The following is a 72,089-nucleotide window of genomic DNA, read 5'->3' as shown; positions in this document are numbered from 1 at the left end:
CGAGGCCAGCATGGTGTAGGATACATAGAGAGACCATGTATCAAAAAAAGAAAGAAAGAATAAAGGTTGGGACAACCTCATTGGTTGTTAGCCACCCTGAATCATAACTAGCAGATTAGTATGGTTACCTTGCTTAGAGATGTCATTTGGAGCAATAAATAGGGATTCTTTGTCTAGATTTGTGACATCTGGTTTATGTTTATAGATGTTCTAATAACCTAAAATTTTTCTCAAAATGATATTTTAAAATTTCATTTCAGGTAAAAGTCAAGTATAGTGCATATGGCTTTAACTGTTTTCATTTTTTTATTAGGATATATTCATTATACAGGGGGGATTCATAGTGACAATTCCAAATAGGCCTCTATTGTACATTGTACACACCCACTGTCTCTCCCTCTCAACCCCTCCCCGCTCCAGTTAAAGGAATTGCAAGAGGTTTCATTGTTCTATTTCAAATAAGTGTATGAAGTCCATCAACCATATTCTCTCACCTTCGTTCACCCCCCCAGTACTCCCCCCCACTGTACCTATTTTACAGTCCTGTCTTTCATTATTAATATTTAAGTCAATGTTCAAAGGGGTTTCTCAATGTATCTCCGTTGTGAGTATACTCTCCTTGGGTCCATTCAACCCCTTCCATTACTCTCCCTTACCCTTTTACCTCCCACTCTGCCCCATTTTTCAAAAGCTTTCAATAAAGTTAAGAATAGTATATATGCTATGCTGTCCTTACATCAAGTCCAAACTAACATTTTATTGACTCCTGTTTTGCAATTTATCAGAAACGCAATATGAATAAAAATCTACTGTGATTTTTGTTTTTTAAATGTGGATTTGGGGCTTTTAAACCAATAGCCAGGCCTTAATTCTTACCTCACTTAGAAGATGGCAGCACTGGCTGATTGTCACATCAGCAGAGCCTTAGTTCTCTAACAACATCCTGACTGCATCTCTGGCCTGACCTCTGGCTGAAGACCAGCCTCCTTCTTTCCTGCTCCTGATAGACAATGAAAAAGAAGAATCTCCCCTCAGCTTCCTTCCCAGAGCCTGGCATCATCAGTGAACTAGCTCATTAAACAAACAAACACAAATAAATCTCTGACACTAAATCCCCCAGCTTACTCCACACAGAGGCTTTGGGTTGAAAGGTCCCGGGCAAGTTGAAAAACATGGCCAGAGTGGCTGGAGAGTGAATGACTGTGGAAAGAGTAAGGGGCCGCAGATGAACAGGTGACAATCTGACTGGACAAGATGTAAAATGCTAGCTTCTTCCTCCTATGACGCCATTATTGTTGCTGATAGGAATGTCAGGGAGGGTTTTCATGACAACTGGGTTGGTTGATTTCATGTGTGAGAAGATATAGGGAACTGAATATCTTCTGGTATCAAGAAGCAGTGAGCCAAACAATGTATGCACATGTGAATAAATAAATTTAAAAAAAAAAAAAAGAAGCAGTGAGGAACTCAAAGACTGATGGAGCCGGGTGCTGGTGGCTCATGCCTATAATCCTAGCTACTCAGGAGGCAGAGATCAGGAGGATCGAGGTTCGAAGCCAGCCCAGGCAAATGGTTCTCGAGACCCTATCTTGAAAAACCCTTCACCAAAATAGGACTGGTGGAGTGGTTCAAGGTGAAGGCCCTGAGTTCGAGCCCCAGTACAGAAAAAAAAAATTGATGGAGATGTACAAAAGATAAGTTGAAAGAATCCTGCTGGCCAAACACAGGACAATTGGAGCATCAAAAAGAAAAATAAGGCCAGGCATGGTGGCGCCTACCTAGAATTTCAGCATTTGGGGAAGTGAGGCAGGAGGATCACATATGAGGTCAGACTGTGCTACATAGTAAGATCCTACTTCAAAAGTAACAAAACACAAGAATAGTAGTAGTGATGGGACTAATATCAAAATGTTTTTAAAACCCATCAGCACCAGGTGCTGGTGACTCACATCTGTAATCCTGCTTACTTGGGAAGCTGAGATCAGGAGGATCAATGTTGGAGGCCAGTCTGAGCAAATGTTTTGAGAGACCCCATTTCCAAAATAACCAGAGCAAAATGGACTGGAGGCGTGGTTCAAGGGGTAGAGATCCTACTTTGCAAGCAGGAAGCCCTGAGTTCAAACTCCAGTCCCACCAAAAAAAAAAAAAAAAAATCCATCAGCAATTAAGTAAGCAGATGACTGGTGGGAGGGGAGGCAGGTTTCACACTGTTGGAGAGGGAAGTTACAGATAAACAAAAGGAGGAAGCTTGAATGATCCATGTGGTCCTGGATTAAAACTGGATACAATGGAGTCATGTTTAGTTTAACACAGACATGGTGAATACACAGAAATAGTCACAGGTTGGTGTTTATGCCCAGGTTTGCACATATATGTGTTTCCTAGCTCTGTCAGCTAAGAAGATCTAGAAATAATGACACTGGGTTTGATCCCTAGCTTCCAAAAAAGAAAGTCAATGAGCCCTTACAAATACCTACACAAAAGAGAAAGAAGAGAAGGCAGTTAGTAAATGTAGCAAGAATGAGAGAATTCCGCTTATAAATTACCATGTTCTAGTTCCTCAATGTGGTCATTGATTCCTCCAAAGGCATCCATGGGTACCGAAACTCTGGGGTGGAACACATCTGGGAAACAAGATTTTCATATGGCTTCTAGGGAGCCCCCTCCAGATTATTTATTAATTGCAAAGGGTGAAAATGTACCTTTATAGAGGAGAAATGCAGAGATTTCTGAAGAAATCACATTATTCTGAATACTCACTGTGGGGGGGTGGTTGGAGTCTGGAGGGGAAATGGAAAGTAATGGAGGGGACGAGCACGTTGAAGGTACACTGTACCCAAGTGTGGAATTATCAAAATGAAATCCCCTTGTATTACTAATGTATGCTAATTCAAAAATAAAACAAAAACATTTAAATTTTTTCCACTTTTTTTTTGTTTTGTATTATCATATTATTGCTGTACTAGGGGTACATTGTGACATTTATAAATGTTCTTACAATATATCATAATTGAATCCACCCCCTCCATCATTCTCCTTTACCCCCGCCCCCATACCTGGAATAGTTTCAACAGGGCTCATTTTTCCATTTGCATACATGAGTACACAGTATTTCCACTACATTCACCCTTCTACACCCCTTCCTTATAACCTTCCCCCCCAAATTTTTTTTAAAAGAGAGAGAGAGAGAGAGAGAGAGAGAGAGAGAGAGAGAGTGTGTGTGTGTGTGTGTGTGTGTGTGTGTGATGTGTGTGTAGGAACAGTTAAGGAAAATTCGCAAAAGGTTAACAATTGGCAAATTGCGTGAGGATATGTCCATCGTAGTGTCTTTCAATTTTTCAAAATAAAAAGTTGAGAAAAATTAATTTTAAAAACAACATATTTGAAATGTTCACATTTAACAAACGAACGCTTCTTAAAATGAAAAGACAATAGAACAGATTACGCTAGAGTAAATTTGGGAATCCAACAGTAATTACAAAATCCATAAAAACAACTGGAGCATGGTATCCCATAGAGGCAGATTATGTAGGGAACGATTTAGACTCGTTTGGAGAGAAACCAAGGCCGTCCTAAGTGAGAAGCCCAAGTCACATCCCGCCCAGTGTGGACCCGGAGCCACCAAGCACCACGCACAGCGACCTGTGGCCTCCGCCCTGCCCTGAGGCTGCGCTTTAATCAGGGCTGGAGAATTCCCTCAAAACACGCCTGCAGGGCAAAGTCTTTAAAATACAGTTCAAATGCACACCGATCCCTTTTGCCTTAGCCCCTTAATATTTTCCTCATCACTGTGTAGTTTACAAAATCACACCACCGGAACAGGCAGGGCGGTAATGGTCCATAAGGTCTGGTGGAGATAGGCCTGGCTGGCCCCTGGGGCAGGTCTCAACCGGGTCTCCTGGAGTGTCATGTGGGATCCAAGGTGAAGCCCCAACACCAGAGTGAGGGGGAGCCCTTAAGGGAAAGTGAAGGGGCCCACCTTCAAGGCCTGGGCAAAACCCCCAGGGGTTTTGTGTGAAGGGATGAAATTGTTGGGAAACAGCCTCTGGTTGAGTACAGGAAGGCAGAACCTCCTTCTCCCTTGGTTATCTTACCTCTCTGACTTGGCAGTGTGCTCCAAGTCTGTACTGAGCCCCTCTCAGTTCCACCTGCCCATGGCCACTCCACTCAGAAGCAAACAGGTGAGCAGGGCTGGCAGTGTCAGAGACCATCCGCTCCACGTTGAGCTCCATCAGGACAATGCGCAAGCAAGTCACCTTCTTTTTCCTTTTTCTTTTTTTTGGGGGGTACTGAGGTTTGAACTCAGGGCCTACACCTTGAGCCACTCCACCAGCTCTTATTTTTTTGGATTGAGTATTTTCGAGATAGGATCTCAAGAACTATTTGCCCAGGCTGGCTTTGAACCACGATCCTCCTGATCTCTGCCTCCTTAGTAGCTAGGATTACAGTAAGAAGCCACCAGCCCCTATCACAAGTCACCTTCTTGTAGAAAGCATGTCTCAAATGTTAAGGCCCTACCCAGGAGAGTGGCTGCCTGTGGAGAGCCAGGAAGCAGACTGGGAATCCAGGAAACACGGCTTAAATCCAGTTTAGAGAGTTTAACTGTTCAGCTGGATGGTACAGCCACACACAGATATCTATTGGGCCACTGTCTGTATCTTTGTTTATCTAAAATGTTTCATAGTCAATCATATTTCAGTGTACTGCATACATTACTTCAGGGCAAACTTTAGAATGCATGGTGCTGGGCTGGTTTCCACAAGCAGGTTGCTGTGAAAGAACCCTGACCTAGGAGTTAATAAGACCCAGGCTCCTAAATCTGTGACAAGTGCTGACTGGTCTTGCAACCTTGAGTACAGTCCTCCACCCCTGGACTTCAGTATTCACATCTAGAAGGGGGAAGCTCTCTGCTCTGCCTCTCAGGAGGACCGTGCAAGAAGTCCACTAAAAAAATATAAAGTAACGTGTAAAGGTAAACCACCGTGAATTGTATTTGGAGATCTGAACTGTCCATGATGTGAAACCCATAAGTGCTGGTCTTTGGGTTATTACCTGAGTGCTTTTGTGGGGAGAAGAAGACAGTGTAAATGATGGAGGGCAAAGAGAACACATTGTTCCAGAACTGTAACTAGTTGAGCAGGCTCCCCCAGTCGCCACAAGCATTTCTATTCCCGACTCTTCTGTAAATCTCTGCAAACAGCAGTGTTAGGACAGTGAAATGGTTCCCATCTCCCTCTTTTGTGTGTGGTGGGAAAGGCAATAAAATTATGTTCTCCCTAAGCACACACTTGAAAAGCAAAACATTTTAAAGTTCTCTTTATCATTCCCTAAAGCATTTTTACCTTCAGAAGTGTATATGTTGGAGCCAGGGTTGTAAATTCAATGGGTATATGTACAGAATTCATTGTGATTTCTAGCCAGATTCATGTCTTTTTAGAATAGCCACTTTGGGAAGCTGTACTTCTTGCCTAAGATCTTTATTTTGCTTCAAACACATATGAAACTCTTCTGGCACTACTTCAGAATGGATTTATAGAACACACAAGGAAGTCTATCCCAAGGTTCCAAGCAAGGTTATAGACCCAAACAATGTTGTCCAGATGGACCGCCTGCACTACTCAAAGCACAAACTCTAAGTTGTTTCTAGAAAACTCCAAACAAAGGAAGAAAAGATTTCCTATTCCTATAGAACATTCAAAGATAGACTTCACAACTGGAAAAGTTTCTGGGTGCCTCTGAGAAACTTAGAGTTGGCTCAGGCCTGTAATCCTAGCTACTCAGAGGCAGAGTAGTTCATGAGACCCTATCTCAAAAATACCCAACACAAATAAGGGCTGGCAGAATGGCTCAAACGGCAGGCTCAAGCCTAGCAAGGACGAGGCCCTGAATTCAAATCCCAGTACCACCAAATATATATATGTATATACACATGAATACACACACACACACACACACACACACACACACACACACACAAAGTTTCCAGAACATTCTATCCCATTGAAGGAATTGAGGACAGCTGAGAAGGCAAGTATTCTTACCTGTGTATAAAGTTTTAGATCAAGTTAGGTACTGGTGGCTCACACCTATAATACTAGCTTACTTGGGAGGCTGAGATTGGGAAGAACACAGTTTGAGGTCAGCTCAAGCAAATAGTTTGAGTAACCAGTGGGTCACAGATGTGGTTCAAGTGGTAGAGCACCTGCTTTACAACACCAAGCCCTGAGTTCAAACCTCAGTCCCACCACATTAAAAAAAAAAAGTTTTAAATCAGTTTCTTTCAAAATCAAGGTTTTATTTCATTTTTGGTGCTTTTATTCTTATTTATTTTTTGATTGAATCACTGAGCTACATTCCCAGCCCTAGTCTGGACTATTTAATTTAGGTCTCTGTGGTAAGTTTTTGGACTCCAGTTTTGTAACCTCACTCTGACTGTATGACGATTTTTTCCTTTTTTGTCAGAAGCACATCTTGTCATTCCTACCATTCACTCTACATTCCTGTGTCATGTAGGAATCCTACCTTTCTGAGTATTTGAAATCCTGCAATACAAATTGGAAATCTTTCCTTCAATTCTTAAGTTTTAAGTGGGAAGATTATTGTCACTACAACTGTAATAATCCCCATTTGTAGTTCTATTTACTCCTAGAAGTATCTGTTTTGAATTGTCATTATGACCAAATTATTATTTTGTGAGGCTTAGTAGTAGATATTCTGAACAATTATTTTTGTTAGCTTTTTGTAGGACAGAGATTTTGGGGATCAAACCCAGGGCCTCAAACATGCTAAACACATGCTCTACCACTGAGTTACACCCCCTAGCTCCACATTTGCCACATCAGAGAATTCAGATGTAGTTAAATGACTTTTTTTTTTGGGAAAACAAATAAATTGGAAGAAATTGAGCAGTAATTAAAAAAAGGAACTATTTAAAAGAAGAGAAAATGTAATTTCCAAGTCACTGACTCTAAAGTACCATTGAAAACTTCAACAGTAAATACAGTAGCAACAATAAAAGATCAAGCAACCAGAAAAATTATATAATTATTCCTTGTACCAAAAGGCTAAGTGAAGCCGGGTGCAATTGTGAATGTCTGTAATCTTAGTACCCAGGAGGCTGAGGTAGGAGGATTGTTGAATTTGAGGCCAGCTTGGAGTACATAGTGAGGCCCTTTACCAAAAAAAAAAAAAAAAAAGAGCTAAGTGTGTTCACATGCATGAATGTAAGACTACATTGAATGAGAAAACTTCCTGTTTGGTGTCCTGCCCTCAGCCCACTGCTGCATGAAATCAGAGCTGTAATTTAGCTGACAAGAAAGAGCATTTTTGGAGGGCCTAGGATACAAATGTGTCTTAGCAGGGCAGTCTAGTGAAGTGGGAGGCACTGGAGCTAGAGGCTGACATAGCCAGGTGGGCAAGGGGCACAGACAGGGAGGAGCCTCCCAGCTGACCCCTTCATTATTTTTGATTGGTTCACTAAGGATAGTTCAAACCAATAAAGCACCAAGGAGCCCTTCCAAGCTGCCTGACTTACAATTACTGAAGTGCCAAGAGGCACTGGGCTTATAAAGCTGTCTTTACCACAGGTTGGGTTAGCCAGGTCTCCAAAAGGAACTGTAAAGTTTTATGGTTTACTTTAACAAGCTGACTTTTGGAGTCAGACTTTGTCCTGGATAAAATTTTCCCTTAGCTGCAATCAAACTCAGCTAAATTACAGCTCTGATTTCATGCAGCAGTGGGCTGAGGGCAGGACACCAAACAGGAAGTTTTCTCATTCAATGTAGTCTTACATTCATGCGTGTGGACACACTTAGCTCTTTTTTTTTTTTTTTTTTTTTTTTTGGTAAAGGGCCTCACTATGTACTCCAAGCTGGCCTCAAATTCAACAATCCTCCTACCTCAGCCTCCTGGGTACTAGGATTACAGACATTCACAATTGCACCCAGCTTCACTTAGCCTTTTGGTACAAGGAATAATTATATAATTTTTCTGGTTGCTTGATCTTTTATTGTTGCTACTGTTTTTAACTGTTGGAGTTTTCAATGGTACTTTAGAGTCAGTGACTTGGAAATTACATTTTCTCTTCTTTTAAATAGTTCCTTTTTTTTTTATTACTGTTCAATTTCTTTCAATTTATTTGTTTTTCCAAAAAAAATCATTTAACTACATCTGAATTCTTTGATGAGGCAAATGTGGAGTTACGGGGGTGTAACTCAGTGGTAGAGCATGTGTTTAGCATGTTTGAGGCCCTGGATTTGATCCCCAGAATCCCTGTCCTATAAAAAGCTAACATAAGTAATTGTTCAGAATGTAGGAAATTCAGGAAACTGCTCATCTTTTTGTGTGTGTGATCAGGGTTTGAACTCATGGCTTCACACTTGCAAAGCAGGTGTTCTCAAGGCTTGTGCTCTACAGTTTGAGACATACCTTCAGCTCATTTTGCTTCAATTATTTGGAGATGAGGTCTCTCAAACTATGTGCCATGCTGGCCTCAAACTATCATCCTCCTGATCTCAGCCTCCCAAGTAGCTAGGATTACAGGCATGAGCCACCTGTGCCTGGCAGTTTCTTCATCTTTATTTATTGCATCCACCCTACCTGTCTCTCTTCCTCCCTCCCTTCCACCATTCCTTCCTTCTTTCTGTCCTTCCTTCCTGGGGCACTGGGTCTGGCTCTGAAAACTCACCCGTGGTCTCTTCTTTTTTCGTTGGTCCTGGAAATTGGGTCTGTTTCTTTTCGTGCATGCACCTTGGTGTCTAACCAGTACTCAGCCTCTAAAATTCCCTGCTTCACTCTTGCCAGCCCGTGTTCTGAGGATTGGCATCTTCTTCCTGATAGATGGATGTTGGCTACACACTCAGTGGTGCCACCTGCTGTTGTCCTTCTGAGCACTGATAATTCCTGTCCAGCTGGTACTGCCCTGGGGCAAGCCCTCAGGATACTCCTGGGTTGAAATGAGCAAGAGTTTCAGGACTCTCTGTGGTAAACTCCTCCATGACAGGAATCCAGTCTTGCTAAGTGTTTTACCCACAGGAACGTGGGTAAAACTAGGAAGTGTTGGCCTAGTCAAAAGAGATGCACTAGGTCTTGGTTTCAGGATGGCAGGATTGATGAGCATCACAGTTACTGAGTGCTTCCCAGAACCTACCAGATTTTTCACACAAGGGCTCCCAAGTAGGGACCTGTTGATTAAGTAACTGTATGCAGCCAGGTTTGTGGGTGCCATGGTTCAACCGCTCAGCTGACAGGAATAAACACCCAGGTGCTAATGGACGTTCATTATTTTATAAATATTTACTCTGTGTTGGGTTGTAGTAGGTGCGACCAATTTGAAATTTCATGGTCCGGGACAGAGGAATTTACTGTCTGGAGACAGGCTTCTCAAACCTTGACCTGCACACAAATCCCATGGGGACCTTTGTGAAAATCAGATTCTGTCTGTAGCCATGGGATGGACCCAACATTTGGCATTTCTAACCAAATCCCTGCCGGTGCTGAGGCTAACCGGAGAAGGGGTCACTGTGGTCCTCACAGTGTGATCCCTAGGCTAGTAGCTTCCGGGACCACCTGTGAGTGACTTAGAAATGCAAATCCTCAGGCCCCGAGGAACCATGGAATCAGAAAGTCTGATGTGGCGTTTGGCCCTCAGCCAGGGCTGCACACCAGCATGGCCTGGGGGAGCTTTTAAACCACGCAGGGTTCCAACCCAGACAAATTGAATGAAACTCAGTAGGTGGAGGTCTGGCATCCGGGATTTTTTCCTTAACTCCCCAGGTGATGTTAAAGAACGGCCAGGTTAAAGCCAGTGAGGTTGAAGCAAGCTGCCAAGTCAGCAAACACAATCCAAACTGCACGGGTCGTGACTGCCATGTCTGAACAGTGAGTCTCCGGAAGCTGGGGGCTTTCTCTGAGGAGGAAACACATTTGAGTTGCCTCTTGAATTTAGCCAAAGGGTTTGCCTGGTGTACAATTAGGGACAAAAGCATTCTGGCAGAGGGCTGTGTAAAATAAAAGCACAGGGGGAAGGGCAGGGGAGAGTAGAGGGGGAGGTGAGGCTGAGCAGAAAAGAGAAGCAATGGTGGGGGTGGGCTGGCATTGGAATGGTGGGCAGAGGCAGACTGTGTCTTATGTGCCATGACTGCTGAGATTCAAGGCTGTGGGTACATTGAACCTGCAGCAAGCTGGACATGGCGGTACACATGTATAATCCCAGCAGTTGGGAGGCTGAGGCAGGAGGATGAAGAATTCAAGGCGAGCCTGGGTTATACAGAAAGACCCTATCAGAGAAAGAGAGAGAGAGAGAGACAGAGAGACAGAGATGAAGATGAAGAGCTGGGGCAAGAGGAGAGAAGGTAACAGCTTCCAGAAATCTGAACACTGTCTGTCTTGAGTCATGGGCTACATGGTAGCTAAGAGCCTTCTCACAGGTCTCTCCTCTCCTGGCATCCCCTCCACACTGCTACAGGTGACACGCTCTGATCACATTCCTCACAGATTGAAACTCTCCTGGCTCCCAGGATAGAATCAAGGCCCTTCAAGGTTGAGTCTTGCTTTCCTCTTCCATGTCCCCTTCCTTCTGCTCTCAGCCTCATGGGTCTACATAATTAATGACTTGCCATTCTGCAAGTACTCTCTTGCATCCCTTGCTGGCTCATTCTTCCTAGGAGGGGAGGCAACCATTATGGATTGAAATAAGTCCCCTCAAAAAGATATGTGTAGTCCTAACCCCTAGAACAATAGAATGTGACCTTATTTGGAAAAGGGTCTTTTCAGAGGTAATCACGTTAAAATAAGGGCCTTAAGATGGCCTCTCATGCAATATGGCTGTGTCTTTATAAAAGAGAAATTTGGACACAAAGACAGGCACAAATACAGAATGTCATGTGAAGATCGAAATCGGTGTGATGCAGCGGGTGCATGGAACTCTAAAAATGCCAGCAAACCCAAGAAATGAGGGACTGCCAGCCTCCAGAACTGAGAGACAATGCATTTCTGTTGTTAAGTCATACTTTGTATGACAGCCCTAGGAAATCTAGTGGGCCTGGATTTTGTTCCCAAGGTACCCTATTGGTGCTCTGTAGCACAGCCTGTGCTTCTCCCCAGCCCTTCTTAAGAAAGGGCTCCATCTCTCATTGCTACATCCCTAGCACCCAACCTCAGGCCCAGCACATGGTAAACTGCAATGCACTCTAATGATGGAGGAGGGAGCAGGTATCATTTGCCAAGAAAGGAATAATGTTATTCTGTGCCACTTCAGTTAGTGCCAGTGGAATGGGCAGAGATCAGGAGGATCATGGTTAGAAGTCAGTCCTGGGCAAGTAGTTGGAGACTTTCATAAAGAAAAAGAAAGGAATTATGGGGCTGGGTTGTGGTGTAATGCTTGCCTAGGTAGAGCCCTGGATTCTATCCCCAGCACCACAAAAGAAAAAAAAAAGCATCAGAGTAAATGGATGGGCTTTTGTTAAAATGAAGCTGTTTGCCATCTTCTCAACTATTTCCATGTCTTGGGTGCTCCCACACTCCTTCCCCAGTGTCCAGTAAGTCCTCCCCTAGGACCCTGGGTACCTCATTTTAACTCTCAGAAGGCATCAAAGCCATCACTCTCACCAATTCGTACTCATGTCATTAGTCATTCCATCTTTTCAAATACCCATTTCTTTCCCTTTGAACTGGCCACTGTTCTCCCAATGGCCACAGTGAAAATATGATGCACACCAAGAATCCATCCTAAACAAACTGATTTCAACTCTTGGGTCTCATCAAGGTAGGGGCTGAAGCTGTCCCCACTTTCACATTTCCCCTTTTCCCTCTTTAGCAGACTGCATCATGTCATCCATGCTGGTGGGCTGGGGAATGGAAGGGCAAAAATCCCCTCATGGAAAAGAGACAGGTAAACCAAATCAGTGAAATGTCTGAGTCTGGAGACCTGGATGCCAGGGTGAATGGGATTCCAGGTTCTGTTACTACTGCCCAGCCAGGCAATGGTTCTTTTCTCCATTCCTCTTCTGTTCTCCCTTGCTTTCCTTTCCTGAGCTCTGACGAAAGCATCCTTGTGTGACAGTGCCTGCACTCAGAATGCCTGAGTTTCACCATGATGGTGAGTGTCTGTGAAAAATAAGATAGACCCAGCAAAACCAGGCCAGCTCAAACCAGCTTGGCCACCATGCTAGTTTCATTACCATCTTGTTGTAACACATCTCCAGAGTAAATTTCCCTCTCACCAGAGTCATGCCAGTTTTCAATTTCCATGACAACCCTTGGAACTGGCCAAATGTGGTCAAGCAGGAAGAGGGAGACAAGCTCCCTCGGAGGCATAGTGGCGCTTTCCTGGGAAAGTCAGAAATACTCCACCTACTTATTAATCCACCTGACCTTACCCATCTGAAGAAAGCATGTCACCTCACTTCATTCACCTGATGGGAATGGGGGGGCATGGATCTGAGAACTTGGCTCTCAGTTCCTCCCCTTCATTGGCGACTAAATAAAGTCCTATGTCTTTGCTGGACCCCTCCCCCCACTTCTCTGATGGTTGTTGGCTTTGCTGGGGTGGGGCAATTAAAGAAGGGCTCCTTTCAAAAAGGCAGTGCTTTGGTTGAGGTGAGCCAGCTCCTCCAGATTTTGTAGCAAAAATAGACTGTTGCTGCCCAGCACAACCATCTTCAAAAAACCAACAGCTGATAGTTACTTAATATGCAACCACTGCTGGGAGAGGACTGGGTGAAAGGTACAGGAGTCTCTCTGCACTCTCTTTGAATCTTCCACATGGATCTGTACATATTTCAAAACAAGAATTTTTTAAAAACCCAGCAAAATAAAAGCAACAAAAACAGGTGACTGGACAGTTTGCCAAACCTTGATATAAGTTATATTAATTAATTGATTGATTATTAATTACAAAATTAATTAATTAGTGCTGGGCCTTGTACATGAGGCAAGATCCTCCTGCCTCAGACTGTTAGGCAACCACTCCACCACTGAGCTGCATCCCAGTCCCCTCCCCTATTGCCCCAAGTATTTCTTAACTCATATTTTGCAGATCCCTCTGTTCCTCAAAGTTTTAGGTAGTAAAATTTAAGCAAACAAACAAACAAAAAATAGCTCAAGCAGTGGAGTGCCTGCTTTGTGAGCATGAAGCCCTGAGTTCAAACTCTAGTACCACAAAAAAAAAAACAGCTGGGGCACTGGTGGATCACACCTATAATTCTAGCTAAGCAAGAGGCAGAGACCAGGAGGATCAAGGTTCAAGGGCCACCCTGGGCAAAAAACAAGACCCTAAAATGGTGTTACAATAGGGTCATTATGATGGGCCTAAATCCAATATGACTGGTGGTCTTATAAAAAGAAGGTGCCTCAGCTGGATGCTGTGGTTCACCCCTGTAAACCTTGCTACTCAGGAGGCAGAGATCAGGAAGTTCGAGGTTCAAAGCCAGGCAGGCAAATAGTTCATGAGACCCTATCTCGAAAATACCTATCACAAAAAAAAAAGGATTGGTGGTGAAGTGGTTCAAGGTGAAGGCCCTGAATTCAAGCCCCAGTACTGAAAAAAACAGGGTACTCCTTGGGCACACTGGTGGTTTACATCTGTGATCTTAGTTACTCCGAAGTCAGAGATCAGGAAAATCTTGGTTGGAAGCCAGCCTGGACAGTAGTTCATGAGACCCTATCTCAAAAATACCCAACAAAAACAGGGCTGGTGTAGCTGGGGTGGTAGAGCACCTGCCTAGCAAGTGTGAATGAAGCCCTGAGTTCAAAACCCAGTACTGCCAAAAAAACAAGAGGGTAACGGACACAGAGACAGAGACACAAACGGAGAAAGCCCGAAGATGATGACAGAGAATGGAGTGATGCTTCTAAAAAAATCCAAGAACATCAAGGATTACCAGCAAGACACCAGGAGCTAGGAGAGGGGCCTGGACCAGACCCTCCCTCAGAAGAACTAACCCTGCTGACACTTCAATTTTGGACTTTCAGCCCCCAGAACTGTGAGACAATACATTTCTATTTCTTTAAATCATTTAGTCATAGAACTTTGTTACGGCACCCTAACCAACAGAATCAGCCTGACCCAAACTGGAAGCCTGTGGCTGAGTCCCTTCCTTTATGACACCATTCATTATGATTCCATCCACTTCCTGAGGCAGCTGTGAAAAACGAAAATATCTACCAAGCACGTATCAGTTGAGGCACTTGGATAATGAATATGAAAGTTCTTTATAAGTACAATTTATAAGATGATTTCCTTTTACCTCAACAGAGCCATGGAAATGCCCAGAAGATATAGGCAGGGACTGGGGGTATAGCTCAGTGTAAAGCACTTGCCTAGTATGTGCAAGGTCCTGGATTCCAATCCTAGCATGAAGAAGAAGAGGAAGAGAAAGAGGAAGAGGAAGGAGAAGAAGAGGAAGAAAAGGAAGAAAGAGGAGGAAGAGGAGGAAGAGAAGAAGAAGAAGAAGAAGAAGAAGAAGAAGAAGAAGAAGAAGAAGAAGAAGAAGAAGAAGAAGAAGAAGAAGAAGAAGAAGAAGGAGGAGGAGGAGGAGAAGAAATAGAAGAAGGAGAAGGAAAAGGAGAAAAGAAGGAGAAATAAAAGGAGAAAGAAAAAGAATTTACACAGGAATAAAATGATACTTAGGAGCCACTGAGCAAATGCTATGTACTAAATGATTTATATTCACTATGTGCATTATGCTATTTAATGATACAGTTGCCCATTCAGTGAGGTAGGCTCTGCTATTATTCCTTCTTTAGACACAAAGGAAATTAAGTAGCCTGTCCAAAGTTGCAGGGCTACTTTATGGTTGAGTATCTTTTGAACCCTCACTTCTGAAGTCACCACTTGAATGACCGTAGCACACCACTTGACTGTGTGAGAGTCAAATCACATAGTCACTGGCCCCATTCATCATGGGACAGGGCAGCTGAACAGCTAGAGTAGAGGAAATAAGCAACAGTAGCTGGCAGACTACAAATGGAGGTCTAAAAATAGCCTGTACACATTGTTATCATTTCCTATAACTCAAGTCCCTGTAAACTACTCAGGGGTGGAGCTTTCTTCTAGAATCAATGCCTCAGTCTGAACACTGGTGCAGGAGTAAGTCACACAGGGTTAGGAGTTTGCAGCCCCAGGGTAAAGAGCACTTGAGCAATTCTGGTCTCTAGAAAAGACCAGTAGGAAAGTGGTCATTCTAGATTGTAAATCATTCTAGGTACCCCCACACTCACCAGTGATTTACTGAGAGAAAACCTAGACTGGCCACAGGGTCTGACGGAAAGCTTCTAACAGTTCTGCAGACTTCAGGGGCAGCTGAGACTAAGGCAGAATCAGACAGGAAATGACTGGCTCAGGTTCCTGTCTCAGAGGATTGACTGAGTTTCAATGGGCACAAACATGATTGTTTGTTTCCCAGTTAACATCAATCCTTGATTGTCAGGACTGGTTTTTAGAGCTTCCCTAAACAAGAGACAGGCAGGGCCCATGGCTAGCAGCCTTGGTGGGAACTGGCTCTTCAATGTGAGGCCAAGGATCTAGTGTCTGAGCTAAGGGAAGCCAGCCAGTCAAGGCCTTCACTCTCACCCCACAAGGCTATGCGATGACCCCCAACTTTCCAGTACCTTTCTTGTTTTATGAGTCCAGTCTTTGTACTGAGTAGTCCTGACTACAGTGTCATTTTATACACATCTAATTACTCTGGATAGGTGGCTTGATGTTGGAGGTGGCCCGAGAGCCTTGTTGATGAATGAATCCACTGGTTCTGCCACTCCTGTTTCTGTAGCTTAAGGCAGTTGCACAGCATCTCGGAATATCTTTCTTGTTCTGTGTGAAAAAGAGGATTTTTGCATCTATCTCTATAGTGGTTGCATGGACTAGGGATGTGTGTCTACTGTGACACCTTGTTGAAGACCAATAAGTGGCAATAGTTATTATCCAATAAGTGGAGAGACTGAGCCAGCTCAGTCTCAAACACCTCGTAATGTTTCCACCATACTCATACTTCACTTGATCCACCCAATAAATATTGAACCCCTTCTCTGTCCCAGTACCATACTGGGCACTGGGGACTTTAAAGATGTGCGCAAAACTAGGCGTAGTGGCATATACTTGTAATGTACTTGAGAGGAAGGAGGATCAAGAATTCTGGGCCAGTCCAGACAAATTTAGGGAGACCCTGTTTCAGAAACAAAATACAATAATGAATAAATAAAAAGGGCTGGGGACATGGCTCAAGTGGTAGAGTGTTTGTCTAGCTAGTGCAAAGTCCTGAGTTTAATCTCCAGTACCACGAAAGAAGCAGAGAGAGAGAGAGAGAGAGAGAGAGAGAGAGACAGGTGAGAGAGAGACACACACACGTGGATTCCTCCTGCAGGGAGCTGTAGTCTCTAATACAGGAGATAAGACTTGAACTACAGGGTAATAAATCAAAGAAGAAAGAGATCAGTGTCTGTTTTCAATAGATAAAGCTGGTTGGTAAACAGGCTTGCAAGTCTGGCTCATGCAGATCCAAGGTCCCAAAGAGCCAGTAATTAGGGAAACAAAGACTTGGGAATAGGACCTGGCTATCGCTGGAGTGTGGACAGACCGACATCTGGCGCAAGTAGTAAAGAAGAATGTGGAGTTCTCTTGTCATTAGGGCAGATGTGGCCCGATCTGTCCCCATGTAATTAGCATCAAGACTAGGCCTTTGTGACCGTGACCACAGTGGTCATCACACTTCTGTTTATGTCTCCCCAACTGGTGAACTAGCTCATTTGGCAAAAAGCAACCCCCTTACAAATGGACTTGTAGACAAGAAAGGAAGGAAGCACCGTTCAGCCCAGCCCCCTTTGCCAGCACCTAAATGAAAGCGGTTAACACCTGACACTGTCTTTTAGAAGGTGTCAGACCCACAGAGGATTTTTAGTGGAAATACTGTATACTGCAAGGGCGGGCACATGTCATAATGGATTTGTCCAAAGCCAATGAATACCCAACACCAAGAGTGCACTCTACACTGGGTGAATGTGTGTCGATGAGGGTTCATCAATGGTCACAAATGTGTAACTCTGGTGCCTATGGGGGCAGAGGATGAGAGGGGATATTTCTGTACCTTCCTCTCAAATCTGCTGTGAACTTGATATTGCTCTAAAAAAAAAAAGTCTTTACAGTTTCAGGTCTTCTTGAGGGGAGGAGGAGACACCCCGGATAGAAGTCATTTCTGACCTGTCACAGAAGAAATGCCCATTGTAGAAAGTCAGAAGCAGCTGGAATCAATTTACACAAAGCCAGAAGCCATTCTGCATATTCCAGAGGCTCGTGCACCTGCAGTGACTCTTAGTACAAGTTCATTACATAACAATAAGCTGAGGCCCTGGGAAGCTCCTGGGTGTGTTGTTTTGTTCTGTGATTCACCTTCAATCGTATGGGAAGTGTTTTTCTTCGGGGGCTGACGCTCTGGTAAACAACATTTGCTTCTCAGATTAGATTGCTTTCTTTAAGGTTTATTTTATCTAACAATGACTTAATCTGAACAGAGACCAAGAATAGAGTTCTTAAAAGTAAGTATGTAGATACCTAAAAAACAAAACAAAACAAACCCCTCAAAACTAAAGTCTTGATTTCTAAGACGTTCTAGGGAAAACACAATTTGAAAACCTTTCAAGTGAGATAAGGCGGATAAAAGCCCTAATAATGAGTTATTTATAAGGTGATTATGGTACTACTTCATCACATGAGTAAGAGGAACTTGAAAAGCTAATAGCAAACATACTCATTGTGACTTAATATTGTTAGAAAAGGAAATGGAAGTTTGGAGTTGGAATGCAGGTCAAAATATAGAACTAGGCTTTGAAGTTCTGAAGTGACAAAAGATAGCCTGAGACGGTTCCGTTACACAAAGCTTCACCCAATCACAGTTACAAGGCATGGTATAGCGCCTCGCTGCTTTCCCTATAAGAAACCTGCACTGGGGTAGTCCAAGTTAAACATGCATCAAACTCTCTTGATTTTTACACTGTTGTTCCAAAAAAGTTATTTTTATCTTCAGCAATACAGGCTTCCACAATCACCTTTGTCCCCTACCTCTCCTGGAGTCCCAGTTTGCATCCCAGCAGCCCGCAGCATCTTTGCTTTTGGCTAGGGAGTAATTCGATCAGGCAAGTGTGACTAAGCGTGCCTGGTGTTTACACTCCTGGACCTGCACCCCCCAGACTTCATGACCCTGTCCTCAGAATGGCTTAGTACTCACACTATATGATGCTTTTCTATCATAACAATGGTATACCGGAAGGAAGACGCCTCTGCCCTGTGTTGTTTTATGTAGAATTAGACCTTTTTCCAGTGTTTTTCTAGAAGGTTTTATCATGTTGACACCATCCAGCAGATCTGTCTACTTTCCTGCCATACAACTCTGTTTCTCTTCATTCTTTCCCCACCCCTTCTGTCCTCATTCTTCCCTTTAACTTAACCTCATCTTTAGACAAAACCAATCAGCTGGGCAATTACTGGCTCATGCCTGTAATCCTAGCTATTCACAAGGCAGAGATCAGGGGGATCACAGTTGGATGCCAATCTTGGCAAATAGTTTGTGAGACTCTGTCTCAAAAAAGCCCATCACAAAAAGGGCTGACAGAGTGGCTGAAGGTGAAGGCCCTGAATTCAAGCCCCAATACTGAAAAAAAAAAAAGGAAAAAATCACATTTGGCACAAAAGAAAAAATGGTGGATGAAATAGAGACAATAAGCTATTTATAGATTTGACCACACTTTTCTAATAAGTACTTCATCTGAGGAGGTCACTCACATTCCAGGCAACAAAAGAGTGTTTTCCTTATCTTATTAGCACGTATTATGTGGGCTGTTCTTTGCTTGGGAATGAGAAAAAGGACCTGAGCTGTGAGCACTGCACTCCAGTATATTCTCTGTTCTTGTTAATGGTTGCAGTGGGGCTTTGATTGGAAGCAGAGCTGCACCATAATTCAATAACCACAAACATGGGTGAATACACATCGGTGGCCATACAGAAAGGTTTTCAACTATTCTACTGTGGCCATCAGGAAGCATTAGATAAAATGTCATTAGCAGGCTCATGACAAACGAAAGTAAAGAACATGATGACAAAGTTCAAATGCGGAGTCTTTATCTGGCATAAGTGTGCTGAGGCTCTGTACCAAGTGTGAAAAGGAGGCATTTCCTGGTAGGGCTGCCTAAGAGTGAGGTCATGTGCAGGCCTGACAGTGAGATGGCAAACATCGTGTTCTCATTACCTATTTGCTTACATTTTAATGAGACATGGAAGAAGAAGATGTGATATCACACAGGTAGGTGCAGCTCTGAGAACTACAGGATTCCACATCCAGAGTGTATGTGCAAAACAGAATGATGCAAAATCTTAAGTTTTGAGACTTTCAGCATTATATTTAAGGCTCACCATATTAAAAAATACCTTTTTTTCTAGGTTGATCTGATTGCTCGGCGACTGAAATACATTTGTCTCTGGCTGCTCATGTTGAGGGTGAAGGGGGAGGGGGGTAATTTGGAATTAAAACATTTTTATGACCCTAGAACTCTGGCTTAAGAGGAAAAAACCCACATTTCTATTATATTACACAGTATTTTACATATTTGTCTCTCTGTTCTCACTCATGCATTACGTGGATAAATCAAAGTATAAACAAAATGCGCTCCCTCAGGTTATGAAAATCTCCCAGGACCTACAGGCTCCCTTGTAACACTTTTCCTTTTTACAGTGCTGAGGATCCAACCTAAGAAGGCCTAACCTATGGTAAGTAAGCACTGCCACCGAGCTACTTCTTAGTGCCTTTGTTGAAGCCAGAAAGCCCAGACCTGGAGACACCTGAAGGCATACTATCAGTATGTGAATATTAGCATAAGAATCAGTTTTGTTTTATGGATTTGCTGTTTTGAAGGGCTTGATTTATCTCAGTACTTACCATAAACTGGAAAGTCTTCTCTACCTCCCCACCCACCCTAGTCCAACTTGGTGTTTTATCTCTGGTCAACAGGGAAGATTGCACAGCATCATTCACCAGACTATCACACACAGTTTGAAATGCAAACCAAAACATTTACAGCCTTGTCATTTTCACATTCTTCTTCTGAGACTTGCTGTAAATGTATTTAAAAATGGAAAAAATGCTTGCAAATCAATTAAAAAAAATCCAGCAGAAAATACATCAGCTGCAGTTTGTTTACAATTGCCAAGAGAAGAAATAAAAATTATAAATAACTACATATTAAAAAGTTCTTCTGTGAAAAACAAAAGAAATGAGAAGTATAATAAGAGGGAAATACTTGTTCTACTAAATTGACAAATATTAAAAAGAAAGACAACATGTGATGTAACTGAGGAGTTTCAAAGCTCTTTTTATTCACTGCTGTTGGCGAATATCTTTTCAAGAGGGAAGTTTATTTCACTGCTTTCCTCTGAGAGGAAAAGAAAGAAGTAACTGCATGGATGATCACAACAATGTAAGATAAAATATTGGTAGAAAATGGTGAAAAATAGTTTTATAAGCTTGAAGGAGAACTTGCTAAGAATAGCACCAAGGTTAAAACTAGTAAAAAGAAAAGTCTGATGACCTAAATTAAATGCCAAAGAACAAAAATATATTAAAGTTAAACACATGGAGAAAATAATTTTTGTAGTGTGTGCAAAAGATGATTTCTTATTGCTCAGTGGGAAATTGTTGATGATAGCAGGTCATGGGGCCTCCTCAACCCATGCCAGCCTGGGCTACATAGAAGGTCCTTGTCTGAAAAAAAATTGCAATTCAGTATTCTCAAATACCATTAGAGGGAACGTAAATGAGTATGCAAACTTTCTACAGAGTAGTATATGAAAAATTAAAGAGTGTTTGATTACACAATCCCACTTAGAATTTACCTATTCAGGTATGTGTGTGGAAGTGTGGGAGTTTTTTATTTTATTTTTGCTTTGTTTTGATTTTGGAGACAAGGTCTATGTTTCAGTCCAGGTTGGTTGGTCTGTAGCTCATTGTGTAACCCAAGCTGGCCTCCACCACACCCAGCCGGAAGTATGTTAAGGTACCTGTTTCAGCTGGGTGCTGGTGGCTCACGCCTGTAATCTTAGCTACTTGGAATCCAGCTGAGATCAGGAGGATGGCAGCTTGAGACCAGCCCAAGCAAAAATCTCCAAAATAGCCAGAGTAAAATGAACTGGAGGTGTGGCTTAAGTGGTAGAGTGCCTGGTAAGTTCAAACCCCAGTCCTATCAAAGCAAAAACAAAAACAAAAAACCTGATACCTGTCTCCAAAGCCTGTAATCCCAGCACTGGGGAGGCTGGGACAGAAGAATTTCTGTTTCAAGGCCAGCCTCGGTTATATTAAGAGACCCTGTTCCAAAACCTGTGTTTAAAGGATATTTCTCATAACATGTATGCAGTAGTAAAATATTGAATATAAAATGTCACCGCTAGTAGATTTATTATGTGTTTGTTTGTTCTCAGTATGTAGTTTGGGGTCCCCTCAAACTTGTGATTGTTCTGCCTCCACTTCCCTAGTGGTGGAATCACAGGCACGCACCACCATGCTTGGGTTAGATTGGTTACAAATGATGGCATGTTCTCTTAAGCCCCCTACTTCATGAGAAAGACGTATGGAAAAGATGCCAAAATGTATTTCTTAGGTAAAAAGGAGATCAGAAAACAGAGTATGCCACATAATCTAGTCTAAATATTTGCTGCCTGTGCATGTATGTTTGATGTAATATAACAAATCTAGAGTACAGACACTAGAAATAGGAGCTGCTTCTCGTTGAGTGAGAAAGTGGAATTTCTTAATTCTTATATTTCTGTGCCTTTGAACTTTTTTACATTGCATAGACATGGATTATTTATACCAAAAAAACCCAAAATAGTATAATTACATTTTAATAGAAAAAATAAGGAGGATGAGGTGATCAATTTGTAAGTCAAGAAAAGGGTAAGATGGGCAAATACTCACGGGGCTTTTTTTTTAATTGGGGTTTTTTGCTTTTTTATTTCATGGGTTATCTATTTATTTATTTTTGGTGCTAGGGATTGAACACAGAGCTTCCCATATGCTACGATGTACTCTACCAAGGAGCTACAACTCCACTCTCTGTTTCTGAAATTTATAAAGGACGTAAAGGTTACTTTACTTGAAATGTTATTGAGGATTTTTTTTGTGTTGCTTCTTGCATGGGTTTTGTTGTTGCTGGGTTTGTTTGTTTTGTTTTGTTTTGTTTTTTGATACAAGGCAAGGTCTTGCTATATAGGCCAAGCTGGTCTGGAACTCCCTATCCTCCTGAGGGCTGGGATTATAGAAGTACACTACTATGCTCAGTACTGTCTTCCATTTTTGTTTGCTTTCAGCTTTATTGAGGTGTAAGTGACAATAAAAATTGTGTATTCATACTTGAAGTATCAAAGGCAATGATTTGATATATGTATACATTGCATAATGATTGCCACAATCAAATTAACATACTCCATTATCTCCCTAGTCAGCATTTTGTATGTGTTTGTGTGTCAGTGCTTAAGGTCCACTCTTGGAGAATTTGAACACAGCAACACTAACTGTAGTTGCTATGATGTCCATGAGGTCTCCAGAACTTATTCATCTGAGCTGTACCCTTTGACCAGTATCTCCTCCGTTTCCTCACTTCCTAGAGTTCTAATTCATTCCACAGGAAAGAAAATGTCTGTATCTCACTTAGCATAAGGCCCTCCAGGCTCATCCAGGCTTATTTGAGTCCCATCTCTACCACACTTTTACTAGTTAGGTAGTCAGATTTCATATCTGGTAAAATTGAAATAAGTCTTAACTTACAGGATGGCAATGACAAACAAGATATGAAAGAAGATTTATGCCCTTCTAGTTACAATGTAACCCGTTGACATTATCCTAGTAATCCGGCAGCCAGTAGACACCCAGAGCAAACACAGGAGACATATTTGCTGAATAACGATATAGAACTGAAACTTATGACTTAAAAACAAAAACAAATCCTCAGCTAAAAATAGTTCCTCAGAAAGATTCCCCTCCCACTGGAAGGTGACATCAGAAAACACAGCCACAAAGAATCTTCTCGGGGAATTGATGGAGCACAGAATGGTTCTAGAAGTCTCAAAAAGGAGTTTGTTTGCTTTTTTAAAAAAATGGTAGCCATCATTTTTTGGTCTCAGTTGTTCGGAATTCTGTGCTCCAGAACCAACATTCCTTTAAGACAGTAGACTGACCTTCAGGTCCACCAGAAATATTCAACATATTATATGTACAGGTTATGACAATGGAGTAAAAAACATGTCACCAGAAGAATCATAGGGACAGCATATTTGATTTTATTTACTTGTCCTATGGTAAAACCACACTTATTGGGGAGGGTTTTTTCTCTTCCTCTTTTACCTAGAGGGATCTCCAAGGAACTCAGAATAGAATACTTCCTCTTTTCACTAGATCTTGCTCAACTAAGCAGCCATTCAGTCACACAAACATTCCTGGGCTTCTCAGATGTCAGTCTTCTATTTATAATTTTCTTGAGTTTGATTAGAAATATACTAACTTGTTTAAAATTATTTCTAGGCTTCTGAGAAAGCATAGTAGTATAGATGTTTCCCCTTTTCATTTGCTTCATTTTTATTACTTCACTCAGGAATGAGACTCATTCTCTTTCAGAGCTGTTTTTATTTGTCTTGTTTAAATTTTGTGTGTGTGTGTGTGTGTGTGTGTGTGTGTGTGTGAGATGATCTTGGACGGTATGTCCAGACTATCATGCAAAGCCACAGTCCCAGATCTAATCAGACGCTTTTTACCACTGAAGGTTTTATTTTATAATATATAATATATAACATGCATACAATTATGTTATAGACTACAATATTATCTATTGAAGAGTTATGAAAAATGAATTCAAATGGAACAAAAAATTTGTTTACATATCTTAAGATCTAAAGAAGCGTAAAAGCAGTGACTGTAATCCTAGCTACTTAGGAGGCAGAAATCAGGAGGATCATAGTTCAAAACCAGCCTGGGCAAATAGTTTGTGAGACCCTAATTCGAAAAAAGCCCATCACAAAAAAGGGCTGGTGGAGTAGCTCAAGGTGTAGGCTCTGAATTCAAACCCCAATACCACAAAAAAGAAAGAAAGAAAGAAATGTAAAAGCAGGAGGCCAGGTGGGTATTGCAGATGCCTGAGGACAGAAAAGTACGAAGTGAGGAAATGAGAGGTCAAAATACATTATGGACCCACAACGTATGCTGTGCCTGTGCAAGCCTTAGCCTACAAATAAGGTGGAGGAGTTTTGTTGGGCGCCTGAAGAGAATCTGGTAAGCGTTCCAACTCCCCACATTCCATGGCAAGATAACTTCCACATCTGTGTAGTTTGAAAGGATGCTTTCCTTTGTTTTTTTAAAGTTTTCTTTTTGGTGGTTCTGCAGTTTGAACTCAGGGACTCACGCTTGCTAGGCCACTTCGCCACTTCGCCAATCCTTTTTTGTGTGGGTGACAGGTATTTTCGAGATAGGGTTTCCTGAACTGTTTGCCCAGGTTGGCTTCGAACAACAATCCTCCTAGTCTCTGCCTCCTGAGTAGCTAGGATTATAGCCGTGAGCCACCAGCGCCTGGCAGTTTTATTTTTCATTGACAAATGATAATTGTGTACATGTAAGGGGTACATTGTGATGTTTCAATGCATCTTTACATGATACAATAGTGAAATCAGAGTAACTAGCCTATCTATCAGCCCAACTATTTGTGATGAGAACAGTTAATATCCTTTCTGTTAGTTATTTTGAAATATGCAGTACATTATTAACTTCCGTGATCTGACTGTGCCATGGGACAGCAGGCCTCTCCTCCCATCTAACTGCAACTTCACGTGAGTTAATCAATGGCTTCTTTTTGTGTCATAAGAGACTGCAATGAAGAACTGTATACTTACAAAGTGGACAGACTAGAAGAAATGGATAGATCCCTAGAAATACACAAACTACCAGAGTCGTAAGGAAATGAGAAATGTGAACAGACCAATAACAAATAAAAAAAATTGAATCAGTAATTAAAAGTCACCCACCAAAGAAAAGTCTGAGACCGGATGGTCTCAGATTGTATTCTTCCAAACATTTAAAGAAAGACTAATACCAATCCTTCTCAAAATTATTTTGAAAATTGAAGAAGATAGTTTTCTTTATAAGTATCATCTGTTAACCAGAAGAAAAATAATTAGTTCAGACACATTTAAGAATGGGCCTAGAGTTTTGTCTCAGTGGTAAGGTGCTTGCCTAGCATGTAAGAGGCCCTGGGTTCAATCTCCAATCAGCTAAAATCAATCAACCAATAAAATGAATAAGTAAAATAAAAAATTAAAAGAATGAAATCTTTAGGAAGAATGTCTTGTGAGGAGCAGTATACACATTTACTGTTTTGTGTATGTTTAAGAATGTAGGACATGAGCCAGGCATGGAGGTCCTCACCTGTAATCCCTGCACTTGGAAAGAAGGACCAGAAAGATCAAGAGTTTATGGCATAAACCAAGCCTTGTATGCACATATGAATAATAAAAGAAAAATGAAAAAAAAAAAAAAAAAAAAAAAAAAGAGTTTATGGCAAGTCTGGGCTCCATAGCAGTACCCTGTCTCAAAAAGAAATAAAAGTTGCAAGGTCTTGAGTTCAAGCTCTAGTACTACCAACAAAATAAAAACAAGGTAAGAATTTAAAAAAAATACAAATCTTTAAAAATAAGTAATAAAAATAAAAGAAAAGGATGAGGGGGAAGATCAGGTGTTGGCGGTTTTTTGTTTTTAACTGCTAACACGTGGAGGTCACTATGTATTTTCCCATTTCCATCTGTTCTGGAAATGGTCTGATGTCAGCCTATGTCTAGCAACACCATACAGATTATTTTAGATTGTCTGGCACTAGTTTTAAAAAGTTAACAGCAAGGGGGAAGCAAGCAGTGACTAGACAGCCCTTCCTGAGTTTCTAAGTGCATAGGAAAGTCCTGGGAATTTTGTTACAATTAGGCAATAGGGGACCCGAGATTCTGAATTTCTAGGAAGCTCCCAGAAGATGTGATGTTCCTGGTCCTCACTTCTCACATAGTATAGCAAGAAGGGCAGCAGTGCTTTAGATCAGCCTAGAACCAGAGCTCAGTTTTGTTCTAGAGGCAATATATACAAGTAGGCTCTGTTCAGAAAGGCAACTGTTGTATGTATAGGATTTTCCTTTCTTAAAGAACATTGCAGAGAAGGGCAATTTTTTCTCAAATACACACAACACAGATAAATTTTATGTTTGAATTTACCCCACTTTTCTTGGGTCTGTAGTGATTATACTAGAGTTTGCCTAGATGGATGCTGGGAATTTTGGTGTGAGAAAGGGGATTTAATTCCCAAGGTGGGAGTTTGGCAAATTTTGGCCTAGTAACTCTTTACTTAATCTTCTGGTAATGAACCTTCAAGGCAAGGAGGCTGTGTTTTGAGGCTGAGGTGAAAGACAGAGCTGGCTAAAGACACAACGACCCTAGTCATTGCTTTGTCACTTCAAGACTGGTAATGTGGATGCAGGTGCCCAGCAAGGCCTGACAGCAACACCTTTCAGGGTCAGTTATGATCCAGGGATCAAAGGAGCCACCTCATGGTCCAGCTGCTGGGAGGAAAAAGATAGCCAAAGGGAAAAAACAAGGGTGGAGCCTGAAGAAACAAAATGTACCCTCACTTTCATCAGGACCTGGGGTCAGCTGGGCAGATAGATGACTGAGCCCTTGGCCAGAGTTCTGGAGAATTCAGATTAGACAGGTAGACGGTGTGTGTATGAAGGATGGGAGTGGAAAGGGAAGCTCCTTGCAGATTTACTAACAGCTGCATCAAAACAACTAAAGAAGGGACTGTGCACAAAGTCATTCTGAAACCTGGGCAAATTCTACTTTTGCTGCTCTAACCAATGTTGTTATTACCATGAAATGCTTCCTCTCTGTGTTTGTTCTTCTGAGCCAACCTTTGTCTGGGCTGCCCAGGCACTAATTTTCCTGGTAGGACACTTTGAGTTCCAGAATGGTAACAAAATGAGTAATTGAAGGCTCAGGGAGAGATGATTACAGCCCCACATGCAAAAACCACAATGCCTGGCTAACTGGCAGAGCCCCACACTTGGAAACAGAAACTGGAGATCTTGAGGTTTCTAGAGACCAAACCACAACTGGGACCATCCAGCTTCAGAGGTGGAAGGAGCTGCTTTCCTGGACCTCCAAGCACTCTACTGGGGAAATCTGCAGAGATCTGTGGACCTTCTGACTGCAGCAGTCTGGGAATGTTTTAAAACAAAAAAAAATCCTGTTGCTTTTGAAGTCTGAGTTGAAAGGAGAGAGGAAGAGGCTGAGAAAAGCGGGAACTATTAGAGGAGATGACTCACAGGGGAAGAAACTCAGGCTCAACTGAGCCTGCAAAATTCTCTCTCTAATCAGTTCTGCTCTTAGCACTTATCTTGCTACCTGATAGCCTAAAAAAAGGGATTAATGAACGTTATCTTTAAAAAAATGTAGCTCCCTCTGGGATTGGTTATAAGCATCAGCCATTCGCAGGGTGTTGTGAATTCATTTAATTTAGTGTGAATTAGAATGGACATTTAGGGAGCAAGTAGTCATCCAAGTCTTCATTTCACACAGGAGGAAACTGGTCCAGAGACAGGAGCTGAGGCAAAGGACGGAGTTGGCTGCACCTATCATTGTCTTGGTCTCTTCAATTTGTGTCCTCTGGCAGTCATTACTACTGATTTACTTAACACAGGCATATGCTGAGCATCTTCTGCTTACCAAGTGCAAGAGGAGATGCTGGTGACAAGATGGACATGACCTTCACCTCATTGAGATACTCGTAGCTGAATATGGAATCAAGTACCACCCCCAACAAATGGAGCAACTACAACTTCTGGGTGTCACAAAGAAAGAAAACAAGGCACAGTGATCAAGAGATTTGGATTAGGTGGTCAGAGAGGTCTGAAGGGCATTCTAGCTCTGATGTGGGATGAGTGGGGGTCAGCCTCTCCAGGGTCTGGATAACAAGTGGAATAAATTCAGAAGCTTGACAAAAGCTGATGGTGAATATGTTGGACTTTAGAGCTCTATATTCAAACCTGGCTCCACTGTCCCCAGGCGTTGTAGTCTGGGATTCAGAGGTTCTAAGACACACGGGTAAGATAGAGTGTCCTTATCAGTTTACATTTGACTTACATTTTTCAGTTCAGACTGACTCTGAACTCTAGTACTTGAAAGTTGTTATCTCTGTGAGTTCAAGATCTTGATGTGGTTTCTAACCATACATCTTATCTTTGTTTCATTGTTCCATAACTTGATAGTACTGTAAAACATAGCAGTTCTTCTGAGTCTGATATTTTTTATTAGTGTATATTATTTGTACAAACTGAGGGATTTCACTGTGATATTTCCATATAGCCATGTAATGTACTTGCAACATGTTCACCCTCTATTACTCAGTCTGATTTTTTTTTTTTTTTTGGTGGAACTGGAGTTTGAACTCCAGGCCTCATGTTTGTTAGGCAGGTGCTCTACCACTTAAGCCACTCTGCTAGCATGAATCTGATTTTAATAGCACATTCTACTCTGTATAATATAGGCTTTCCACTACTAGAGTCACAACTCCAGTCCATTTTGCTCTAGTTATTTTAAAGATGAAGTTTTGTGAACTATTTCCCTGGGCTGGCCTCAAACTATGATCCTCCTGATCTCTTCCTCCTGAGTACCTGAGTAGCTAGGATGACAGGTGTGAGTCACTGGCATCCAGCAGTGAAATTTTAAAGATACTACTCAGTGGTCAAATGAAATGGATACCAATTAGAGATCACTGGAAAAGTTCAAGTCAAAATTTATTCCATTATTTTATTGTTCCTGCAAGGGACCATTTGATGGCTCGTACCCTTCCCAATCTTTCTTATCTATTTATTTTAACTTTGAACTGACATACAACGTACAGGCGGAGTATGACAAATTTTCAACTGGAATATATCCATACAAACATCAGGAAACAAATATTATCAATGCCCCAGAAACCCACCTATGACCTTAGTGACTAGCATCTCCAAGGACCACTATGATGACTTCTAACAGCATTATATTAGTTTTGTCTGCCCATGGACTTTCCATAAATGAAACGCTGTAATGTGTTCTTTTGTATTTGGCTTCCTTCTCGTTACATTTTGCCATATTCATTTGGATTGTTGCTTATGGTTATAGTCCCCCCCCCACCCCAGCCAACCACAGTACTGAGGATTGAACTCAGTGCCTCAAACTTTCTAGGTAAGTGGTCTACCGTTTGAACTATACTACAATCCTTTGGGTTTTTTTTGGGTTGTTTTTCAGATAGGGTCTCACACTTTTGCCCAGGCCAGCTTCACATGGAGCTCCTTCTATCTTCACTTCCTGAGTAGCTAGGATTCTAGGCATGCACCCCCACACCCAGCTATAAATCACTTCTTGCACTTGCTGTATAGCATTGCATTGTGGGAATAAACTGCAATTTATTTGTCCTTCTGCAGCTGCTCATTTGGACAGTTTTCAGTTTGGGACCACTATAAATGGTTCTGCTATGAACATTCTTGTGTGTCTTTTGGTGAACATACACATGCCTTTCTATTTGACGTATACCTGGGAGAGAAATTTCTCAGTCCACAAATACTTGAATTTTATTTGCATTAACCTTCTAGCAATTAGTATGAACATATGAGTGCTGGAGGCATGGCTCAAGTGCCTAGTGAGCATGAGGCCCTCAGTTCAAACCTCCAGTACTGCCAAAAAACAAATAATAATATGAACAGAAGTTTTGAAAGAGTCAAGGGCTCCCAAAGAGTACACAATAAAAACTAGCTGTGCCTTCTATTCCTACCCACCAATCCCATCGTTCTCCTTCTATGAAGCACACTGTCACTGGTTTTAGAAGGGGTCACTTTTTCTTTCCTGTAAGTACCTTGTTTTATCAGTTACTATTACAGTTTTATAACCACATCCTAGCAATATTGTCCTAATAATATTGAGGAACCCCATATGTGCATCACTCCTCAGTTTATAACATGCTTCCATATATATTCTCTCACTGGCAATCTTCTTCCAAACTGAAGAGGTAAGTACAGACTTAAGACAACCATGGAAAACTGGGCTCCGGAGAGATCCTTTGTCTAAGGATACATTGGGTTTTAAGTGACAGAGTTGGAATTAGATATGGATTTCAGACTCTAAAACTAGGAATTGTCCTGCACTAAGTCACCAAGGTCAATATGGGATATGGCAATATGACAACTGGCAGCATCTTATACCCGGGCTGCTCACCTCTATAGAACCATGGCTTGCCAAAGAGTTTGCACCTGAACTAACCTTTGTGAGCTTAGAGCTCCACAGCACAGGGTTCTCTGGTCTTAAAAGGAGAGGGTGGGATTCCGACATTTCCCAATAGTGGTTTGCAATCCCATACTCCTTTTTGGCCAGAATTCCATTTAATGAGATAAATGTGGGTACTTGGGGGTATTTCTTCATGTTTCCCAATAGGTATCTTTAAAAAAAAGTTGGCCAGGTGTGGAGCTACCTTTCTATAATCCCAGCACTTGGGGAGGACCTAGAGTTCAAGGCCAGGCTGGGCTACACAGCAAGACCTATCTCAAAAAAAAAAAGCTGGGAGCTGATGGCTAACACTTGTAATCCTAGCTACTCAGGAGGCAGATCAGGAGAATTGTGGTTCAAAGCCAGCCTGGGCAAATTGTTCTAGAGACACTATTTTGAAAAAATCCATTAAAAGAAAAAAGACTGGTGGAGTGGCTCAAGGTGTAGGCCCTGAGTTCAAGCCCCAGTATCACACACGAAGAAAAGTTACCTGTTAACCTACTGATGCTGAGTAGCTAATCCACCACCCGCCCGATCTAAAGCTCAGAAAATGATTCATTTCCTCTTTTTTCTTTTCGTTTCCTTTCTCTAACCGTCACCTCTTTCCTTTCTCTAAAGAAAAATACTTCTGTTTGTAATCTCCGAAGTCCAGTTGTAGTTGGGTCCACTGTGGTGTGTGAGGTTTCCCAGGCAGGGCTTTTGTGTTGGGATGTGTGCACTCACCTTTCCGTTTATCCAGGGCTTCCAGGCAGAATGGCCCCACTTGTTTGCTATGCTCCCCTCATTCTGGGCAAGGCCATGGAGGGTGGGGAGGAGACGGCTAGAGGACAGTCTCCTCCACGTGTCAGGCACTGTGCCTGGGGCTGGTTTGTTTGGGTTATTCCTTTCCAGTATCAAAAACGCCTGTTGCAGGAACATACCATTATTATTCTCCCTTTCTAAATTGGGAGACAGGAAGACAGAAGTTAAGCAATTTGCTCAAGTTCACACACCCAGGAAAGAGTGAAACTGGAATAGAAATAAAATGGAAAGAAAAATACCTTCCATGAACCTGACTTTTGTCTGTATATTGTGATTCTTTGAGCCTTCAAACATTATTGAGTGATTGTTTTCAAAGAAATGAAAAAGTAAAATAACATGGGTAATAGAAGCCACTGAAATACCTGGGAGCCTCAGGGAGAGGTGGTTTCTTGCTCCAGGAGGGTACAGCTTGTTTTAGGGAACCCAGCATCACCGAGGAGGCAGAGAAGGTGGGCGGCAGGCCTGTTGCAGCTGGCAATGAGGAGAGAGACTGCCACCTATTCTTCAGCAAGGGAACAAATGCCGAGGAATTGGGGTCTGACAAACAGAAGGAAGGGCAAGGGCTCCATTGGCAAAGAAAGGCAGCCAGGTAGACTTTTGCAATAATGCCTAGTGAAGTACAGTATACTGCCCTGAGGGCTGAGGAATTTGAGAAGAAAGGCTAATAGTGACCCTGAGGTCACTATTTATTTGCTTATTTATTGAAGGGTTTTCCTATGTAGTTCAGGCTGGCCTTGAACTCTCCAAGTAGCATGGGTTGCCCTTGAACTTGAGATTCTCTTAGCTCAGTCCCCAGGTGCAGGGATTTGTCATTATGCTTGGCTCCAAGGGTCACTTTAAAGGGTAGGTAAAGAAGTCAATGATGGAGAGAGGTGGGGGAGAGACACAGAGAAAGAGAGAGAGAGAGAGAGAGGAGGAGGAGGAGGGGGAGGGGAGGAGAGAGGAAGAGAAGAAAGGGGAAAAGGAGAGGAAAGGGGAGGGGAGGAGAGAAAGAAGAAAAGAGAGGAGAGGAAAGGGGAATGGAAGGGGAAAGGGAGGGAAGAGGAGAGGAGAGGGGAGGGGAGGAGGAGAAAGCCTCTGGAATCAGACCTGTCCTTCCACGTATTCAAAAAAGAGGGACAAGTTGAAGGGTGCGTGTGTGACTCTCCAAGAAGCCTGGTCTGCCCCTGCCCATTCAGACTGGTATTTCTTTTGGACCCTATGCTTCCTCCCCTACTGTGCAGCTGTCTGGGCAGACTGTGTGCAGCTCCAGCAGTACTTGGCAGAGGGTCTGAATTCGGTCTTTATTTCTTCAGGAGTTCAATTCTTTCCTGACTTTGTTCACAGTGTCATTTCACTGATCCAAACTTTCACACTTAAAAGGAAGTCAAATGTGCCCTGAGGATTTGGTCTGCACAGCAGGTTTTAGGAAGTCAGTTCAATTCTAAGATTATGAAAATATTCACCGATAATTGTTTCAAGTACTTTTTTATGTATTTATATTTATTTACTTATTTATTTTTGCTGGTACTGGGGTTTGAACTCAGGGCCTTGTACTTGCAGGTGCTCTACTGCTTAAACTATACCTCAGTCCTATGTATTTATATTTAAGCATAATTTTTTGAACTTGTTTTGATGCAGATAATTTTTTTCTGAATATATATTCAATTATCTCAAACCACTTATGAATTAATCCAATCTTATCTCTACTGAATTGAAATATCAATTCAATCATATATTTATTACATATGTTTTGAGGTCTGTATTTTTTAACACTGCTCTGTCCACATATTTGTGCTTATAATATTCTCTTTATATTTGCTTCAAAATATTTAATAAGTAGTAGGTCTAGTTCACTAGTTTTCTACATTCCTCAAGAAATCTGCATGGGGTTCTAATTGGACTTGTACCACATTTGTAATTTAGTGAGCAGAACCTTCCATCCGGAATAACTCCTCCATTATGTCTTTAGGATTCAACCAGGATTCTTAATTTAGGTTTTCATATGCATAAGCGTATTTATAATATTTATAATATGTCTTGCTTTTACAAATAATACAGTGTTTTAATAAGCATTACATTTTTCAGCTGGGTGCTGGTGGCTCACCTGTAATCGTAGGTACTTGGGAGGCTGAGATCAGGAAGATCCTGGTTCCAGGCCAGCCAGGGCAAATAGTTTGTGAGACCCCCATCTCCAAAATAATCAGCAAAATGAACTGGAGATGGGTGTAGTTTAAGCAGTAGAAAGCCTACTTTGCAAGCGTGCAGCCCTGAATTCAAAATCCCAGCCCACCATAAAAAAAAAAAAAAAGAAAGAAAGAAAAAAAGAAACTCACTCTGGCTGCATTGTGAACATTGTGGAGGTGGGACAGGTGGGCAAGGAGGGGGAGGCCAGGTAGGAGGCAGTGGTCCAGGTGAGAGGAGGTGAAGCTCTAGACTGTGGAGAGAAAGGATCAGAGTTCAGGGATACAGAAGGCCATTTCATACTGATTGGCTGAGGAGCAGAAGAGGTGGAGGAGGAGTCCTGGAGCAGCTTGCTGAAGGGGGTGGTAGGGCTGTTGGGGAAGGTGCTGGATGAGGTGGGTGAACAGACATTTCCAGGGGTCTGGAGGTCATTTTTAACCACACAAGTTAAGGGGCCCATGAGAACACCCAGGTTGAATGTGTGGAAATTCCAACCTGAAGTTTGAAAGGTGTATGGTATGGGGAGAAAATTGAGATGGTTTTGGAGGGAGAGCACAGAGTCCATAAGCAAGTTCAAGGATGAGCAGCAGGGAAAGTCAAAAGGGAAAAAGGAGCAACAGCAACAGGGCATGCTTGGCACAGTGCCAGTTCCTAAGGCACTGGGTGGGACTGGAGATTAAACTCAGGGCTTGGTGATTACAAAGCAGACACACTACTGCTTGCATCACCTTCTAGTCCATTTTGCTCCACTTATTCTGGAGATAGATTCTCGCAAACTATTTGCCTGGATTGACCTCAAACTTTGATTCTCCTGCTCTCAGCCTCTCAAGGAGCTAGAATTATAGGCATGAGTCACCAGGCACCATGCCTAAACTTCGGAACTTTTAAATCTGGAAGCTGATTGTTAAAGGGAAATACTTTTGTAGGAAAAACATAGGTATATTTTAAATATCCATTGATATTTTAAAGATCCAGTGATCTTTTTCGATCATTACCACCCTTTACCATGAGTCAACAACTATAATGAAGTAAGTATAGAGTAAGGCTTTTGGATTATAAGGGCTTTGTGTTTGTTTATTAACTCTGAATTTAGGCAAGTGATTTAATCTCTTCCAGTTTTGGTCTTCTCATCTGAATTTGAAAGAGCAAAAACTCAGCCTACAAACTGTTTTAAAGTAGAAAGTCCTCACAGGCTCCCTGGGAGCCTACTTTTATTCCACACCTATGTGTTCAGTGCCTGAGCTGTGTGCCTACCACGGTTGTTCTGAGCACTGCAAATAGCAGAGACTGGGATATACAGGTCCTAACTGACGTGGGCTGCATTTCAACTGGAGGAGTAAACAACAAACAAGTTAACCGGTTCAATAACAGATTTCATGGTAGATAATCCTTGGAGGGTAGGGACGGGCAATTTTAGATGGCCTAGTCAGGGAAGGCTTTTCTGAGAAAGTGGTATTTAATCTGAATCCTGAGTGACAAGAAGTGTGTAGACCTGTAAAGATCAAGAGAAAGCTGGGCTGGCAGTGTGGCTCAAGTGGTAGAGTACCGGTCTAGTATGTACAAGGCCCTGAGTTCAAACCATCTTCCCCCAAAAAAGCAGTTCAGGAGAAAGAACACTCCAGGCACTGGCCACAGCAAAGGCAAAGGCTTGGATATGAGAACAGGCTTGATGAGTTTGAGAAAGAAGCCAGGGAAGCTGGCATTAGAAGTACTCATCTCGGCTGCTTTCCCGAGGCCCACAGATGCTCTGTGTCAGTGATACTCAATTCTCGTGGTGGTGGATGCTGTTGATGGGTTAAATGAGGCAAGGATGATGCTTATCAATAATTCAGCCTTTTGGGATGGGGTGTGGTTCAAGTGGTAGCCTGAGTTCAAACCCTTGCACTGCCAAAAAAAAAAAAAAAAAAAATCAGCCTTTAGACTGGATTTAGCATGCCTATGAGCCCAGCTCTAGGGAGTCTGAGTCAGGAGGATCCATAGTTTGAGACCAGCCTGGGCTACATAGTGAGGCAAAAAAAAAAAAAAAAAAAAAAAAAAAAGGCTTCCCTCAATCTCCACATCTGTCTGCCAGAGTGAGACTGTATTTCCTAACTAAAGGAAGTGGTGCCATTGTCCATCCATCTTGATGGTAGTTTTGCATGCTACTGATAACACTGAACACACAAAGCATCTTCTACTTCCCAGTTCTCCTCTCACACCCTGATGCAGCCTGTGGGTCCTGTCTATGACCCATTTCAGCTCTGCTTTTTCCCATAGGACCAGTGCTGTGGATCAGTTGCATTCTGCAGTGTGAGTTATTACTATTATTATTGTTTGCAGTACTGGGACTTGAACTCAGGGCCTACAACTTGAGGCACTCCACCAGCCCTTTTTTTGTGATGGGTTTTTTTCAAGATAGGGTCTCTTAAACTATTTGCCCTGCTGGCTTTGAACCACAATCCTCCTGATCTCTGCCTCCTAAGTGGCTAGGATTACAGGCATCCGGTACCCAGCAGTTGAGTTATTGTTGCTGACAGCTTTTTTGCCTAAGTGTCTCTCTCTCTCTCCTTTGGTGGGACTGGGTTTTGAACTTAGGGCTTTGTACTTGCAAATAGGTGCTCTTTTGCTTGAGCCACAGCTCCAGTCCATTTTGCTATTGTTATTTTGGAGATAGAATCTCTTGAACTATTTGCCTCAGCTGTCATGGAACCACTATCCTCCCAGTCTCAGCCTCCCAAATAGCTAGGATTATAGGCATGAGCCACCTGCTCTCAGCTTGCCTAAATCTCTTTATTCTAGAGGTCCAGGTTTCTTTACACTCCTGCAGATCATTAATAAACCTTTTAAAATTTTCTCCTGCATGGGTTATTTAAGTTGTGAAAAGTAATACTCAACCAGAAAAGCACATAAAAATATGAACGTGCAGTTAGGTTATTTTACATTATTTGTTTTTAAAATAAATTTTATTGCATATATTTGAGGTGTATTACTTCTTCTTCTTTTTTTTTTTTTTAATGAGAACTGGTCTTGCTATGTTGCTCAGGCTGGTCTCAATTCCTGGGGGTCAATGGATCCTCCTGCCTCAGTCTTGTGAGTGGCTGGACAACAGGCACAGGACACTGCACTCAGCTTTGTTTGTTACTATTAGGAAATCATGGGGCTGGCGGAGTGTCTCAAGTGGTAGAATGCCTGCCTAGCAAGTGTGAGGCAAGACCCTGAGTTCAAACCCCAGTACTGCCAAAAAAAAAAAAAAAAGAAAGAAATTAATCTCCTAACTACTATGCTGTGAAAATATTTCCAAGTGTAACAGAGCTTCCACTTATGTTGTAATCCACTGTCTATTATTTGCTACTAAGTCATATGTACTCCCTTTAACTAGACCCGAAGGTACCTGAGGCCAGGCACCATTTCTTGGGTGCCTCTCTGTTAGTCTATAAATGTAAACTGGGTAGCTTGTAAAAGTAGTTCTAGTTTAAGGACAGGCCTGTATCTTACATGAGCTCATCAGTTAATTCTGAGGTTGTGCACAGACTACACTTGGACAACCATTGTTTTCTCCTTTCCCTCAAAAATGAATCACATAGCTAGTAATTGCATGGTATCTATGCAAACATCATTTTATTGCCAGACATTGAGTCCTGATAAAGACAGCATTTACTAATGATCTCTTCAATGAAATCCTCTAAACATACTGGATTTATTTTCTTATAGAAAATCAATAGTTAAGCTAATTTAAATATTCAAGCAGTCCTGACCTACCCCCATTATTCTATTATGATGTTTCAGTCTTTTTTTTTGACAGTTCTGGGGTTTTGATCTCAGGGCTTCCTCCTTGTTAGACAGATGCTGTGCTGCTTAAGCCCTGCCCCCAGCCCTACCCCTGTTTTTTTCTGCTGGTAATGTGTGTGTGCTGCTGGGGATGAACCCAGGGCCTTTAGCATGCTAGCAAGCCATCTACCTCTGCGTTACCCACCTAAGTCCACACTGTGTTTTTGAAACATACTGCTGTCCATTTCTCTTTTGGAATCTTTACAGTTTTAAAAAAAGGAAACACTAGCAAACACGGTGGTCATCATCCAAGATAGGCCAGAAAAGCAGAGAAGAAGCCGAGCGTGGTCATGCATGGCTGTAAGGCTAGCTAGCCACAGGAGTCAGGGGGAGAGGGGGAATGGAGGAGGGTTGGGAGTCCAGAGGCTAGCCCGGGCAAGGCAGCAAGACCTTGTCTCAAGACCAGAATAAAAACAGAAAGGGCTGGGGGTGTGGCTCAAGTGGTAGAATGCTTGCCTAACATGGGGGAGGCCACAAAACAAACAACGACAAATCCGAGAAAATTTAGGAACAAGGGAAAGTACAAGGAAAACTAGAGACTTTGGGTGTTGCAATCCAGAATAATTCAACAGGAAATGTAGAAGCAATGAAAAGCAAGATGAAGTTAGCAGTGGGGTTTCATAGGGGGCCCAACTTTACTCTTTTTCCTCCTTCACATCAGAAGTATAAATAAAACTATGCAATATCTGGACTTCAAGGGGAAATGAAACTGCAATTAATTTGAAAGTAACAAAGGAAAGGCGGTGAAGTGGTGGTGCTGTGGGGATGGGGGAAGAGCCCAGGAGAGAAGAGAAACAAACCCTAAAGTTTTACGAAAAGGAGAATGGCTAAGTAAGTTGGAACTGTCCATTTGATCACTCTATTAGGAAGCAAGAAGAATAACAGACATGAGACAGGCAAATTGCTTTGGCTATAATGTTGAGAGAGACGTAGAATTTTATATATACTGCATTAGTTATGGTTTTTAGAAACACTCACTGGAGATAAGATAAGAATTCTTATAAGGGTGAAGGTGCTGAGAATGAAACTTTTATTTTGTACGTTTTATAATGTGCTTATATGTTGTGGTAATAAAAATTAATATTCAAGTTCCTTTGGAGTGTTTATTGAAAACTTGCTTGGTCTTGTGAGCGGGAAGCCTTGATGGGGGTGGAGAGCAGTTTATACCACAGCCTCCAACTAAGAATGTGCTTTCTTGGCTGGCAGATGTTTTCAACCTGGTCCTTCTTACCTGCTCGTGAGCTATGAGGCTGCTTTAAGACCGTCCTCAGGTTTACCAAAAGCCTTCTGGTTTGCAAAATGTGCAACTTGCAAGTAGGATGAAAACATATGTGCAGATAATTTAAAAAAATTTAAAGGCAACTGATAAAGGGGAAATGTTAGGAGTTTGAGTTGTGTATCCCCCCAAAAGATATGACATTCTAGATGTCCCCAACTTGCAAATTATAAGGTCTTTATAAGATGGAATCAAGTTAAAATGAGGTCATCTTGGTTTGGATTCCTGCCTAATCAGATGAGTGTTGTCTTTCTAAGAAAGAAATTTGGCCAGACACACAGGGGAGGAGGTCATGCCATGTGAAGTTGCAGTGATTCATTTCAAGTCAAGGAATGCCAGGAATTGTGTGCAAACCAACCAATGCCAGGAAGGATTTCTTTCCTAGGGACTTCAGAGCTAGTACAGCCTTGCTGACACCTTGATTTCAGAGGTTGCTTCTAGAACTGTGAGAGAAAGTTTTCTATTGTCTTAGACTACCCAGTTTGTGGAACTTTGTTACCACAGCCCTTTGGAAGCTAGTGTAGAATAAAATGGTCAGTTACATTTATGCTGGAAAAAAAAATCCAGACATTTTGTAGCTGAATGCGGTCCTATACTGGGCAGGAAATATGTCTTTGCTAGCACTACCGTCATGTACGACAATTACCAAGTATGTCCACAAATCATGATCTCAGGTCTCAGTCCAATGAATTCCAACACCCTGCAGCCAAAGTGAGCAGTCTAGAATCTGATTATACCACCCACCTGCTTAAAACCTGCAGTAGTTTCCTTATGGTCTCCATAGTAACATCCAAATTCCTGGTGGCTTCTCCCCACTTATCCCGTGCTTCTTGCTCTCTGCCTCACACTGCTGCTTGACTCTTTCTCTTTGCTTGACCAGTTTCTATCAGAGCATCGGATCTTCATGTTGATGACCTTTCCTGCTGCTAAGCTGCCCACAATTTCCCTGGCACAGCACTGACACACAACCTAATGTACCCGCCGGTTGGTTCGATACTGGCCCCCTCTGCCTTGATGCTCAAAGTCATCCACCGACCAGAATCACCAGAGATCCTTAGAGATGCAGATGCAGAATCTCAGGTCCAGCCAGAGTTCTGGGAATCAGATGTGCATTTTAAGAAATTGTAAGCGATTCTTATTCACATGAAATTTGGGAGGGAGGAGTCTGTCTATGGCAGGCTCCCAGGAGTCTTCCTGTAACTAACACAGTGTCTGTCCCACAATGAAAGTTAACTGATCAAAGCATCATGGGAATTTCCTGCTAACAAACATGGTTCACAGGAAAAAAACTAGGTCCCTTCTATTGGAACAAACAAAATCAGATCTATAGCCTATATATTTCATCAGGGCTTCCCCTAAATACCAGTGTATTCATCTCTTATATCCTCTTGTTTAGCTGTAGAATTCTATGTTCTGCTTGAAGCATAGAAATGACTAGTCTATTACTAATCATGTTTTTGTGTGTGTGTTTTTTTAATGGGACTGGGGTTTGAACTCAGTACTTCAAGCTTGCAAAACAGGTGCTCTATCAGTTGAGCCACACCTCCAGTTCATTCTGCTGTGCTTATTTTGGAGATAGGGTCTCTCTCTGCCTTGGCTGACCTCACACAGCAATCCTCCTGATCTCTGCCTCTAAAACAGCTAGGATCACAAGAGTGAGTCACCAGCACTTGGCCCTAATTCTTCAAGTCCTCTATCATCCAGCTTCTTTTGACTCATTTCTGAAGCCCACTCTCCAGCCCCCCCCCCCCACCACGCACACTTTTCTCCCCTCCCTCCCTGCAAGTTGAATTTGCAATTCCCTTAAAGGCACAATTTGCCTAAGATTTGTATCCACTAAGGGTCAACAACCTTTTATAATGATAATGTTGGAGGGCAGGATTGACACACCCCTTGTAGGCAAACAATGTTATAATTTGCTTTTTTCTTTCTCTCCCTCTCCATGTATGTGTATTCATTGCATTTCAGGGTACAAGCTTAAAGAGAAGTTTACTAGTTTATGCATTCAAGAAATTCGGTGTTCTTACAGATTAAAGAAGTCAAAATGAGCCATGAGAGGGTCACAGGGGCTTGGGGTTTGAGATAACAGATTTTCTGGCACCAGCTCCATTTTGCTTCCTGTGTCATGTGGTGGTAACTCCTGAATTTGGTTCACTTTTGTCCGTAAGCGTTTACTATACTCAAAAACTCCCAGCCCCAGTCTCTAAACAAAGTTGTTTAAACTCAAGGGCAGTCTGTTCCACGCTTATAGTGTTGTCTATACCTTCTATAGGACCAAGCCATAAGTAAATATTTGCTGGTTTGCGGTGATTGACTGATTTAAGCTAAATAAACAAGCTCAAATGCCTACTACAGACAGATAATGTGAACGAGAAAAGCAAACAGGGAGAGTTGGTGACCAGGAGCCCTCGTCTCTCTAAAAGGACCGGCTTCCACCTCACTTCTAGCTTTGTCAGCACTTTTGGAAAATGGATCCAGGATCGCTAGAGATTCTTATTTTCCAAAAGACCCCGGAAATACGGCCTTTTAATATCGTTAGGAAGTCCACGCTGCTGTCTGAAACCAGTTTGGAGGCGCTGCACTAAACAGAACAGATAATACAAAAACACAGGTTTTCTAGGACACTGTGATTGCTTAGGAGGCCCTAATGGAAATGCTCTTAGTCCCTGTGCGCCTGTCTGGTTTCGGATGAGGGAAAGCACTGTTCCCTGCCTATGTGAGCAATTTAATTCTTATAAACCTCAGTTTCACCACTTAAAAAGTGGCCATGATGGTAAGAATGCCACCTTTCCAGGGGTATTTGGAGGACGGGATGAGAAAATTCAACCCGACGTCTTTAGCATGTAGTGACTCTCAAAACTGTTAACTAGTCCTAAATAATAATACAATATTCAGCATCAGCAAAACTGTGCAAATCATTTCATGTTCTCTGATACCTCCCTCTTCCCTCCACAGAAGATCTGGGCGTTTTCTGTATGACTACCCACTTTTTTGTGTTACCAAGCAGCCAGAATGTGTAATATCGACATATCAGAGGGAATATGCAGACCTTTTAAAATCAGTCCTGACCATGGCCGAAAACCAGCCCTTCTCTCGCCCGTCACCTGTACGCCCCCACGCACACACCCCTTCCCAGCGCAGACGGAATCTTCTGCTTTGCTGCAGGGTTGCAATTTGCAATGATTTCCCAACCCTTTCGATGTCTTATAGTTTTTCTCGGACCTGATCCATTTCAATCACGTGGGCTGTGGCACCTTTTCTACTGTTATTAAAGTTCTCTTCAGTATCCACGCTCTCTCAGTTGTAAACATTTCCTTTTTCTAGGTTTTTTTCCCCGGGGTTTGTTTACATAAGTCTCTAATTGTCATTAAGATAAGGACAAGGCGCCTGGCTGCACCCTGCCTACAACTTTCCCAGGAAAACTATTCTCTCTCCTCTCCCAGCTCCCTCCACAACGGCAGTGGACTAGACTTCTGGTGCTCGCAGATTCTCAAAGCAGATCCTCTTTTCCTCCCACCCTGTTTTAAGAAAAGTAATTTTAGGACTGAGCTGGATCGCGCCCCTCCCCCCACCCGCTGCGGGCGGGGTCTGCAGCGTGTCCCTGCAGGTTGCGCTGCGCCGAGGCGCCCAGGCTTGCGCCGGCCGGCAGCTCGAGGTAGCTGCGCCAGCCAGCAGCTGAGGAAGCTGCGCCCACAACTGGGGCGGGGACAGAGGCGGGACAGCATCAAGTTTCCCTACGTCACCGGGGAAGTCCCCATAGGACCAGAGAGCGGGCCCTGGCGCGCGGTACTTAAAGGATCCCGGGCACACGCTGAATCCAGTGAGAAGCCCCACGCGTCCCGGCTGTCGCGCTTCCGTGTCCTACAGAAGGCCTAGTGCTCGATTTGAGGGACCGAGTACCCCGGGTGTGCAGCAGATCGCCGCGGCGCTTTGAGAGATGCCTGGGAGGAAGGCGCGTAAGAGCGCGCAAGCGAACCCTACGCGGGCGCGGGCAGGTACCCACCAGCTTCGGCCCGCAGCGACCCAGGCCCGATGGGGTAGAGGTCAAGGTCGAGGCTGTTCAGCCGTTGGGGCTCGGGCTAGAATGCGCGGGGACTCAGGTTGGCGCCCTGGCGCATGACTCTTAGGGATGACTCCAGAAAGTTCTTCAAGAGGTTCTCCTAGGACTGCGGGCCGCCCAGGATGCCCAGGCCGGTTTATCATTGGGATGCAGCTGCATTTTAGCCAGGCCAGAAACCTGCCCTCCCTCCTCTCCTTTCGCCTGCCTTTTCCTTCTTCCTACTCGCTCTTTCCTGGGCCACCGGGATAAAAAAGTGCAAGTGCAGGCCGTGCCCCAGGACAGTCATTGTCACGGCAGGTGGGGGCGGGAGAGGGCCCCGGGAGCCACCTGGCTCCCAGCGCTCCGGCCCTCGTCTCCCGAGTCCTCCTCTGAGGGCCCCTGATCGCGTTTTTCCATTGCGCCCACCTCTAGCACGAACAAAAAAGCAGTGCTTAAACTTGGGACCTTCGCAGCTTGACACACGGGACTGATGGAGAGTTTGTGGAGGTCCCACCAGGAGCCCAGGGGCTCTTCCTCGTTAGTTTAACATTTTAACAGTCAATATCGAAAGGAGTGGGGTGAGGGCAGGAGAAGAGAAGTTGACCCTCAGTCTTTTTAAACCTGTCAGCTTCTCCCTAACCCCCAATAAAAACACTGCAGCCCTAGGATAACTCTTTAGGACAGACTTCCCCTGCTCCCTTTTATAAATTTTTATAAATCCTTTCTCCTTTTTTGTTTGAAGGTGCTGGGGTTTGAACTCAAGAACTTGTACTTGCCAACGAGCGCTCTACAAGTATTAATTTATAAAAGGTGACAGGCACCTGCCAAGGGGTTGAAAGGAGGATGTTAGGAAGGCCCTAGATAGGAAATCCCCTGTGGGACATACTGCTGTTACATAGGATGATCAGGCACCCACTTTGCTCCCTTACTGTCATTTTGTATTCGGGATGGGGCATGTGGAGGCAGTGGCACATTACAAAGGTGCTTAGTGGTCACCAACCCTTTCTTGGGATGGAGAAGCTTGTCTACCTCTTGAGATGTCCAAGAATTTTGAGCATGGTTTTGAAAGTTCTAACCTGGGCATGGCTCTCTCTAGGTCGCACTTACATCGTACCTAAGAATAATTAGATATTGATATATCTCTAAGTGTTAGAAACATTAAGGGTGCAGCTCAGTGGTGGAGTGATTGCCTAGCATCAGGCCTGAGTTGGGGGCAGGGAGGGGTTGGTTGGATCACTGCACAAAGAAAAATAAAAAACCAACCAAACAAATTTAAAAAACCAATACATAACCTGGGAGCCATTATCTGTCTTTTTGATTTGTTTTTGTTTTGGCAAAAGTGATAATTTTTCCTCAGAATTCAGGACTTCTAAATTCACTTAATGAACTTTTTTTTTTTTAAGGAACATATGCTAACATACCTAACTTACTTTAAAGAATATGTCTTTGTAAATATTTCTTAAAATCTTTGACCCTGGTGTCCATAAGAAATGGGATACAATGAAATTTATTAGGTCCCCTAGCTTCACTCAGCATTATATAGAGAGAAATTGATTTAAATGTAGGTTTACGAGTTTACTGTATATTTACAGTTCTCATTCATTTTGAGCCTAAGAAGGGTCTTATTTATAAAGTAGATCAGGCTTTAAATTTGAATTCGTGGTGGTCTTTTTTTCTTTTGGTACTGCAGTTTGAACTGAGAGCTTTGTGCGTGCTAGGCAGGTGCTCTACTGTGTGAGCCATGCTCAAGCCTTTTTTGCTCTAGTTATTTTTGAAAAAGGTCTTGTTTTTTCCCGGAACTATCTGGACTGAGATCCTCTTATTTATGCTTCCCAACATAGGTAGGATGACAGGTGCTGCCACCATACCCATGTTTTCCTGTTGAGATAGGGTCTCTGGAACTTTTTGCCTGAGTTGGCCTAGAACCTCTGTCCTCCAGATCTGTTTCCCAAGTAGCAAGGAGTATAGGTTTGAGCCACCACACTCAGCCTCATGGTGATTTTTAATGTCTGTAGTCTTGGTCTTGAAGTGGCTCAAAAGACCCCAAATTGCGCTTTGAAACTGAAAAAATTGAAATATACTGATTTCATGTTAATTTTATTTGCAGGTGTTTACTTAGGAATTAAATTAAAAGAATTAGTTTTTCTTAAAATAATGTTAATTACAGTATCTTAATTTTAAAGCATATAGTGAAGATGGGAATTAAATTAATTTTCTGCTTCATTCTTTTCTAGAAAGACAGTGAATTGATACAGATTGAGGTTGTAGCAAGTTGGCTACTTTAGGTTAACATGCAAATTTTAAATTACTTTATGGAGTGCCAACCTAATTTTGGAGTAAGATTTTATAAGCCTTCCTCCACCCTCCCTTCCTTCCTTCCTTTCCTCTTTTCCTCTCCCTCTTCTCTCTCCCTCCGTCCCTCCCTTCCTTCCTCCCTTCCTCCCTTCCTTTCCTCCTCTCCTCCCCTCCCCTCCCCTCCCCTCGTCTCTCTTCCTCCCCCTACTTGCATAGCCCAAGGCGGCCTCCAGCTCAGGATCCTCAGCGTCCGGAGCGCTGGGATTATAGGTGTGCAGAAACACCGCACCCAACGTTATGAATCTTTTATGAGAAAATATCAAGGACAGTAGAATCGAGCTATGAAAGATTACCATATGAAAAACAAATCTACTTAAAAACAACACAAGTGTTCAGAATTGGACTCTGTTCCTTAGTCAACCTTACATGAGAGAAAAAAAGGATGACATCATCCTGGGTTGACGGGCTGACGGACTGAACTGTTTTGAATGTGACGTTAAATTTCCTTTTTTTAAAAAACAGTAAGATAATACTTGTCTCATTCAGGATGTTCTTTTTTTTTTTAATAGATTTCAGAGTAGATGCCTGTATTTGTGACTTTTTTGTGAGTCATGTTGGGTTAGTGTGTGTGCACGCGTTCTGAGTCTTTCTCACGCTTGAGAAATAGGTTCGCTGAAGAGAAGAGAAAGGCTACCCGGGATGCTCAACTTGTCACTTGGATGGGCGTGTGAACTTGCTGGTAACAGCTTGGACTATCGTCAATGTTAATGTCGATGTGCGTTTCCTTTTCAGAGCTGGAAGTCCAGTGTGCCGATCTGCTCAGGAGAATTGGAGACAAACTGAATCCCCCCGGGTGCGCGGCCGAGGTCCTTGCGCTGCTGGCCGAGATGCCTGCGATGAAGCCGCTCAAGAGCGCGCCGCCGAGCCCGAGCGCGCCGCCAGGTACGCGCCCGCGGGGCCGTGGATGGGCCACCGGGTGGGGTGGGGGTCTTCCTGGAAAGCTCTGGGACTCTAGGATGCTCTTCGGCTTGTGATTGGGATGCAGCTGCATTTTAGCCATGCCAGAAACCTGCTTCCTCCCGCCTTCCCCTTCTCCACACTCGCTCTTTCTGGGGCCGCGAGGAGAAAAACTGCTAGTGCAGGCCGTGGCCCAGGACATCATTGTCACGGCAGGTGGGGGCGGGAGAGGGCTCCGGGAGCCACCAGGCTCCAAGCACTACGGCCTTTGTCTCCCTCTCCCGAGTCCTCCTCTGAGGGCCCTGATTGCAGGTTCCCATTGCACTCATCTCCAACATCAACAAAAGCAGTGCTTAAGCTTGGGACCTTCGCAGCTGCCAGCACCGGACATCATGATAGAGGGTTTGTGGAAGTCCCAGGAGCCCAGGGAGTCTTCCTCCTTCGTTAACATTTTAACAGTTGAGGTTGAAGGGGGTGGAGTGGAGGATGGCAGGGGAAGAGATGTTCTTTTTCACCCAACTCCCCCTTCCAGCGCCATCACAAGTTTTCTGGTCAGCCCATCCTATCCCCTAACCCCCAGCAGCCTGTTTGTAAATCTTATCAAAGCCCGAGGGTGTGGAGGAGGGCAGAGAGGCTTTGGCTGGAGTCCCTGAGGGTTACATCAGAGGATGGATAGGCTTCTTTCCCCTCACTTTCATTTTGTAGTTGAAGGGCGGGGCATGCAAGGCAGGTGGTAGGCACCTAGCAAATGTGACCACTGCTTAGTGGTTCCAGGGTGCTTTCTCTGACTCTTGCTTGGGATGGAGAAGTTTGTAAATCTTTTGTGATGGCCAAGAGTTCTGACCATGTTTCTGAAAGTTCTAATCAGTGCATGGCAGTCTCTGGACAGACTTTCTTAATTCCCCAAATTTAGGGACAGCAGAAAATTCCTCTTAAAAGATACTAGTACTTGTAGACGGGTGCCAGTGGCTCACGCCTGTCATTCTAGCTATTTTGGAGCTGAGATCAGGAGGATCACTATCTGACACCAGCTGCTGCAAAAAGCTCCTAAGAACCCTATCTCCAAAATAACTACAGCAAAAGAGACTGGAGGAGTGGCTCAACTGGTAATATACCTGTTTTGCAAGAGAAGAGCCCTGAGTTCAAAGCCCAGTCCCACCAAACCCAAAAGCTATTAGTACATGTATAGGAGTGAAACTGCAATAAAATTAAGGACACAACAGGGAGTTTTGGGAAAAGTTTTTCCTTGTAGAATCCTGGACTTACAAGTCATGTATATATATACGTAAACACATATACATATATTCATATTCAACTGGGAGTTGAACTCAGGCCTGGAATTTGTGAGGCAGGCACTCTACCACTTGAGCTACACTCCAGCCCTGGATGATATTTTCTTTCTTTTTTTTTTTTGAGGTACTAGGGTTTGTACTCAGGGCCTTCACCTTGAGCCACTATACCAGCCCTATTTTTGTGAAGGTTTTATCAAGATAGGGTTTAGCAAACTATTTGTCCAGGCTGGCTTTGAACCACAATCCTCCTGATCTCTACTCCTGAGTAGCTAGGATTACAGGCCTGGCTCCTGGATGATGTTTTCTAACAGGGCAATTTGTTACTCTATCCCATGTACTGAAAAGAAAATGTCTTTGTGAATACTTCCTCATATCTGATCACCAAGTTCACAAAAAAATAGCATCTGGAGAGATTTACTAGATTTCAGTCACCTTTTATTGGCTCATATGTAGGTGTAAATATTTACTGTATATTTACAACTCTCATTTTTTTTTTTGAGCCTTAAATAGGGTCTTTGCAGAGTATTTAAAACAGCATCGATTTTAAATTTGCAGTCTGAATTTTTAAATGTTCGTTTTCATTTTTTTGAAGTGGACCAAAGTTGCCAAAAAAGTCCCTGACTTCTCTTTAAAATATTCAAGAAAATTGAAATTATGAGCAGTATAAATTTAGTGTTAATTTTACTTATTTACAAAAAATTTATATGGAAATTAGATTATATATAAGCATTATTTTCTTAGTAACATTGAGCCAGTTACGTCAGTTTTCAAAAGTAGTAAATGTGAATTAAATAATTTTCTCTACTTTTCTCTGTGAACACATTGGATTGAGAGATTAGGTTGGTGGGAAGAGGTTGATTTAGATTAAAATGCAGCATTAAAAATTGTTTGGAATAATTCCAAAGTTAACTTTGGAATAAGAATTTATTGTCTTCTATGACAAAACATCAGAGTTTTTTACGTGAGGAAATGAGTAAGTTTAAATTTGCCCACTAACGCAGGAGTCATAATTTGAACTTTGAAATACTGCCATTTGAAAACAAAATATAGTTGAAGAGGAGACAGGTTCTTAGAATTTGACTTCTGTTCAGTGCCTAAACTAAAATGAGGGAAAAAAGGATGATACCACTCTGAGTCCTATGAAGTCTGACTGAGGGTACTGTTTGTAGTATTTGATACATAAAATTTCTATCTTTAGAAGAGAATACTTGTCTCGTCCACAAAGCTTAAAAAAAAAAGTTTTCAAGGTAAATATCTCCATTCTTACCTGGACTATTTTTTGTTCTGAGTCACAGTGGCTTAGCATATGTACATATGTTCTAAGTGTGTAAGAAATGACACCTAGGGTATTCACCTTGTCGCTTGGATGGTTGTACTAACTCTTGCTGGTTCACAGTTGAGACTATCCTCAGTTTTTACTTTGATGTTTTGCCTTCCTTTACAGAGCTGGAAGCTGAGTGTGTTCAACTCAGAAGAATTGGAGATAAAGTGAATATCCGACAGAAACTTCTGAATTTGATTTCCAAACTCTTCAATTTAATAACCTGACTGCTCTAAAACTTTTGTGTCAAGGGATTCCTGAAAAAAGGAAGTATTCTAGTAGGTACGAATTTCAGTTAGAGGAGAGACTGACTGCGTTGTAACTGAGAGGAACATGAAGAAGGAATATTCACTTGCTTTTGGTCAGCTTTTGAAAGGGAATATGGAATGAGGGAAAAATGACTTTCTGCAGGAAGTCTTCCAGAAGTCGTTCTTGGAATGTGAGAACATTGTAAAACCACTTTGTTTAAAAACAAGAAGGCAAGTGTCTTGAAAATAGGGAAGTCATTATGAACACATTCTTTTTTTTGTTTAGAAGCTTTTTCTAGTATTTTCGTTCAAGTTTGCTGCCTAGTATAAGAGGAGTTGACAAATGATTAGAGCAGGCAGGGAGGAAGAATGGCTTAGTGTGTTTTGTTTTTTGATGACAACTGCAGAGCAACGTAGAATATTTGGTTTGTACATATGCTGGTAAGAAAAAAAATTCATTCTGATAACACTCAATGTCACAGTGAATGTTAATTTCATAGGTCACTACAAATGCAAAATAATTTGACTTTTTTTTTTTTTTAACTTGAACTGCTCAGATGACCCTTTCATGTGTTCCTGCGGGCATTAACTGGGAAGTGGAAAGCTGGATAGTAACTTTAAAAAGATTGAAGAATAGTAGGGGTAACTGGGTGTCAGGAAAGCTCTTGCAGATTGAATGTTAAACAACAAAAAGCTTTGCAAATTTTTTGAATAACCAGGAGTGATGGAAAAAAAGGAACTTGACTTTCTAATTGATGTATTTAAAATGTAGTAAACAAATAGTCATAAGAAGTTCCTACAAATTTGTAAAATGCCCTTTCTTGTGTTAGTTGGCAATCTTTTAAAGAATTTGAATATATTTAAACTTTGGATATACCTTCTTTTTAAAGAGAGGAGCAGAGATTTCACTCCAGAATGGAAATACATATACAAAATGGATATCTGTATAGATAATTTACATTGGAGTAATATGTAGATTCTTAAAGGAGTTTCATTTTTAATCTGCACTGTATGAACATGAAACTCTCAACTACTTTATAGCAAAACAAATAATTCTGTTAAAAATGGTGAAGTGATGTGAGTAGACATTTCTCAAAAAGAAGACGTGCTGGTGTCCAACAGATACACGGTACAGAGAAATGCAGGGGAAAATTACTGAGATTTATCCTCCTACACTTGCTAGATTGGCTGGTATCAAAAAGATGTGGTGTCACACTCTGGCAACTCCAGCAGTCTGGAGGTGTAGCAGCCTCCAGATAGGATTGAGAGTTCGAGGCCATCCTTGGATACATAGTGAGAACCCTGTCCACACCCCCCCACCAAAACAAGCAAACAAACAAACAAAAAACCCCAAACAAATTAAGGGTAACAAGTGTTGGTAAAGATGTAGAGAAAAGGAGCCTAACTAACCTAGGAGCACTAATACCCTTGTTAGTGTTATAAATTAGTACAGCCATTCTGGAAAACTATGTGGAAGGAAGTGCCCCTAAAACCGAGGCTAGAACTACTCTTATCCAGCAGTCCCACTAGTGGGTATAAATTCAAAGGAACTGAAAGTCTGCTGAAGTTACATCTGTACTTCTGTGTTCTTTGCAGTATTTACAATAGCCAAGGTGTGGAAACAACCTGCATCAAGGGATGAATGGATTTAAAACATAGTGTATAACACAGTGGAATGCTATTCTTCCTTAAGCTGGAACATAGATGAGGCTACAAGACGATTTGTCAGGGGAAGAAAGTCATGCACAGGGAAAAATTCCACATGCTGTCATTTATATGGTAGTCTACAAAACTCAAACTAAACAGGAGAGAGTTAGGATAGTGGTTACCAGAGTCTGGGTGGATGGGCGATGGGGAAGGGAGACATTGTTCAAGGGGTACAGAGTTAAAAATGAGACCTGGTGTTACAGGGTAGAGCAAAGTAACTGCACCTAATTTATATTTCAAAATAACTAAAGGAATTTTAATGTTATCACTACAGGGAAATGAAGAATAATTGAAGGGACAAATATACTAATTACTGTGATTTGATCATTCCACAACGTGTCCATGTATGGAAATATTGTACCCCATAAATATATACAATTTATCAATTAAGAATAAAGCTAAAAATTACCCAAAAAAAGGAAATAATGTCACAATTGAATTTCACCAGGAATATTATTATTTATTCTGCCTATTTATGGTTAAAATATTTTTTGCTTCATTTGTACATGTCTGTTAGCTGCATTTATGTATGATGTGAGGGTTTCATAACCACTTGAATGCAGAAAGAATGCCAAGCTAGGCTAGTCAGTTTAGATGAAAATTACCTCAACATGTAGTTGTGCTCAGTATTAGTTAAAGTTGTTTGTTGCAATTTTTTTTTCTTTTGCCATGAGGCAGGTATTTTGCCATATGTGTATTTATGGTCTAACTATATTTATGTGCATAGATGAAAGTTGATACTGTGGCAGCAAGCTATTAAACATTTTCGCCATTCTTCTCTGTGTGTTTCTTTATTCATCGTGTAAATTAGTAAACTCATCGTCAAGCTGATTTCTTCAGCAAGCATCCTTCCACAGAATCTCTCCAGTCCCGTGGCAGGAGTGGAAAACAGGGGTCTTTGGCCTGATTTCTGCAGTCCAGGAACTTATACTTTAATCGGGGAGGAAAATAGTAAAAAAGTAGGAATTAATGCCAGGTATAGGTCTTGGAAACTGCTGAGCCTAGAGCTCCGGATCCTAATTACAGGTGCTGAGTCTGCCCCACTCCATCTGCCTGGTGACAGGAGCTGCCCTGAGTTACCCCATTAGTGACTTCATGCTGCTCCCTTCCTCTGCCCCCAGCACGCCAGAGCCTCAGAATTGCTTCATCTAAGCCAGTTGTGTGCAGAAGTGGCAGAATGCAATGGCCTTCCTGTTTTGAGTGTGAGAACTAAGAGACAGCCTGGGTGTTCAGCTTAGATCTAGGTGGCAAATCTTCACCCCTCCCCTCAAGAGGAGTCTGCTGAGCTTGTGGAATTTAAATGGACGTGGGGAAGGAATAGTGACTGGAGAAGACACCTTGCAAATCAGCTGTTGCCTGAGGGGAAAGATTGTGTATTGCTGGAGGCCCCCCCCCCCTTAGGAAAGGGTGGAGCCATTGCAAGAGTCATTCCTGTCTCTAAGCCTCTTCTGTCAGCCAGAACTGTTTTGGTGAAAGTAGCCTAGGCTTTTTTTAATATCAGAGTGACTCATAAAGGCTTAGGCACAGATTTCACAATCCTCATGAGAAATTATATATTTCCTTTTGTTTGAGATAGTTTGTTGCTGTGTAGCCCAAGCTAGCCTTGAACTCACTATCCTCCTAGCTTGTGTCTGGGAGCTGGTATCACAATCATGTACCTCTACACTCTGTGAAATACCTATATATTGCTCTTTATGTTATTCATGAGAACCACATTTAAAAAACTATTCTTACTAGTGTATCTTAGTTGTACAGGGAGGGATTCATTGTGACATTTCCATATATGCTTACAATGTGCTTTGCTTAGATCTGTCGACACCACCACTCTCCCTCATTTCCCTTTTCCCTACTTAAAATGATTTCAGCAGGTTTTATTGAGAACCATATCTTATTGTTAAAAAGTTCTCAAGATGTCCATATAGTTGTGTCTGTTGACTGACAAAGCATTTTTAGTTACATTCCAATTTTTAAAAAGCCACAGGTCTCTAAATTTGAAAAGTTATGCCCATGTATGCATCTGTCTATCTATCTATCTATCTATCTATCTACCTATCTATCTATTTATCTACCTATCTTTCTACCTATCTATCTACCTATCTATCTGTCTACCCATCTGTCTCTGTGTATAATTGCAAATGAGATAGTTATTCTGCAGTCCAAAGACCCTGTGGTATGATTTGGAGCAATAACTACCCTCCCCACACCTGGGCAGGAAGAAACATCAATGGTGATAATTCTGTCAAACTCCTCCAATCTTTGTCAGAGGGGATGATCATGCAGAAGATAACTGACACCTTAAAAACAGTGATGGCTGCAAGTGATGTGTTACAAAGAGCATCCTACTTTGGAACCCTGAAATTGTACTTTTCAGGCAAAACCATTAATGAGCACTGCCACCTGGGCAAGGCAAACGTTTGAGCCAGAGTTTCTCTGAAATCAAGAGACCCAGGTTATCTTTAAGGTTCCTTGTGGTTTCAATGAGGAAATGGGTTGGAAAGAGGTCAGAGGAAGATCTTCCTGACAGTTGTATTCTGAGCTCATTTCAGACAGTACAGGGGGAATGGAATAGTTTGCAAAAAAAAGAAAAAAGAAAACAAAGCAAGGGGAGTGGGACTTAAAAAGAAGAAAAATTATTTTCTGAATTATTCTTTCAGTGTTTAGCAGCATTGATTCAAAAGAAAAAGTTTAGATTTGCTGGGTGCTGGTGGCTCACTGAGTCTGCAATCCTAGCTATTTGGGAGGCTAAAATCAGGAGGCTATCAGAGGCCAGCCTAGACAGATAGCTGAGGAGACCCCCATCTCCAAAATAACCAGAGCAAAATGGACTGAAGGCATGGCTCAAGTGGTAGAGTACCTGCTTTTCCAGCACAAAACCCTGTGTTCAAACACCAGTCCTAGCACACACACACACACAAAGATTTGACAATACAGGAATCATACCTTATTTACATGGTTCAGTTCAGTTCGCAGGCATTTTCAAAACATTTGTCTAATGTTCCCCTAAATACTTGAATTAAATCTAAAATGCTAAGTTCACTTTCTGAAGAATCCACACAGCTGACAAAAGATAGTGTTGTATAATATCTACCAATCACTTTGCTGTCAGATCCTCCAGTTAATACCTCTCCTTCTGGGCTGGAGGGGTGGCTCAAACTGTACAAGTAACTGCAAGCGAAAGGCCCAGAGTTCAAGGCCCAGTGCTGCCAAAAAAAAAAAAAAAGTAATAATCTTCCTTTCAGAAAATGACAACCATTTCTATGTTAGATACCAACTGGAAAGTCTCCCTGAAGACGTGCTGCTGTGTTTCTTCACGGTAAAGCTGGCTCGCCATGGTGGCTAAGGAGGATCGGTCATTGTGATCATGGCTGGGCCTGAATGACCGGCTGGGTGCTGACGAACAGCCCACGGGAGCCTTACCTCCAGATCTCAGATTGAATCTAAACTTTAGAGGAGACTGGGTGGAAACGGCTCAGACTTGTATTTTCTGAGAATTGAGAACTCCCATTGTGCACACCAGTTCCCTGGCGCTGGTCAGACTGTCAGAGCGTTACATGCAGCTGACAGGGGGTAAGTCACCTGACTGGGAAAGCACCTGAACACTGTCTAGCAATAGGTCATGGTTACAGAGTAAAACCTTTGTCAATACAACCCAGGCACAAACTTCAGGTTCTCCTTTAGGGAATTTCGAGATAAATTTTACAAGTTCAAAGAAATTCATGCTTACCTTCAATTTCTTCTTTTTTAAGGTCTTTTCCTAAATGTTATTCTTTAAAACACCAGAAAGATGGAGAATTGATAAGAGTTCTGGATGAGGATTTAGTATTCTTTCTTCCTTCCTTCCTTCCTTCCCACACTAGAATAGAACAACACAGAATGTACAAATAACCCTTTGATACATATTTTTCTTTCTTTTTTTTTTGAGATAGGGTCTCACTATGTAGCCCAGGTTGGCCTCAAACTTGAGATCCTCCTGCCTTAGTCTCCTGAGTGCTGGGATTACAGGTACACACTACCAAGTCTGGCTTTGATTTCTTGTGCTTTAGGAAAAGACTTCTCTTCTTTTTGTCATGCTCTCTCCCATATCATGACCTCTTTTAGGGTCTAACCTCACATCCTCATTTGGCTTTTTAAAAGCCACAGCAATCCTTCCCCCACAATTGTCATTGCTTCTGGCATTCATTGGAATCAGCCTGTCATTTTGCCACTTTTTCTTTGTTTGACTTTATAAAATATGTCTATTTCAAGCCACTATACAAATCAAATGGATGATTGTATCATGTCTAACTCATAGTCAGTGTCCAGAAAATATCATCTTTCCCTTCAAGACAGAAGGTTAGATCTGAGTACCAGTGGCTCATGCCTATTATCCTAGCTACTTGGGAGGCCAACATAGGAGGATCAAGATTCAAGGCCAGCTCCCCATCTCCAAAATGACCAGAGAAGAATGGACTGGAGATGTGGCTCAAGGGTTAGAGTTCCTGCTTTGTAAGTGTGAAGCCCTGAGTTCAAACTCCAGTCTCCCCCAATCAAAAAAAAAAAAAAATAGAAGGTTAGAGATTAGCTTCTCTACAGAGCTATGGAACACTTTGTCCAATTGAGTCCATTAGACTAACGGAAACCTTATGGAAGAAAGGTAACAGGGCAATGATGGAACCGGAGGGGAAGTGGCAGGTTTTCCTTGATGAGGACATCTGTTTTGAATTTGTAAACTCTTTGCAAACCATTTATTTCCATCCTGTGAATAACAGGTTTTGTGATTGCCTGAATCCCATTGCATGTATTCATATAAGAATTCAATTCCTGATTTATACAATACTACCTCAAGAAATAGGAAAAAACAGGTCAAGTTATTCTGGATTTGGGTAAACTGGATTTGGATTCTTGAACCCACAGCTTTGGGCATGATGGGCAAGTGTGCTACCATTTGAGCCACGCTCTTGTTTTGAGGTAGGGGCTCACTGCTACCTTTGCTAGCTGGCCTCAAACTCACAATCCTCCTGTCTTTGCCTCCTGAGTAGCTGGGATTGCAGGTGTGTACCACCATACCTGGCTTCAGTGGCGACTCTTGAAGGACTATCTCCTAAGATGAGATGGTGAGCATTTAGAGGATGAAGTTTACATCCAGCCTCCTTTTGTTTTGTATATTCATTCACAGGAATTTGAGGCTGCTACTTTGAATCAGTTTCGTATGAATAGAACTTCCACAAGAAAAATACTGCTTACCCATCCTCTATGATGTGCCAGTTACCTCAGAAACATAATTTTGTTATCTCAGCAAGTGCTCAGAACACTCCTAATTTGGAACATGTGGTTATTTATGTCTCTCACTTCATAGCTGAGGAAGCCACCTTAGAAATTCAGCAGTTCCCCAAAGTTAAAAGCAAATGGGTGAAGACAAGGGATTTGAACTTGGGCCCTTCTGACCTCAAAACTGTCTTCTCTCACTTACCACAATACAACTGTCTCCTGTTGGCTGGGGGGAGGGTCCCTATCCCTAGCAAGGTTATTTTTCAGCCCAGTTCCTCCTTAAATGCAGGCAGGCTTTACACCCCTGGCTTTTCTGAGTGTGGAAGGTTGATTATTAAGCTTAGCTGATTCGTGAAAAGAGGACTGATAAACATTCCTCCAAGATAGGGGCTCCACTGTCTCCAGCAGTAAAGGAGACTTGGGTAAACTCTCATAACATTCCAAAAGCCAGAGTGAGGTGGCCAGAGAAGGTGATGTTTCAGCTCACCCTGGGAGGGGCTTTGTGGTGGATGAGTTGAGAATTCATTCTGAAACATTCAAGCTCACAGGCTTGCTTTTATCAGTGAAGCCCAAATAACACCTACTCAAAAAAAAAAAAAAAAAAAAAACCAAAAACCAAAAACCAAATAGCACCTACTGAGAAAGACAGGATGGCTGGCAGCTATTTAGAAGTGGGAAAAGAAAGGATTAAAGAGAGCCAGTCAAAACAGCAATTTCTGTGCTTTGTCACTTCCTCACCGTATCTGCCTGGTTTCACAAAGGCCTGGCAGAAGTTGGGAAGAAGAAAAAAATTGTTACCACAATTTTTTTTTTTTAAAACCAAACAATAGAGAACATTTAAACAAAGCAGCCTGCACTGCTGATGATTCATTATGGACAAGGGTGGGTGGGGGCGGGGCAGGCTTCACCAGATGCCTGTATTATGAAATCTATTGGTTACTTTTTAGTAAGGGATTCTCAGATGCTCTGTGTTCAGGAAATATACCCGTTTATTAATGCATCAGGAAAACACCCCTTTTCCTGTCTGAAAAAAAAAGATGACACACAACATGAAATAGTACCGGCTACTGAAGAAAGAAAAAATATTCTTTAATCCTTTTGAAAGTTTTACTGGTGTTAGATTAAAAAGAACAGATTTCAGAGAAGTAGCAAATCAAGACTAAAACTTTAACTTTCAAAAGGCAGTTACAAAAGAATATAAGGAAGTCAGGCTAATTCTTCTCAGATGATTTCTTAGCTGCCCTGGGAGCCAGGGAGAGCCCTGGGGCCTGGAAAGTACCAGAAGGATGATAAATCTTTACATTAACTTGACCATGGAGGAAGGGCAGTCAGAGGCATGTGTACATTACTGCAGATCACAGTATTTTTTAGAATGAGATGGCTAAACTAAAAAGCATGCATATTTGTTTAGAAACATATATCACTTTCCATCGAATAACCTTATGTTAGAATTCTCTTCATAAAAAATGTAGTAGGGCCTAGGGATGTGGTTGAGTGGTAGAACACTTGCCTAGCACTGGAGAGTCCCTGATACTCAACACAAACAAACAAACTAACTAACTAACTAACTAACAACTAACTAACTAAACTATCTAAATATATTGCAAGTGGGCCCTAGATACGGATCCTTATCTTTATGGCAGCATTTTATTCCTTTGTCTTTGAAGATGTTAAACAGAAAGTTCCTTAGCATGGAACTGATTTTGTTTTGTTTAGTTTTTGGTGGTGGTTGTGGTACTGGGGATCGAACTCAGGGCCTTGTATTTGGTAAGCAGACAACAAAGTTCTTGAATCACTCTGTTACCCTGTCCTGGTTTTTAAACTGAAAGTCCCATGTCCTGGAAATGCTCTTAGTTCCAGGAAAACTGAGACTGGTGGTCATTCTTGTGTGGTTGTGATGGGATTCCATGTGTACCTTCCTCAGACTTCCTGTAAGGATCTCCAGCTAAATAAACTACACTCACTTCTCCTTTTCCCCACTTTTGACTCATTTCTGAAAAGAGGACAATCATAATTCCTCAGTACTGTCCCTATTGCAAGTTTCAGAGGGAATTGAAAGATTTTTGTGAAGGCAAAGCTCTTAGCCGGCACCTGCCAGTTAGATCCCAGTAAATGGCTGCTTAAAAAATACTTTGGAGGATTACAAAAAGCCTGTAAAAGCCAAATGTTGTCACGGTTGTTCCTGGGATTATTAAGTCCCTACTGGGTGAAGAGATGAAGAAAGTAGCCCCCTGCCTTACGGACTTGACAGTGGAATTGAACAGACAGATGAACATGACCAGATGAAACAGCTGGACGAGGTCCAGAACGAACAGTTGTAAACCAAGAAGGTGTTCACTGGAAACAAGACAGTGGTCAGACAGGATTAGCTATTTTTTACTTCAAATAAAGAAATGTTTTATGTTCACTATCAGATAAGTTATTTCAGAATTAAAATCATTAGTGACTCACAGGTCCACCAAGTCTAGGTCTCCAAAAGCTGGGTTTTTTTGTTGACTTCTTCAAACACAAGTGTGTTTTTACCCTCTTATAATCTGTCTTTCATCTCCATTTTTTTAAATACTGACCTTAAAGTTCACTAGTGGTCTCATTGCACATCCCAAGCCCCTCCTTTTTCTGTCTTGCATCATGCTAACCCTCTGACCTTCAGCTCCTTCTTCAAACTTATGAAAAGTGATTAACACGTGACTCCATGTGCCTTGATTCCTCTTGCTCTTTTTAGCAAGTTCCTCTTCCCTTTTGTTCTTTAAATGTCAAGTCCACAAGGTTCTGCTTTTTAGACATGTAATCCAAGAGCAATGACCTCACGGGTCCTCTAAGTTAAATTGATTTCCAATTTGTACCCCCTTCTCACTCCCAACTCTGCCTCTCTGCTACACTTCTATTTCTTTCTATGACTCGTACATACTTTTTATCAACTTTGCGGTTTTTTTTTCTTCTTGTTTTTGTTGTTTAAAGCTCTGTTGTTCTTGAAGACCCATGTCAAAATCCATTTCCTCTGAGAATTCTTTTTAGATTGCTTGGATCAGAAAGAAAATTCTATTTTTAGGGCCCCATAGCAATTTTTATCATGCTTGCATTTACATTAACCTAGTTATATCTGCCTCTCCAGCTTGATTAAAAGCTCCTAGAGGCATAACCTAGATGTTACTTACTTTTTATTTTAGCCTCTATTTCACTTAGAAAGATGACTTTCATACTTATTCACTCACTCATTTATTCATTCATAAAATGATTTTTGGCCATGTGTGCCAAGAACTATTTGACATTACAGATACAAAGAGAATAACTAAGAAGACATGCTACAGCTTCAAATATTTTAAAGTCTAGTGGTGATACCAACTCAAAACCGGTCCTTTAAGTAAAGTGCTAGGAGGAGAATCCAATGCACTGTGGGAACCTTGAAGAGGCTCACAAAGTGTGTGTGTATTGAAGTCTTCATGGAATAGATGCTCCCTGAGATGATTATATTAGTTCTATATCACTGTACAAATTATGCTGAAATTTAGTAGTGTATACTGACATGCATTTATTACCCTATAGTTGCTGTGAACTGGATTCCAGGTCCATAAACTGCATCGTCTCCTTCCCTAAGGTTGCAATCAAGGTGTTGGCTAGGGTGTAGTCTCATCTGAAAATCTACCTCCAAGCTCTCTTGTGTTTGTTGGATGATTCAGTTCTTACAGCATGGTTGGCCTGAAACCCTCAGTTACTAATGGGGGTTAGACACAGACCTCCTTCAATTTCATGCCATCTGGTCCTCTCCACTTTTCTTCATCAAGCAAGCAATCAAGAGGAGTCAGAGAGACAGAAAGAGAGTACAACAGGACAGAAGTCAGTCTTTTATAACCTAATCATGGAAGTGCCACCCTATCATTTTCACTGTGTTCTATGGGTAAGAACAAGTCACTAGATCCAACCCATTCTCAAGAGCAGGGGATCACACTGGATGTGAACTTAGCTAGGAGTTGAGGGTTATTGAGATCCATTTTTGCTTGTTTGTTTGAAGTCGGGTTCTCATTATGTAGTTCAGGCTGGCCGCAGACTTACAATCTTCCACCTCAGCCTCATGAGTGCTGAGATTGTAGGCATACACTTCCATGCCCAGTTTGGGATCCCTCTTTGAAGGCTGTCTACCAAACAGTGAGTCTTAAAAAATGAGAAGTTAACGTGCATGTTTTCTCAGGAACACTGTAGTGTGAGCAAGTGCATAAGGAGAAAAGTCCACATAAGTTGCTCTGGTGCTGCTGGGCCTTTCAAGATTAAAGACAGGAGAGGTTGGATTTGAGGCTGGAGAGAAGAGCAGGGCTTTTCATACTGAGGGACTTGGACTCAGTCTAGAAGAATTACTGTGCTATGTTAGTTGTGAATAACTAGAAAGCTGACTTTTAGATCTTTAACTCTAGGGCCTATATAGAGGATGAATTTGAGGAGGCTGAATATAAAATCTGGGAAACCAAAGAGATTTTTGGTTTTGTCTTTGCAGTGCTGAGGATTAAACCTGGGGCCTCTTACATGTTAAGCAAATACTATACCACCGAACTGCCTCCCCGACCTCCCCAAGAGCTTTTTGTAGAAACATGATGGTTGGTGTGGGCAGTTGTTTAGGGTAGAAGAGGGAATGAATCTGAGATTTAAAGAAGAGGCAGAATTGGTTGACTTTTATTAACTATGGTTTTGAAAACTCGGATACAAGTGTCTAGCAGACAACATGGATCTATAACTGTGAAGGTCAGGAGAGAGCTTAGTGGAACATACGAAGATCATATAAATACCTCTGGTAATTACCACTGGAAGCATGAGTAGAAAATGAGATTAAAAATGAATCCAGAGAACACAAGACTTGAGGCATGTGTGGAGAAAGAGAAGCCTCTAAGAAGAATAAGAAGAAACAAGCAGACGGGGTCCAGAGAATATTTGTTGTCACTTAAGTCAAAGGAGGAGAAATGTGTCAATTTCTCCTCCTTTGAATCAGATGCAGCAAAGAAACCTATGGAAATAAATACTAGCACTATGTAAATACTGATTCATTCATTCATTCATTCACTCACTCACTCACTCACTCCAGCCTTTGTTCAGAGTTCTTGTCATGCCAGGCACTGAGATAGGTATGGGCTGAGAGAGGTATGGGCCATGAGCAAGACAGACAATTTTCAGGCTGGCGATGTGGCTCAAGTGGTAGAGTGCCTTCCTAGCAAGGATGAGGCCCTGAGTTCAAACTCCAGTACCACCAAAAAAACCAAAGACCAGACATTTTCCTGTCTCTAAAGAAGTTATAAGTTGGGGAGGTGGACATTAGAGAAAGTTACAGATTCTGAGGAAATGGAGGGCCGTGAGTGAAAACTGATGGGGAATAAAATATTCAAGTAGAATCTTTCTGAAAAGCAGGGGTGGGGCCAGCCTTAGTGGTCTCATGAAAGAAAGCTCTCCACCAATCTAGACAGGAAGGCTGCCATGCTTGTCGCTGGAGGCTCTATTGTGTAACTTCCACCTCCCAGCAGCTGTTTAGATCTGTGGAACAAGTGGCAGGTATATAAGTTTCCTAAGGCAACCATGCAAAATACCACTGGATGGCTTAAAACAGCAGGAATTTATTCTCTGACAGTTCTGGAGGTGTTGTCGGGGCCGTGCTCCCTTTGAAACCTGTAGGGGAGAATGGTTTTTTGCCTCTTCCAGGGGCAGGTGGTTGCTGACAATGCTCGATGTTCGTTCCTTGGTGGATTGATGCATCCATATCTTCATCATCCATATCGTCATCATATGGCCATCTCTTCTCTTCTCTGTGTCTAAGTCTTTATACGATTGTGTCTTTCTCTTTTTTTTTTTTTTCCTCCCACTACTGGGATTTTAACTCCAGTGCTTGCCAGGCAGACGCTCTACCACTTGAGCCACACCGCCAGCCTTCTTTTCCTTAATTATTTTCCCTACAGAGTCTCGTGTTCGTGTTTATGGTCGGGGCTGGGCTGCACTGTGATCCTCTGACGTATGCTTCCTATAGAGCTGGCACGAAGGTATACACCACCGTGCCCAGCTTTTATTGGGTGAGATGGTATCTCACCAACTTTTTGCCTGGGCTGGATTCAAACCGCAATCCTCCTGATCTCTGCCTACTGAGTAGCTAGGATTACAGAAGTGAGCCACCTTTCCAGCTGGTTGTTCCATTTTCTTATAAGGATAGCACTCATACTGTACTAGGATCCATCCTAATAACCTCATGTTAACTTGATTATATTTATAAAGACCCTATTTCCAATTAAAGTCACAGTTGCAAATATTGGAGGTTAAAATTTCTGTATGTCTTTTGGGGGAATACAATTCAACCCATAATAGGAGGTGTTTAGGATATTTAGTAAACTTTGCTAAGGACAGTTTCTGTAGACTTGTGCATTTTATATGATTTGCCTGAGATCTGTTCAATAAATGCATTTGATAAGATAAGCAGCAATCATTGCCTTTCTCCTTGTTTGTGGCCAGAGAAAACTGGTTCTGACTTGTGCCTACCACTAAGAGGAAAAGAGAAAATGACCCCGCCTTCTTGTTAGCGCGTGCTTTCTCAAGTAGCTGGACTGAGGCCACTTAACTGCTGTCTGCCTCACTCATCTCCTGCCTAAACAAAATACTCGAGGTATCAGTGGCTCTCCTGAAATCGTGAAAAGATGTTGAAATTGTGGAAGGGTTGTTTGTTTTCTGCAGAAGGGTTTGTGTTGTCAAGGAAGTCTATGACTCAGTACTATTAAAAAGACATTGGATGGGTTTCCTACATTTACTCCATGTTAAAATATAAAGAGACAGCTGCGTGAAGGTGGCTCACGCCTGTAATCCTAGCAATTTGTGAGGCAGAGATCAGGAGGATCACAGTTCAAAGCCAACCTGGGCAAATAGTTTGCAAGACCCTATCTTAAAAATACTCAGCACAATAAAAGGGTTGGTGGAGTGGCTCAAGTGGCAGAGCACCTGCCTAGCAAGTGTGATGCCCTGAGTTCAAACTTCAGTACTACCAAAAAAGAAAAGAAAGTGTGCAAAGACTTAGAACGCACTATCCTAGCCCTTAGATTATTCTTCAGTTGGCCTAGGTGGGACCTCGGCCTTTTTTAAGCTCCGTGGAAGATTATGGTGTGTAGCTGGCTAGGAACTCCAGCATTAGACAATTCCTGCAGTAAAGTTTATGTTCTTATGCCATCTCAATGAAAAAAATGATGCATCCATCAAAACCATTACCAGGACCAGGTATTATGGCTTGTGCCTAAAATTCTAGCTACTTGGGAGTCAGAGATTGGGAGGATAATTCAAGGCTAGTCTAGGGAAAAAAGTTTCCAAGACCCCATTTCAACCAACAAAGCTGAGTGCTCTGGTTCATATCTGTCATCCTAGTTATGCGTGAAGTTTTAGTAAGTAGGAGGGTCAGGGACCAGGCTGGCCTGAGCAAAAAAAATGCAAGACCCTACCTGAAAAGTAGTTAAAGCAAAACCAAAAAAACACAAAACCCCAAACAAAAAAACCCATCACCAGTGGGACGGGGAGGGCTTATTTAGAGAGGTGGACTGTTATCACACTGGGGAAGGTGACTCTCCCCTATTTCCTGCACCACTGTGTATTCAGGAATAATCTGCTTGATAGAGGAAGAAACTGTATGACTCCCAGAGGACGTAGTGGGGACGGTCATGAGGGGTGACCAAGTGATCCTAAGTGGCTATAGAGATACCAAAGGGGGTGCCTCGTAAGAGGGGTGAGGACAAGCCAGCTAACGTGAATCTGACAAGTAAGCTGGTTCCAGGAAGTGCTTGCTTTTCTCCTCTCTTCCCGTCTCCTCCCCTCTTCTCCCTTCTCCTCCTTTCTCCTCCCCTCCTTCCTTCCTTCCTTTTCTTTTGTGATACTGGAGTTTGAACTCAAGGCTTTGAGCTTACTAGTCAGGTGCTCTACCACTTTCGCTCTTGTTGTTTTGGAGATAGGTACTTGCTTTTAGCCTGGGCCAACACTGAACTGCGATCCTACAATTTATGCTTCTTGCTGTAGCTAGGATGACATGTGCATGCTACCACATCTGACTTTTTTCTGTTGAGATGGAGTCTCACAAACTTTTTTTGCCCAGGTTGTCTGGAAACCATGACCCTCCTGATCTCAGTCTCCTGTGTAGCGTGGGATAACAGGTGTGCACCACCTTGCCCAGCTAGGGGTTGAGATGGGGGTCTGCATAACTTTGCCTCAATCTTCTCAATCTCAGCCTCCCAAGTAGCTAGGATTACAGGTGTGAGCCAGCAGTACACAACTTTTTTTTTTTTTTTTCTTGATGAGTCAGTAAAAGGAATCAAATGAACAGGTTAGTAGGATGAAAAACATTGTAGTTTCTTATGTCAGACATGAATAGACTAAAAAATTGGTTAGTTAGCTACCCACAAAAATAATCTAATGACTAACACTTTTCTACTTTTTCTCTGCAGACTGAGCTTGGACAAGCCAGGTGTCTCTCTGGCACTAGTACAAAAGCCAGGGCTGGGAGGGACACAGACAAGACTGCAGCTGATTCCTGGACACCCGGAAACACACTGCTCTTTGCTTGCCTTTATCTCTCCACAGACAGGAAAACTAGATGTGGGTGTGCTGTGGATCCGGTCAAGGACATGGTCCTTTGGGACTTAAAATTGCTGGCAGCTGGGATGACTCAGCTGCATTCCTCAGACCACATAGCAGGCCTAGCAGGCCTGGCAGGGTGGGGCCAGTGCAGCTGAGCAGAAGAGAAGTCCCTAGTGGCTCTATTTTAAGCTCCAGGGTCTTCTAATCAGTTTGGTAGGAACCAAAGTGTTGACTGAGGAGTGTGGAGAAATTAAAATGTCTCTTAGTCTTTGTTTTAATAATAGATTACACTTTCTGATTACTTAATGTGTGCCAGCTCCAGGATTAAGTGCTTTGTAAATATAATTTCATTTAATCCTTCAACAACTCTGAGGGCTAAAGATGATTATCTCCATTTGTTTCTTTCTTTTCTTTTCCTCCCCTCCCTCTCCTTTTTCCCTTCCCTTCCCTTCCCTACCCTTTCTTCTCTTCCTTTTCCTACACATTCTCTCCCCTCCCCTTCCCTTTCCTTCCCTTCTATTCCCTTCCCTTCCCTTCCGTTCCCTTCTCTTCCCTTCCCATCTCTTTTTCTCCTCTTTTCAATGGTGCAAATTTTAAGGTTAGGAGGTTTTAAAGCCTGCTCAAATCAGAGATGTAAATGCAGAGGTTGGGCAGAATTTAGATCAGTCTGATTTCAAAGCCTGTGGCCTCCCGCTTCACAATACAGCTGCCCATGGGGACACCAAGCACTCAGCAAGCATTTGTTGAGGGCCTACAATATGCCAGGTGCTTTTCTGGGCCTGGTGGAAAATCTGATGCTAAAACACATGGCTTGCGTTGTCTAGAGTCAGTAACCTCTAGAACTACCAGGCCAAATTGGAAAATGTTGATGTTAGCCTGAGCTCTTGCTCTCACTGGAGTTGCGATCATGGCTGGTTTATTTACCCTGGGATACCATTTTATTTTCAGCTATAAAATGGAAATAGCAAGACTATTAGGAATCCAGACAAGACAAAGGATGGGACCATGTTTTGGACAGTGCAGGTGCAATAGAAGCTGAATTTCATTCATTTTAGCAGAATAGGTTCTGAAGCAAAGTAGGCTCAGGCCATGGTCAGGTGTCTCGGGTCACCTACAACACATCTTTTTCTGTACATCTCCCATTTTGTCACTCCTTCAGCAAATCCTGACAGCTACACCTTCTAAGTATGGACAGAGTATGACCCATTCCACTCAGAACCACCATCATCCCCCCACCTGCGTTGGATGATGGATAATAGTCACTGGTCCTCTGTTCTGCACTTGCCCCTTGCCCCTTTCTTCAGGCTCTGCCCAGATGTCACCTTAACAGAGGAGCCTTCTTTGAGCACTGCTTAAAAAGTTGTGCCCCTACCATCACTCACTGCACTCTATTCTGCTTTATTCTTCCTCACCCCCTAATGATACAGCTTTGCTGATCCCCTCTCTAGAACGTGGGACCCTGAGGCAAGAGATGTGGCTCTTCTAGGTTCTACCATATTACTAGGATCAAGAACTTGGTAGAGGAATGGTGCTACCACATTTGACCTCCTTCAGCCCATTCTCAACCCAGTCTGCCTTTCTTACATTACATTTTTCACATTAAAAAAATTCAAAATGCAGACAAAAGTCAGAAAAAAGTGGAGAAATGTATCCATCATGGCAGTCCCAGCAACAATCATTGCTAACACATTAAAGTAAACTTGAGTGTTTTAATGACAAAGATTAACCAACCCTCACTTCATCTCATATGTTTTGAACTTTGACATTTTACTTAAGGTATTTGAGCACTGGCATGACCCTAATTTGGGGTCTAAATTTATTATAATGAATGTGTTTAGTATTATCAACTAACTCTTAGCCAAATATTTTGAGAATGTTAGATCTAAAAGGAGAATGTCCATCGTACATTGTGAGCTGCTCATTATGTGTATGAAGCCTTGGCAATACATCATACTTTATTTGATTATTCATATATTACTAAAACATGTATTCAGCACCTACTACGTGCTGTGACCCAGTTTCCTGTCTCAGTTAGAGCCTTGAACTGCTGTCATTCTCATAAATTTTCATTGTGCTAATACAGTTGAGCCATTGTACAGAAGCCATGATTGGGGTAATGGAGAAAAAGATGACCTGACTCATGGGAGGTAGCTTTTAATGATAAAGTCATGAAGGCAATAAATATTCTGAAGTTGGTAAAACGGACTCAGAGACAGGAGAATCAAGTTCTTGTCCAAGCATTAGAATTAACTTGCTACTACGGTTTGGATGAGTGTCTTCCAAAGGTCTATATGTAAAATCTCAGTTTCTATATGTAAAAACATCAGGTTGGTGATATTGGTAAGTGCCTTTAAGAGGTGGAGCTTTATGAGAATGACAGCAGCTTTCTGGTTTGAGATGTAAACAGTTTGTTCTGACATGTGCTCCTTGTCATTGTCATCTGGCACACTCACCAGAGGCCCAAAGCCATGGGACTGCCCAATCTTGGACTTGAACCTCCAGAATCATGAGCTAAATAACCCTTTTCTCTTTATAAAGTTAATCGCCACAGGTATTTTGCTGCAGTAATGCAAAACTCACTTGCTGAAAGATCTTGGAAAGTCTTACTCTAGGTGCCAATTTCCATGTGTAGAAAATGTCAGAGTGGCCTAACTCCTTGACTCCCATGAATGATTTATGGTCTTGGCTAGTTTTCTTCTGATTTGCCACAGTCTATAAGTTGTACACAGTTCTACAAATTGAACTAGACCAAACCACTTACCTGCTGACTAACTCAAACACCAAAAACTTGTCTCAGCCACATTTCTTGTCTCCTGCTCATTTTCCTTGTATTCAAGCAGAAAAATGACTTTTAGTGCCCCTTTGTGTGTGTTCCTACCAATCTCTGGCTAGTTCTAAATTCAAGGAAGATTCTTTGGTCTTTTTCCAAGCCTTTTATCTGCAGAGGAGGGTAAAAAAATCTAAGGTTTCAACTTACCCTAAATAATACTCTGAATTGGGGTCAAATATTGGTAGTTACTTGATGGCTTCCTGATGTCTCAAGTGCAAAATGTCTTCAAATGATAAGAGCCTGGTCTTGAAGCTTGGCCAGTTACTGCCAATTGTATATCATTTTAAGCTTACAATGTTTTAAACATACCATGAAGTTGCTGGGTGTATCTCTATGATAGAATGCAGGTTTATATTGAACAAGGACCTAGGTTCAATCCCTGGCATAAAAAAATCAATCAGATAAATTATGTGGTTGATTTTTCTCTAGTTCAACTTTCTATGAGACAGGGAAATGAGACATGTAGAACTGGCTGTTTAATTTTATGTCAAATGCATTATTTCTAAACCTTGGTTGATATTGCCCTATAATCCAAACAGGAGAGTCCTTTTCTATAGTCATCGCTCTGACCTGACCCCCAGATGACATAGCTTTTGGAATGGCACCAAACATGACCATGATTTGTTTGTAAGAGGATACCAGTGCCTGCTGAGTAACTCATAAACCTTATTTGTCTCTGAGGGGAGTTTCATTTCACCTGATGGCAGGAAACCTCTCTGTCATATACAGTCTGACCACACCATTCTATCTGATTCCTTGCCAAGGTTTCCCACAGGAGGACAGATTGCCTTTGGCTATAACTGTTTTCTTAGATAACATGCAGTATGTTTTTTTTTTAATTGCTTTCTCCCACAACCAAATATAAAACAAAGGTGACATTTTTCCAGTTGTTTATTTTGATAGTGTGGTAGGAAGATGCTTTGATATAGTAATTGAATTTTTGGTATATGTGATTGTCCTCATTGCTCCATGAACCTACTGCTTTTGGACAAGTAGAAACCAAGCTCTGTTGCCTCAAGGGAGAATCATCACAACAGAGTCAGAGAAACAAGAATCAAACTCTTGCCTTTTAGTTTCAAAAGCCAACATGTGGTAAAAGATGTAAAAGATTTGCAAGGATAGGTGGATAAGCAGAGTTAATTTTCCTACCATTGAAGATTAGATAAATTTGTCAAGACCAAAAGGATTTGAAGAGGAGGGAGAGTTCAATGACTCTGGGGACAGGTGGACCAAGTGGATCAGACAAAGCAAGCCCTGTCACTCTTCTGCACCAGAACTGTGAGGGAGCTTCTGAGAGCCTCGGTAGACCACAGCCTCTGTTCAGGTCCTAGGAGGTGTCCACAAACAGCACTTGCCTACAGCCCAAGGCTTGTTTGGCATTTTCTCACTGCTGAACAGCCTAGCCTAAATCATCAGAAAGGTGCCTTTCTACATCCTTTTGTCCTTCCCTTAAAATCCTAATTTACTGAGCAGAAGATTAGTGGGGGGCCAGTGCGCCTCTATTCCTAGAGGGAGTTACAGGTATCTACACCTAGTAGCAATCATAGAACTGTCAGAATATGGGACTTGATCAATTTACCAAACAACTGCAAATTAACTGATTCAGATGTATTAATGTGGTAATCCTTTGAGGTACATATAAGGACAACTATTCATTGCATTTAAAGAAAACCTAATTCAAATATTCATTCCATTTAGTATTCATTCTATAGAACTTATTGCAGGGTCAATTTCACAAACTTGATCTCAGAGGCTAAAACTCTTCTCATTACCTGAGGGTTTTTTGTTTCTTTATTGCAGGGGGGTTTGAATGCAGGGCTTCACACTCACAAATCACATGCTCAACCATTAGAGTGGCACCTCCAGTCCATTTTGCTCTTGTTATTTTGAACTATTTGCCAGGATTGGCCTTGAACCACAATCCTCCTCAGACTTCCAAGTAGCTAGAATTATGGGTATGAAACACTGAAGCCGGGCTGAAGCTAGCATGTTAAAACCTGATTTAATTAGATGAACTGAGTAAGGGATGTTTGAGTTTTCTTTCACTTGATCTGGAGAGTGTAGACTAACTTCTATAACCATCCCAAAATTTAAGTGGCTTAGAAAAATTAAAAATTCATTTCTGACTAGCTCATGAAAAGTCACACAGTGAGGTTGAGAGGGTTTCTGTCCCTCCCAAGTGTGATTTCAAACTCATGGTCCTTTCATCCTGTTGACTCCACCATCTTTAGGCATCAAGGTCACTGTTAGGCACTGGATTGTGTATTTCTCAAATTCATGCATTGAACCTCTACCCTACAGTACCTCAAAATTTGACTGTGTTTAAAGATGTGATTAAGTTAAAATGAGAATGAGGCTGTTAGGGAGGTCCTAACTCAAGATGACTGGTGTCCTCGTCAGAAGAAGAGGAAATTTGGGTCTATAAAGAGATGTCAAGGATGAGCACACACAAAGGAAAAACCACATGAGGACACAGCAAAAAGGTAACCATCTGCCAGCCTAGGAAACAGCCCACAGGAGAAACCAACCTGCTGATACCTTGATAATTGGACTGTCTCCAGAACTGTAATAAAATAAAGTTCTGTTGTTTAAGCCACCAGTGTGGTATTTTGCTATGGCAACCCCAGCAATACAGTCACCCTGGCCTTATCCAGGGAACACAGGAGGGGAGACAGTGTCTCATTGGTAGTTCTTTATGGGCCAAGTCTGTAAGGGCTGGGTTTCTCTTCCATCTACATTTCCTGGCCAGAATCTAGTTACAATTGGTTGTAGTTTCATAAGTGTTTAGGTATGATTATTCTTTAAGTTGTTCATGTATATTTTAAACACTCTGCTACAGATGGTACATATTATAGTGAAAAAAATTAAAAAGCAAAACAAAACAAAAAATAAAAACCATGCTGTATCACCTCAAAAGAAGAGCAGTGTAATAGACAGATTGCCTACCTCTTTTCCTGATGTTAGGGAATGTAGATCAGAGAGCTGGGAAGAACCAAACAATTCCCCAGCTTTCTTGTAGGTGAATCTGTCATGTGGCTTGACCTCTTTTTTTTTTGGTGGTGCTGTTTTGTTGTTTCACATTTGCATTTGTAATCCAAGACCTTGTGGATGCTGAGCTTTCTGCTATGGCTTTATTTTCCCATTCATAAAGTTGGCATGAAAATGGAACCATTTCATAGGGTTGCAGAGTTAACATGTGGAAGGACCCTCACAAATGCCTGGCACACAGTAAGTGCTATTTAAGTGTTTGCGGTTCTTCTTTTATCATCTTCCATGGACATAGAGCTGCTCATGTTTTTCTGTGCCAGCATCATATTTTCCAAGAAGCATAGAAGCTATCAGTGGGGAGAAAGTTAGCATACTAATTAAAAAAAATAAGAAAACTATTTAGCAAGTGGCCAAAATGAAAAAATGAGCACCTATCATGAGATTCACAAGCCCAGGCACGCTTTCTAATGGGTGCCTCAAAATTTTGTCCCTCTAAGAAAGACTCACACTTCAAACCCATTGCCACAATTCCAGTTACCCATAACCCTGCAGTGGCCCAGACCTGTGGAACAGGAGAGACTGGGTACAGTCCTGTAATTCCCCACTGAGCAACAGTGTTGTTTTAAATGCAGAAAGGAAGCTACAACTGGTAAGAAAGACCACACTTAAGCTCCAGGTAGATAAGTCTGGAGGTCAAAGTTAAGACTTGCCAAGTATGTGTGATGTGTTTGTGACCTGACCCTAAGTCTGAGTCAGAATAATTATTGTTTCTGGAAGGAGATGACTGAGATTCTGGCAGAGGGAGACACAGCTATCCACCATTTGATCTTTCTTTCCTTGACTTTTCACAAGAAATTCATGGGAAGTCTGGTCAACATATTCGGGAGACTGAAAGCTTAACAACACTGCGTCCTTGCCAACCTCCTAGTCTTCCCTTATACTCAGGGGAAGGCTCCCTCCTTTCTGGCTGCCTCCTTCTCCTATATGCTAACATGACCGAATGGGAGAGACAAGTCAGCATCCTCAACGAAATACGGAACTACAGGAACTTTCCAGATATGGGGAGTTTAAGAATGGGTATGTATGTGGGGAGAAATGCTGGAAGACCTTATATGTGCAATGATTCAGTAGTGGTTCCTTAAAGCAGAAATCCCTACATAAAACAAACTGTCCTGAATTTCACTGTACAGAGAGTACAGACTGGTGATCTTGCCCTGTTTGTCCATGCTAGGCCTACATTGCTGGGGGACTTGAGCTAATTAATTGTGCATTTCAAAGTCTCAATGTTCTCAATTGAAAAGTGGGTATTGAAACAATCTACTGATGTTAAGAGCACATTTTCTAGTTTCAGAAGTGCAAATAGAAGCAAGGTCCTTTTTTTCTAAGCCAATGGGCCTTTACCTGAGGAGCCAGTAAAAGAGAAAACAAGCTCAAGTGTTTTTCCTCTTCCAACAGGGAAAAAAGAAGTTTTGGTTTCCTCCTCCTCAGAAGGACCTGCAGAGCAACTTGGGGAAGTGGAGGGGCCACTCTTCCAGCTGCTTCCCGGTGTCCAAGTAGTCTGGCTTCTGAACTGACTTTACTTACTTCTGACACCACATTTGTATTTCTTTATTTGCTTCCCCACATCAAGTAATGCATCAATTCTCTGGATACCAACTAGGTGAACAACAATTCAATTCTGATAATAACTACCTGGATTTGTGTACACCCTACAAGACTGTCCCCATTTCAGACACCAACTAAAAGTTCCAGGTTGCCACCTGCTTTGTTCTGACCTGCCAGCTATAAACTGGGAGTTACCATGCCTCCCTCTTTATGTCTGTTACTTTGCTGGGTGTCTCATAGGACTTAGGACATTACCTTACTTGGGTGATTGTAAGGATAAAACTCAGGAATATGTAAATGTTTTCCAAAGAGCACAGAAGCCTGGATAATTTTAAGGAATGAATTAAAAATTATTTTATTTTTGAATTAGCATAAATTAATAATATGGGGGGATTTCATTGTGATAATTTCATACGTGCTACAAAGTACTTTGAATAAATTCATTCCCTGTATTTTATTACCATTTCTGGGGGATAGAGGAACCCAAGAAATGAATTTTATGAATTTCTACTTCCATATGCATATTTCCCTAAAATTTGCCCCCTTTTATTTAATAAAAATACCCCTTCTTAAGTCTAATTCCTACC

The 72,089-nt window shown here is 42.1% G+C and overlaps 1 protein-coding gene across 2 annotated transcripts; it reads left to right on the top strand.

Moving 5' to 3' along the window:
- The first annotated feature begins 42,171 nt into the window (after positions 1–42,171).
- Pmaip1 (phorbol-12-myristate-13-acetate-induced protein 1) lies at positions 42,172–51,035 on the top strand. Of its 2 annotated transcripts, none has more exons than XM_074069698.1 (3): positions 42,172–42,358; positions 45,529–45,678; positions 48,430–51,035. In XM_074069698.1, the coding sequence occupies exons 1-3, from the start codon at positions 42,340–42,342 to the stop codon at positions 48,531–48,533; spliced, it is 273 nt and encodes a 90-aa protein (XP_073925799.1). In that variant the 5' UTR covers positions 42,172–42,339; the 3' UTR covers positions 48,534–51,035. The 2 variants fall into 2 exon arrangements, with proteins under 2 accessions (XP_073925799.1, XP_020042111.1); XM_020186522.2 differs by having other exon boundaries at positions 42,172–42,397.
- Positions 51,036–72,089: the final 21,054 nt, after the last annotated feature.

Source organism: Castor canadensis, chromosome 4 (assembly GCF_047511655.1).
Source record: "Castor canadensis chromosome 4, mCasCan1.hap1v2, whole genome shotgun sequence".
Taxonomy (NCBI): Eukaryota; Metazoa; Chordata; class Mammalia; order Rodentia; family Castoridae; genus Castor; species Castor canadensis.
This window is presented reverse-complemented; position numbering and strand designations above follow the sequence as displayed.

Coding starts and splice junctions, on each gene's coding strand:
- Pmaip1 (XM_020186522.2), top strand. CDS start 42,340: ATGCCTGGGAGGAAGGCGCGTAAGAGCGCGCAAGCGAACCCTACGCGG. Junction 42,398..45,528: donor CCCTACGCGGGCGCGGGCAG/GTACCCACCAGC, acceptor TTTCCTTTTCAG/AGCTGGAAGTCCAGTGTGCC. Junction 45,679..48,429: donor GAGCCCGAGCGCGCCGCCAG/GTACGCGCCCGC, acceptor CTTCCTTTACAG/AGCTGGAAGCTGAGTGTGTT.